A 65,530-nucleotide genomic window follows, 5' to 3' on the forward strand; every position below is an offset into this window, starting at 1 on the left:
CTGGTTTTCTCTGACATTACAACTAGTGGAGGCAATGCTCTTTGATGTCATACACAATATCTTGAACTTGACTGGTGTTTGTTGGCAAAATTATAAGCTACAATTAGGTGAAAGGTTTATTATCGACCTCTAATACTAAAGAGGTTGACGTAAAATTAGATGTAATCATTCCAAAGGGAAGCAAAGCTCTGCAGTTACACTTGATAAACAGCTGGTGGCATAGTTCACCCACTATCCTATTATAATGACATGGAAGAGAACAGATCAGTGTCACAGTGCAATGGTGTGTGGTGTCATGGCCAGAGTATCATTACAAGTCACATATGTTATTTAATCATGTCTATTGAAGTGCCTTCTGATCATAGAACATATTGAATCTGTCCAACTACTACCTCAGAAAATGTATTCCATATTATGTTCAATGCATTTTTATCCTCTGCACTGAATAGTGTCATTGAACAAGTAGACCATACTCTAAATTCACCTGACTATCCTTAATGCAATGTAATCTAACTGAGGAAAATGTTTATATTTATTTATTTAGTTATTTGATGTTATAGTATAGTAATCCATATCATTCTAATGAAGTGTTTGTTGGTGGTGACTGTTACATAATTGCTGTGGGAAAATAGTCAAGTTAACAGAGGAATGAAGATGTCCTCAGATGCTGTGTAATCACAGGGTGGGTGGATGGTAAAATGATGATATAATGATAGAATCTCCCTGCAGCAGAAGAGGGATTTGTTAGTGAGGGGGATCAAAAATAGGCTGATGATTCATGAACATTAGAGTCGGCAGCCCGCGTCTCTCAGCCAGCCTGCAGCAGATGGTTGACTAACAGTCAGGCTGTAGGACCAGTCACACTAACCATAGCACCATGAGACAGTGACAAACAGCAAGTTCTAGCCTTTCTTTGTTACGCTACTTTACCTCTTCTGTGTTTATTTGGTTCCCACACTTTCAGAGCGAGTTTATGCTTAGACTGGTGCACTCAAGCCTGCAAAACAACCATGTTCCGCTTTCCCGGCTCCAATGTTACCTTCATGCAAACTCTGTTTGACATCAAAATGTTCCAAGAAATATAGCTGGTTCATATAATATTTGTGAGTTTAGTTACAGTGACTGTCTATGAAAATACTGTTTAAAATGATTATATATTAAAGACTTAGCTAGAATAATGTCTATGTCTCCAATACTGCATCGTTTTACAGATTGTTATATTGTGTTATGGGGGGATTCTGACCTGGCTAAGCACGTGTAAATGGAACTTAATTCCCTTGTGTTAACTTTTCTCTCTATGTGTATTCTGACCTTGAACTTAAGCATGAGAATAGCATGCTGTTCACCCGCTATTCATTGCCAGTGGATATCATAGAAATGAAGGCGTGGTGGAGGTGTGTCTACAGATACACCGTATTCTGACCTTGATTTAATTCCCTCATAATTCCACCACCTTAATGCGATGAAAGGTTGAATAATGTAGAGCAACCTGTCACTTCCAAGTGGAACAACATAAAGGTATATTATACTTCATTCTTTCCCAAATAGAAATAACACCATTCCAGCTCCTGAGTGGCGCAGCGGTGCAACTGCATTGCATGTAGTAGTGTTAGAGGTGTTACTACAGTCCCGGGTTCATATCCCGGGCTGTGCCACAACCGGCCGTGGTCGGAAGTCCCATAGGACGGCGCACAATTGGCCCAGTGTCGTCCGGGTTAGGGGAGGATTTGGCGGGTGGGGTTTTACTTGGCTCATTGCGCTCTAGCGACTCCTTGTGGTGGTGCCTGGCGGCTGACCCCGGATGCCAGATGAACGGTGTTTCCTCTGACACGTTGGTGCGGCTGGCTTCTGGGCGTTAGGCGGGTCATGTTTCGGGGGGCGCATGACCACCTTCGCCTCTCTCTCTCTCTCTCTCTCTCTCTCTCTAGCCCGTTAGGGAGTTGCAACGATGAGCCAACATCGGAAAATTGGGGAGAAAAAGGGGCTAAAATAAAAAAACATTTATGAAATAACACCATTCTCCATGCACTGTACTTTATAAATTGATAAGAGTAAAATGGTAAGTATCAATTACAATTATTTTATATATATTTTACCTTTTGATCGCTGGAGACATGTGAAACCAGTCATATGGCAGCAAACGGAAGCATATCAACACTTTTCCGCAGTGAAGTTCGGGATGAAATGTGGAGACCCAGACTATAGGCTTCTGAAGCCATGAAGGTGGTATACCGGGAAACCAACGGAGTTGATTATTTCTAGAAGGTTTTAATTATATGCCCAGACTTTTCACTGTATTTCTTTTACAATTTGTAGTATTAAATATTAGCCACTATCGGTAGCCACGCTCAGTTATACTCACGTACATTTATAATTGTCACTAACTTTATTTGTTAGTCTCCTTACATTTTGCATCATTCCATTACATCGTTAGGTTACCTTTCTGTCCCCTGTCACGTTCATGTGGTTGTTCCTGAGGATTGCGAGCAAAAGTGGATCATATAAGGCTAACGTATTACAAGTTGTGCATTAATGTATCCGATTTGAATCATTATGGAACGCACACCAGACTTAGCAGTTTAAACCTGGACCCTGACACACGGTTCATGACAACTGGACCATTGTCATCACAGTTTCATGATTAGTGAGGGTTATCAGGGTAGAGTTATAGGACTACTATTCAACCCTTACTGTACACTTTTCTCCCCTTACAATATTTCATGGATGGAACAATTGATTATGGAACTTTCGGGATAAATGAAACCACTGTATTTTTGATTCACCAATATATTTTATGCAAGGGCTGGTCCATTTGTAATCCTAGTGGGCCTATCTAACTTGTTTTATTGTGCAAAATGATCATTATCTGGCTAATAATGGGGGCCACATCTGGCTAATAATGGGGGCCACAAGGAATATGTTTTGCAGGTGGGTTAGAAATGCCAAGGCTGATTTTTGGTCACAGCCTCTACCCCTAATTTTGTGCGTTAAAGGCTTTCCAAACCTGTTTGAAAACTTTACCAAAATACTTTCCTAACCCTAAAAAATATACGAGATTAGAGTATTTTTTATCTATATATTGGTGCTGGAAGGAGATGAATATGCATATATTTACATGGATTTCGTTCATTGATCCCTAATATTCTGAACTGTTCCATACTCCACATTACCTAAAGTATAAGGACACCTGCTTGTCGAACATCTTTTTCCAAAATCATGGGCATGAATATGTAATTGGTCTCCCTTTTCTGCTATAACATCCTCCACTTATCTGGGAAAACTTTCCACTAAATGTTGGAACATTGGTGCGGGGACTTGCTTCCATTCAGCCACAAGAGCATCAGTGAGGTTGGGTACTAATTTTGGGCGATTAGGCATGGCTGGCACTCAGCATTCCAAATTATCCCAATGGTATTCAATGGGGTGGAGGTCAGGGCTCTGTGCAGACCAGTCAAGTTCTTCCACACCGATCACGAACAAACCATTTATGTATGGACCTCGCTTTGTACACGGGGGCATTGTCATGCTGAAACAGGAATGGGCCTTGCCCAAACTGTTGTCACAAAGTTGGAAGCACAGAATCATCTAGAATGTCACTGTGTGCTGTAGTGTTCCTATTTCCCTTTACTACAAATAAGGGGCTTAGCCCGAACCATGAAAAACAACCCCAGACCATTATTCCTCCTCCACCAAACTTTACAGTTGGCACTATGCATTCGGGCAGGTAGTGTTCTCCTGGCATCTGCCAATCCCAGATTCGTCCGTTGGACTGCCAGATTGTGAAGCTTGATTCATCACTCCAGAGAACGCACTTCCACTGCTCCAGAGTTCAATGATGACGAGCTTTACACTACTCTAGCCGACGCTTGGCATTGCACATGGTGACCTAAGGCTTGTGTGCGGCTGCTCGGCCATGGAATCCCATTTCATTAAGCTCCCAACGAACAGTTCTTGGGCTAACATCGCTTCCAGAGGCAGTTTGGAACTCGGTAGTTAGTGTTCGAACCTAGGTCAGTTTTTACATGCTACGCGTTTCAGCACTCGGTGGTCCCATTCTGTGAGCTTGTGTGGCCTACCACTTCGAGGCTGAGTCATTGTTGCTCCTAGATGTTTCCACTTCACATTAACAGCACATACAGTTGACCGGGGCAACTCTAGCATGACAGAAATTTGATGAACTGTCTTGTTGGAAAGGTGGCATCCTATGACAGTGCCACGTTGAAAGTCACTGAGCTCTTCAGTAAAGCCATTCATCTGCCAATGTTTGTCTTTGAAGATTGCATGGCTGTGTGCTCAATTTTATACACCTGTCAGCAACGGGTCTGGCTGAAATAGCCAAATTCTGTAATTTGAAGGGGTGTCCACATACTTTTGTATATATAGTGTAATTTAGTGCGTCAAGAAAATTCTAATTAAAGGTACACCAAATTTAAAGGGATAGCTTTAGATACAGTAAATGTTTTGAAACCCCTAATGAATGAATACTCCATGTGAACATTTGTTGGCTAGCAAGTGGGTGGGTTTTCAGTGGTTGAACAAAATGTATTCAGCGCGCAAAAGGGAACCACGCTGCAAAGCCCAATAGGCAGCTGCATACGGTAGCCTACTGTAAGTCTGAATACCAACTACTGAGAAGTGCATGGGAAAGGCTGCACAGGAAAGGCATACATTTCCTAAATCTGAATTGGCCACAGAAGTAAAAATAAAAAATAAACATTCTATTGTAACTGATTTCATAATGTAGTTTCACGCCTCTTATTGTAGAGTGGGTGGAGACTGAGTTGAGCCATATCAACCGACGTAATGGAAGTTGGATCCTAAGACAAACCATCAAACATGTATTTCATCGAGTTTGTTTCACCCCCCGTCGCCATACCGCTTTCAGACTGTGAACCTTGCATGACGCGAGTGCGTTGGTTGGAGACTGAAGAGCCGCACACCCTACACGGAAACAGTGAAGCGCGCCCAGAATTCGGTTCCCAATATAGTATATGCTGTGTAGAATAAAATCAAGACATTTCTGGGAGATCACATTACTTGCCTTTATAAACGAAGTGGACTGTTATAACCATGTAAGTAGGCTAGAATTTATACCGATTAAGTATGTGTATGTCGTAAATAGATGTATCAAAGGTTGGAGTTGTAGCCTAAAGTTGCCCTTGTTTTTCTTAAAACAACTAATCATTCATTGATTGAATACTTGAAGATTAGGCTGCATACCACTAAGGCATAGAAAATAGCCTCGATGATGACTGGGCAAATGGTTGGCTCCTATTCAAAAATCTAATCTCATTTTTTAAAGATTTGTCATATAGCCTGCTGTACTTTGCTTTTGTAATCCTGCTTTTAATTGTAATATTTTATTAGATAGGATAGTTTGGGGCAACTAGCCCTCTGGGTAACCCCCCTGTAATTCTCATAGAAACCCACCTTATGTCACCAATCTTTCCTAACACTTTCTCCTGACTGCCACAACTCTTTCTCAACTAAAAATGTAATCGTTCTCATCTACATTTTTTAAGTCACTCCAACAAAACGATTTTAAGGTAAATGTATCTAGTATTTTGTAATTTAGAAAAGGTTATATATATATATAAAGTATATAAGCTAATGAAGTCAGATCTATACACTCCACATTTTGTTGTGTTAAAGCCTGAATTTAAAATGGATTCAATTGAGATGTTGTGTCACTGATCTACACACAATACTCCCATAATGTGAAAGTGGAATTATGTTTTTAGAAAAGCTGAAATGTAATCAGTCAATAACTATTCAACCCTTTTGTTATGGCAAGCCTAAATAAGTTCAGGAGTGTGCTTAACAAGTCACATAGTAGGTTGCATGCACTCACTCGGTATACAATAGTAGTGGTTAATTAAGAGTCTATAGACGGTCCTGTGCGTCAATATAATGAACATAATATCAAAAGTCCCCATCAAAATCTATACATTTGCATGGCTTTGCGCCTCAATCCACCACATCTGCGGTGGAAAGTGGCAGAGCTACAGAACTGTTTGTCAGACCAGGAGACATCTCAGAAATTGGTCTTCTCAGGAAAATGTCTGCAGCATCCGAACAGTTTGGCCACCCTATGGAAAGATGAGACTCTCGCGAACACGATGGTGTACTCCGTTTTGCTCTATGACTCTTACAAATGTCACGGGACTCATATTTCCAAATTAATGGAAATATGGAGGTAGTTTTGTGCCAACAAAATAAAGGGTTAAATATGTGTCACCCGAAAAATATTTCCTAAGCTTTCATATATCTCATAGATGTAGGACAGACACTGCAAAACTTTATTCCTCATGATTTATTTATTTTTGACTGTATTTTTTTGCTGTTTAGGAATGTGTTATTCAATCTATTTTTATGGGCTACAGTAGGAAAGGCCAAATTCAATATTTTATCAAATAATTAGTGAATATTTTGTTATATATCTAAAGGGGTCCTAAAAATCCAAATCAAATAGTTAAATGATCCATGGTATGACCATTTTAAAACAATTCCATATGTTGGCTTAGTAGAACATGATTTTTAGATGATTACCATATCTCTGTACCTTACACATACAATTATCTGCTCTGTCGAGCAGTACATTCAAGCACATATTCAACCACAAAGACCAGGGAGATTTTACAATAGTTCGCAAAGAAGGGCACCTATTGGTAGATGGTTAAAAATAAAAAGCATACATTGAATATCCCTTTGAGCATGGTGGGGGGTCTGCAGGTAGCCTAGTGGTAAGAGCATTGGGCCAGTAACCGAAAGGTTGCTCGATCGAATCCCAGAGCTGACAAGGTAAACATCTGTTGTTCTCCCCCTGAACAATGCAGTTAACCCACTGTTCCTAGGCCGTCATTGTAAATAATAATTTGTTCTTAACTGACTTGCCTAGTTAAATAAAGGTTAAATACATTTTTAAAATGGTGCAGTTATTAATGAAACGTTGGACTGTGTATCAATCCACTCAGTCACCATAAAGATACAGGCACCCTTCCTAACTCAGTTGCCGGAGAGGAAGGAAACTGCTCAGAGATTTCACCATGAGGACAATGGTGATTTAAAACAGTTACAGAGTTTAATGACTTTGATCGGAGATAACTGAGGATTGATCAACTACATTGTAGTTACTCCACAATACTAACATAAATTACAGACTGAAAAGAAGGAAATCTGTACAGAATAAAAATATTCCAAAACATCCTGTTTGCAATAAGGCAAAAAATGTGAAAAGAATGTATTTTTTTCCTGAATACAAAGTGTTGTATTTGCAGCAAATCCAACACAACACATTACTGAGTACCACTCTTCACATTTTCAAGCATGGTGGTGGCTGCATCATGTTATGGGCATGCTTGTCATCGTTAAGGACTAGGGAGTTTTTAAGGATAAAAAGAAATGGAATAGAGCTAAGAAATCTATTTTAATCCTACCTTGTAACATAACAACATGTGGAAAAAGTTAAAGGGAGTGAATACTGAAAGCACCGTTTACATACCATTAGGGAGCCTAAAGATAAATTATACACTTGTTTAGAAAGATATTAATGCAATCAATGGTACCTAAATTAGCATTTTCCAAATCATACCTAAATCATCTATACGTAAATTCATTGAGTTACACAGTCATGTTTTGATACTTTAGGATGATTTGGAACCTTACATTACAACCTCATCATAGTGAGGATATTAATAGTGAGATGTGCAATGCCATTGTGTTTCAATATTTGATGTATTTCATAAAAATAACATACCTAGACTTTAGCTTTAAATAGTTAATTACTTAAAAATGTCAAAATAAGTGAATGAAACAGGTTGCCTATTGAATTCATGTTTATGTCTGCCTCTAAATGTTGCCTGCACGAAAGAAAAGCCTAATGTTTGTCACTGTACAGTAACAGTCCTGGGTCTGTGTGTGCTCATTGTTGCATGTATGTGGTTTTCCCCCAGCTTCTGGATAAGGACTATAGCTTCTGCCCAGCTGGCTTGGGTATTGTACTGACTGACAGCCAGTGCATTTTCACCCATCCTCAAGATGCATATGAATAGCTTATTAAATCAATGGAGTAAGTACTGTAAAAACTACAATTTTTTCTTAGCCCTTCTATTTTCCCTTGCAATGGAAATCCCCTGCCGTCATATCCTATGATTCTCCCATGACAACTATGTATAATATAGGAACGTTTCACAGCTTTGCAGAAGTAGTGCTTTGAATTTGTATCCTAAGGCCTGTTTTTACTCCTAATCATATGCCTATGAGTCTGATTGATACTTCCTTAGACATAATACCCTTTAAGCCCTGTTTATACCTGGTGCTAACATGTACCCTTTGTCCTGATCTTGTCCACATTCTGATTGTGCCACATTTTTAGACAGGTGTAGACAATTAAAAGACACATTGTGATCTGATTGTGATCAGATCTTCCTCACCAGCTCCAGAGGTAGTCAGCATGCATTGTGCCTGGATAACAACCAAGTGTAAACAGATCTGGAGGGTCAGACTATTTAAATCATCATTATACCGGCCTCTAAAATCATTGACAGGTAGCACCATTGACTCATGGCATCAGTAATTGTCTCAAAATGAATACATTCATATTATTTCGAAATAATATCTTTCAAATCATTTGCAGGGAGGCACCAGTTGATCTGGTCACAATGTGGACACAGTGGACGGATGAGACACATTTTAATGCAATGTGTAGACTCGACAAACCTTGATCAAATAGTGATTGGATCATATTGCTCAGACCACGAAACTCACATGTTAGCACAGGGTGTAAACGAAGCTTTAGACATAACTGTTTTATATCCTAAATGATCAGTTAAATCAAATATTTTGCCTGCTTCGCAGCGTTTATGTTTATAGCGTATGTGCATGGAGCTTCAGTTTCTCACCCTGTGTCCTTGTTTAGACATTGAGTCTCTCATATTGTGTGACTAATGTGTGTCTCAAATGGAACCCTATTCCCTAGTGCACTACTTTTAACCAGAGCCCATAAGGAGTAGGGTGCATTGTCCTAATATAGAAACTCCTTTCCTCTGCATATCCTAACCTTTTTCAGAGGTGTTGAGTCAGGAAAGTGTCCTGTTACCCTGTTACTTGTCTACATCTATCGTCCTGGAGATCAGAGACTCATTCTCTAAACAGACTCCATCAATTTTGATCTTATGTGTGACTTACGCAGAAAACCACGTATAGGTAGTTATTTATAAAAACCTTACTTTGACGTGGAAATGATCTTACGACTAAGTTCAAGTATAAATCTAAGAACATTATTATAAATGAGGCCTCAGGTGAATAAATGTGACGAGAGTGATGTACTGGCACGTTAGAGACTCGAGCATCTAAAATAGCCTTTGGGGCCAGACCAGAGTAGAAGTGCTGATTTAGGATCAGGTCCCCTTGTCCAGTCATTATACCGGTAATTAAACATGCTAACTTGATCCTTGACCAGAGCACTCTTACCCTGAGACACTTTATGAATACGTGCCCTGAAGACTTGCTGGAAATGGTCATTTTCTGTTAAAGTGGTTGTTAAGTGGATGTTTAAAGAACATTTGGCATTTTAGTAATCTAGCAGACGCTCTTATCCAGAGTGACTTACAGTAGTAATTGCGTACATTTTTCATACTTTTTCACAGAAGCCATGGAGACTGCAGGGCCTTTTTCTGTTTCTGTTTGCCATCGGACCAGCGTAGAAACAAATGGTCTGGTTCCCGTGAAGCCTGTCTGTGGTGGGGGTTAGTACTTTGGAGCAGAGGGGAGGGGATGGCAAGGGGAGGGGAGGGAGAGAGAAATAGAGAGGCCGGAGGAGTTAGGAGAGGGGACTCAGAGGAGGGAGGGGCTGGCATAAATCCCTCTCCTCTCTCTGGGTTTGTTGCTGTTTATGATGATGTAATCAGAGGGGTTGAGGCTTTTTAGTCTGTCCTCCTCTGAACCAGGATTTCCATATTACTGGGCAAGTAGGCAGACTGACTTACAACGTGTATGTTCTGCCCTTTTAACTTCTTAGCCTTAAGCTCACACACAGATGTCACAGTGTATGTTACATAGTGAAGGATGCATGGGGATAACCTCAGGTTTCCGTACGTCTGTTGTCATCCCAAATGGTAACACTACTTGTGCACTATATTACGTATGTATTTTGAATTATGTATCCAGTGGTGTATTTAAACACCCAAAACTATTTCTGAGGTTTTTTCATTTATTCCCACTGACACGCCACTCTTCCTTCACCTGAGAGGACTTGCAAATGATGTTGTTCCTTCCTATAAGCGTCTCCCGTCCAAGACTGTCCAAGGCTGTTCTTTACCCTCCCAACGTTCCTAATACTTCCTCCCTCACTAAATGTACATTCCTAAACAAACCCTAGATCCAGTTGGTTGTTTGACCACTGCACGGTTGGGAGACAGGACAAAGCTGTGTCTGAAATGGCACTCTGTTCCCTATATAGTGCACTACTTTTGACCAGAGCCCTATGAATGACCTGGTCAAAAGTAATGCACTATTAGGGAATAGAGTGCCGTTTAGGACATACACAAGTTGGAGAGGGACAGAGCTACATTGTGTCCTGCTGACATTTTGTGTGACCTCCCATACTGTACATCATCCTACTCCCTCCCGTCCCACAATGCTGTGTTGTTCTCAAAAGTCATTATGCTACCGGAAAGCATTTAGTGCACAATTGATCCATGATGAGCAAGGCCAGCATTTCCACAACTGTTAACAACTACAGTGTGTTGTGGGCCTGCACAGTCTGCATCAGTATCACTTGTAAACAAGGCTTCATTCTCAAAGAAGGGTGCCTTTTATACGATTTCTTCTCTGCCTATACTGTATATGTAATTCAATTGTAATATATATATTTGTATCCTATAGCATCTAAGCAAAGTTGCACTGAGAGTACAAAACATTAAGAACACCTGCTCTTTCCATGACATAGAATGACCGGGTGAATCCAGGTGAAAGCTACGATCCCTTATTGATCCCTTACTTGTTAAATCCACTTCAATCAGTGTAGATGAAAGGGAGGGGACAGGTTAAAGAAGGATTTTTAAGCCTTGGGACACTTGAGACATGGACTGTGTATGCGTGCCATTCAGAGGGTGAATCGGCAAGACAAAATATTTAAGTGCCTTTGAACGGGTTACGGTTGTAGGTGCCAGGTGCACCGGTTTGTGTCAAGAACTGCAATGGCGCTGGGTTTTTCCACGCTCAACAGTTTCCCATTTATATCAAGAATGTTCCACCACCCAAAGGACATCCAGCCAACTTGACAACTGTGGGAAGCACTGGAGTCAACATGGGCCAGTATCCAGGTGGAACACTTTTGACACCTTGTATCATGCCTGACAAATTGAGGCTGTTCTGAGGAACAAAGGAGGGATGCAACTCTATATTAGGAAGGTGTTCTTAATGTTTGGTACACTCAGTGTATACGCGCTTATATAGTTTTGACTGGACTGGATAGTGTTCATTGGGAGTAGCCTAATACGTGGAATATATAGGTTAGAGTTAGGCTGTTTGTGCCAGGTAGGTATTCTACTGCAGCTTCTTAATAATTAAACCCTGGGTACCTGCTACCATGCCTCCCATTGAGGCGGTGAACCAGTGCAGAGTCTGTGACAGCCTGAGAAAGGCCTAAATGGATAGAGTTACTGCCTAACAATGGAGGTGAAGAGACGCTTGAGGCAGAGCTGAGAATGCCCTCCAAATAATTCAATGGATTCAAAAGGGAAGCATGGCCCTTTTCTGATGCTCTCGCTGCATGGCCATTAATGGCAAATGCGTGTACCGCACAGCATTACGGTCTAGCTACTTCTTTATATAGAACCCTGTTTTACTGTATCTTCCAGGGGTACTGTATCTTCACATATTTATGGACACTGTCTGACATTATTGATATGCTCTATTCTTGCAACAGATACGGTGCTAAATTGACAATTTTTCTTTCATTTTTCTTCATCAACAAACAGGTCACTGACCAAATCAAATCAAATCATCCAAATTTTATTTGTCCTACACATGGTTCTAAGGAAATGCTTGTGCTTCTAGTTCCGACAATGCAGTAATAACGAGCAAAGTCATGTACATAAGGATATATGAATGAGTGAAACAGGTCACAGTAGATGATACCATCAGTATATACATATGAGATAAATAAACCCATAGTTAAAGTGGCCGTATTACATAAGGATGCAGTCGATGATATAGAGTACAGTATCTCCGCTGCATTGCAATCTGGCTTCCATGATTAAAGTGGCTGGAGTAGAGTCAGTGTCACAGTGGTGCACCTCAGCCACACTCAAGGTACTAAACTTGATATCATAACCGCCATCGATAAAAGACAGTACTAAAAGACAGTACTGTGCAGCCGTCTTCATCTTCATCGACCTTGCCAACTCTGTCAATCACCATATTCTCATCGGCAGACTCAGTAGCCTCGGTTTTTTGGATGACTGCCTTGCCTGGTTCACCAATTACTTTGCAGACAGAGTTCAGTGTGTCAAATCGGAGGGCATGCTGTCCGGTCCTCTGGCAGTCTCTATGGGGGTGCCACAGGGTTCAATTCTCGGGCCGACTCTTTTCTCTGTGTATATCAATGATGTTGCTCTTGCTGCGGGCGATTCCCTGATCCACCTCTACGCAGACGACACCATTCTATATACTTTCGGCCCGTCATTGGACACTGTGCTATCTAACCTCCAAACAAGCTTCAATGCCATACAACACTCCTTCCGTGGCCTCCAACTGCTCTTAAACGCTAGTAAAACCAAATGCATGCTTTTCAACCGATCACTGCCTGCACCCGCATGCCCGACTAGCATCACCACCCTGGATGGTTCCGACCTTGAATATGTGGACATCTATAAGTACCTAGGTGTCTGGCTAGACTGCAAACTCTCCTTCCAGACTCATATCAAACATCTTCAATCAAAAATCAAATCAAGAGTCGGCTTTCTATTCCGCAACAAAGCCTCCTTCACTCACGCCGCCAAGCTTACCCTAGTAAAACTGACTATCCTACCAATCCTCGACTTCGGCGATGTCATCTACAAAATGGCTTCCAACACTCTACTCAGCAAACTGGATGCAGTGTATCACAGTGTCATCCGTTTTGTCACTAAAGCACCTTATACCACCCACCACTGCGACTTGTATGCTCTAGTCGGCTGGCCCTCGCTACATATTCGTCGCCAGACCCACTGGCTCCAGGTCATCTACAAGTCCATGCTAGGTAAAGCTCCGCCTTATCTCAGTTCACTGGTCACGATGGCAACACCCATCCGTAGCACGCGCTCCAGCAGGTGTATCTCACTGATCATCCCTAAAGCCAACACCTCATTTGGCCGCCTTTCGTTCCAGTACTCTGCTGCCTGTGACTGGAACGAATTGCAAAAATCGCTGAAGTTGGAGACTTTTATCTCCCTCACCAACTTCAAACATCAGCTATCTGAGCAGCTAACCGATCGCTGCAGCTGTACATAGTCTATTGGTAAATAGCCCACCCATTTTCACCTACCTCATCCCCATACTGTTTTTATTTATTTACTTTTCTGCTCTTTTGCACACCAATATCTCTACCTGTACATGACCATCTGATCATTTATCACTCCAGTGTTAATCTGCAAAATTGTAACTATTCGTCTACCTCCTCATGCCTTTTGCACACATTGTATATAGACTCCCCCTTTGTTTTCTACTGTGTTATTGACTTGTTAATTGTTTATTCCATGTGTAACTCTGTGTTGTCTGCTCACACTGCTATGCTTTATCTTGGCCTGGTCGCAGTTGTAAATGAGAACTTGTTCTCAACTAGCCTACCTGGTTAAATAAAGGTGAAATAAAAAAATAAATAAAAATTTGTTGAATCTAACAAGCTCTTGCCTCATGGAAAGATGGTGGAAGACAGACTATCTTTGTCTTAGTGTTATGAAACTCTGCGTTTATTGATTAGGAGCTCTCAATTCGTGAGCAAAACACGTACAGTAAGCAATCGATCCAGAAATGATTGGTCCCATGCTTTGATTCAAGAAAGTAAAGCCTCCATCTTTTTGACCTGTCGGGATGTGGTTTGATTGGTTAAATGAAACACCTCATCCCAGTACATTATTGAACACTTATGGACTCATTTGATGACTTGGGTGCCTTATAGGGCAGCCTATCTGATTCAGTCAGCCACTTACACCTCGTGTGCGTCCCAAATGACACCCTTTCCCCTAAAAAGTGCACTACGTTTGACCAGATGCCTATGGACCCTAAGTCAAAAAGTAGTGCACTACATAGTGAATAGGATGCCATTTGAGACGGACCCAGTTCTGCATCACAACTTTTTATTTGATTATTTCTTTTCATAATCCTAGTACATTTGATGAGGCACTGGGAATTAGTTTGAGTTTCAGGGGATTATAGCTAAGTAAGCACCGTGCACAGTGTACACACATTGTGCTACACTTAATTAACATTGTATTTTTTTGTCTACAGAGGAAATGGATGTCAATAGGCCTATGTCAGTTTGTGAAAACTGCTGATGTAAAAAGGGGCTATCTAAAATACATGTGATTGACTGGTAGTTAAGATTTCCAGGCAAATCTCTGGTCTTTGCTTTAGGCTGCTGGTACTGAGATCTAGTCCAATAGCGGGTTAATGCGAGATACTAGAGGTCCCCACCCACATGACCACACAATGATATAACAAGAAAATACGATGGGTTTTTTCTGAGGAAATACATTGTGTAAGATACAGAGGAGCTGCAACACTGATGCAATTACCTACCTTATTCATGGCAGAAATGTTCTCAATGAAAGTATACATTTCTCAGTTCTCTTTTCTTTCTTTCTTTCTTTCTTTCTTTCTTTTCTTCTCTCTCGCTCTGGATTTCTCTAGAAAGCATTTCATTTTGAGTTATACCTTGGTTTGGACTCTCGGGCCATTAGCTACAGGCACAACAGGAACCCAAATGTAGAGACAACCTCAGACAGACCGCCATATATGGCACACACATACAGTACATTTTAAATGCAAAAGGACAGTGGCTTTGGCATGTTCCACCTATGTGCGGTGACTTATGGTTGATACTGAGCACAGTCAGCGCCACAGGTATGTGTGGTCTGGCTGGGGGCTGTATGTTTCAGACCTATTGATCAGCTGTAGAGACACACAACATGATCCTTCCATGCTGTTTCTGTGTTGATCACAGAGCTGCAGACGTACACAGGAAGCACCAGGGCTCCTGTGGCAGAGTCCCTTTCTTTGTGTGTGAAAGGTTGCAGCTCGAAAGTGTCAGGGATCGTATCAGAATCTCTGTCGTGAGACTCATGTCGGATGCACGTCTGTGCGAAGGCGGCGTAATCGCTTCAGACATCACCCCGTTGACGTGATTTACTCTCAGTCCGGAAATGGCTTCGCTGAAGGGTTTCGTTCAGATGCCTCTGACTCTATTTCTCTCTCGATGGCCACATTTGTCACACAGCGTATTCACAAGAAACACTGTCCCGCTCTCTCTGCCCTGAACTGAGAAAGCAGTCAGATCTGCGGGAACTTCCTCAGAAAGAGAGTCGTTCCCCTGAGGGACAGCCTCACCCTGGTGTGGACTGATCTCACTGTTAAAGTCTCATAACTCACATTCCTTATCTGTAGGTGGGACGTCAGTAGGGCGGTCCCACTGGTGGTGTTTCTCATAAAGGTCTCTGTGGTCGGACACTTAGTCAAAGGTCAAACTCGTTTCGTGTGATAACAGGCCTTTCCACAGGAGATCACTTTACGAAGGCCCTGATCTAAAGTAGTATATAGTGAATAGGGAGCTATTTAGGACACCCACTAACAAGTGTCTTCCATTTTGCAACTCTTGGTTCAGTAAAAAAGCACTTTGTAAGATAAAGCTAAAAAAAGACCACCCAAAAAAAAAAGATTTGTAAATACAAATTGAATTCAAACATTATGAAATTCCATTTAGAGACAGAGATTTGTTGTTTGCACACCGAGATTCACTCTCAATTAACGTGAAGTGCAAGCAAACTGATGCTAAGTGTCATGGATCCCTCCGGAGCTGTGTCATTACGCACACCTGGTCCCCATTCCCATTGATTAGTAAATGTGCCCTTTGGTTCACTATTAGGCTGTCGATTTTTGTTCTAATGTCTGTTAGTCGCGTGAGTACCTGTGCTGTGTTGTTTTGGCTTCCGTGCTGCTTGTATTGTGCCGATGATTACGGGTCTCATCCCGTGTGGTATCATTGTGCACTTGTGTGTTTCTTCGAGGTACTCCTTGCTTTTTTTGTTTGTTTGTGTTTCAACCCTGTGTTTTGTATACGTGTTTGTTTGGTCCTGTGCCTTTACACGGCGTGCTGTAATTTGGGTCAATTAAAAAAAATCTATTCCTGCGCTTGTCTCCCGACCCTTTTAGACCGACGTGACACTAAGGAGGCCTGTCACAATGGCCTGATTAATCTACCAACATGTATTCATGCAAAACAGTGTTCTAAATGGCATCCTATCCCCTACATAGTGCACCACATTAGGGCTCAGGTCAAAAGTAATGCACGATATAGGGACTAGGGTGCCGTACGGGAGGTGGATGAGAGTCTGGATGTCTGTGTCTGTGAAAGTAACTGTGATTGAGGAGGGTGTCTTTATGATATACCATGGGTTGTCAGTGAGTGACATAAGGCTGCACTGTAAGTGTTTTCTCTGACAGCCAGTTGGGTTAAGGCGGTGCAGTTGAGCTGAAAAGAGTGCGTGGGCTAGCTTTGATTCACACTTGTGTCAGCATGTCAGTCTGTGCTGTTCACTGGTGTCATTGTCAGGACTGGGTTTGTTTTTCTAGAAAACAAACTCCCACTGCCCTTAACTATAACTTCTGCCTGTCCCTGGACCCAGCTACCTGCCTCTTCCTGTGGTCCCTTGCTAATAAACACCTACTGCGCCCTGCGCTTGGAACCAGCACTTTGTCTCTCCATCGTATTCATTACAGTTGTAAGGGGTGGACAGTTATGTATGTTGTAAACCACATGTCTGTGCCACACGTCATAGGTGCCTATCCTACTGCTATAGAAACAATGACAGTGTGGTTTGGTTTGCTGCACAAGCTTCCTGTTAGCGGTTCTCTTCTCAGCGACAGTTTCCTGTGACAGGCGATTCCAATAATTTGTGTTTGTCTGATAAGGGCTTGGTGAAAGAAGGCCTAAAAACCTTAAAGATGGAATCACACACTGACATTTTATAAATAATGCAATCGAGGAACATAATCTTATGAGGAAAAAACGGGTTACAAATGAATAAAAGATACATCTCCAGATAAATCAAAATAGCACATTTTATTTGCCAAATGTCTCCCTCTCATCCTGTGTGTGGGCTACATGTCCCACTCCTATCATCTCATTAAAATAAATAGAACCCCTCTCCATCTTTCTTTTTATGATAAGCCAAGATGGAAAACAAGTCACTTGACTAGAGAAGGCTACACTGGACAGTCTCTCAACTGCACTGACCAGGCCTGCTCCTCTCTATTCTAGGGAACCATTATTGTCTCTTTGTTTCACTCCATAAAGGGGAGGCATGATGGGTAGGCACTTTCCCTCCCATCTAGTTAACAAGTGTGTGATTGAATTATTGTGTTCTAATCTGCTCTGTCTTTCATCCGCTGTACTTTATTTCTGCATGGGGTTATTTGGGGGTTTTGCAGACTCTTTGTTTAAGGACAGCCCTTCTTTCAATGTAATCTGTCACAGAGGTGAGGGATGTGGCTAACATTTGTGTGTGTGTGTGTGTGTGCGTGTATGTGTTTGTGTGCGTGTATGTGTTTGTGTGTGCATGCGTGTGCGTGTGTGCGTGCATGTGTTTGTGTGTGCATTGCGTGCTTGCATCTTCATGTTCGTGTGTGTTTGTGTACCATAGCAGACATCACTCCCCACTCCAGGATGTGTGACTGTGACGTGGACGTGTCCTCGGAGCCCACCAGCCCCACGCTCTACGGCGAGTCCTCTGACAAATACTACCATGTGGACCGCTGGCAGAAGCTCCGCACCGCCGTCCGCAAGCTGGAGTTCTGGGAGAACTTCACCGCCGAGCTCATTGGGAGCGGCTTCTTTTCCAAAGTCTACAAGGTACCTGGTCCCTCCCTAGCCATCTGTATTGAACATAGCATGCATCCCAAATAGCACGCTATTACCTATATAGTGCACTACTTTAGAACAGAGCCCTATGGGTGCCATTTGGGATGCATTAGGACAAAGCATCCTGTGGGTTGAATCTAATTGGGACATACAGTAGTTGCCATTACACAATTAGCTTACACTCCATCATGGATGCCTGAGCAATGGTACCCCACTGTGTTTCAGCTAACATAACTTCCCTGGGGCCTCCTGGGTGGCGCAGTGGTTAAGGGTGCTGTACTGCAGCGCCAGCTGTGCCATCAGAGTCCCTGGGTTCGTGCCCAGGCTCTGTCGTAACCGGCCGCGACTGGGAGGTCCGTGGGGCGACGCACAATTGGCCTAGCGTCGTCCGGGTTAGGGAGGTATTGGTCGGTAGGGATGTTCTTGTCTCATCGCGCACCAGTGACTCCTGTGGCGGGCCGGGCGCAGTGCGCGCCAGGTGCACGGTGTTTCCTCCGACACATTGGTGCAGCTGGCTTCCGGGTTGGATGCGCGCTGTGTTAAGAAGCAGTGCGGCTTGGTTGGGTTGTGTATCGGAGGACGCATGACTTTCAACCTTCGTCTCTCCCGAGCCCATATGGGAGTTGTAGCGATGAGACAAGATAGTAGCTACTACAACAATTGGATACCACGAAATTGGGGAGAAAAAGGGGTAAAATTTAAAATAAACTTCCCCAATCTGTACTCTGTACAGAAGTAGAGCCAATGGAGGAGTAACATGGCATGCATTTAGATTTTGAAGTGGAATGGGCCTGGGGAGAAAGACAGATGGGATGATTACAGAATTCATCTATTAGTCTACTAGAGTTGAACACTGGATGTTCTGAGTAGAGAGAGATAATACTGGCCATTAATCTGTTTTATGTTATGTGATGATTTAATCACATTAAAATATTAATATAATTGAGCAGTGCCAGTGAGATGGTGAGGTAATACATCAGAGGTCACTGTAAAACCATGGGGGCTGTTCAGAATTCAAATGAGGGCAGTGTCAATTAATGGAGGTCATAATGAATTTACCTGCAAAAACAGCTCCTTTCAGACGCCTAACTTTTTTTTTTTTTTTTTTTTGTACACCCAGGCAGTCAAAAACTGGATTTCCTGTGTTTTATACATATTTCCACACTGTAAGGTTGGAATAGTACTGTGAGATTGTGGAAATGATGATAATACTCTTTCAGTGTAAGAGCTATTTGAAAAGATCGCCTGAAATTTCAGCCTTCTTTGGTGGGTTGGAGTTCTGGCCATCCATGATGACATCACCATGCGGTAAATTAGTTAATAATAGACCAATAAGAAAAAGAGTTCCAAACCTCTGGCAATAACAGCAAATGTTCTGTTTTTCCCTCCCCACTCAGTTCTGGCAAAATTCTTGCTTGTGAAATTGCTCTTTGCTGAGATGCTATTTTTGTTTATTTTAATTGATAACAATCACAGTAAGGTCCTTAATTGAAAAATATATGTTATTTATCTTTGTGTAGCGTAAGATCAATCAAATCAATCAATGTGCATGCAAAAACACACATATTAAAACAAACAATTCTAAAAATCAACCTACAATAGAGCATGCTGGGAAATATGATAATGATTGGCATAGTTTTTGATAGTCACGTAGGCCCATTCTACTCCTATGAAGTGGTTCCATAAGGTGTGAAGGCATAGTGTTTGTCCAAGCAATCTTATTAGCCTTTTTTGTTTATTTTAATTGATAACAGTCACAGTCAGGTCCTTAATTGTTGCCCAGAATGATTTGATATTGAGATAAAAACGGCTGCATTGGCCCTTTAAACTGTAAACCCTTGTCTGTTTCTCTAAGGTGATTCACAGTACGACCCATAAGGTGATGGTGGTGAAGATATATAAGAACGACGTGGACCAGGATAGCATCGTGCGTGAGATTAGTCTACTGCAGAAACTCTCCCATCCCAACATAGTCAGGTATTAGTCAGTGAACTCCCACCTTTTTGTGATGATCACTTATACATTTTGGTACATGCCCTTATTGATAACAGTTGGAATGCAGGGAATGTATGCGTTTGTCTTCTATGTGGTGCAGTCAATGGCACGGGAATATAGGAGTTCAATTAGTTAAATTACCCCTCTGAAGTGGTTAGAGAAGCTGTGAAGGCATAGTATCAGGTGGATATTTTTAAGTGCACCACAGAATCATGGCATACTGTTCCTGTATTCGAGTCCAAAATATAGGGCATTATACTGTGTTATATTGTATTATCTTTATACTGTATTTACATATTTATATACACAAGCATTTTGCTACACCCGCAATAACATCTGCTAAAACATGTGTATGCGACAAATACAATTTGATTTGATTTATATTATGCTGTACACTCTCAGAAATGTGTTCTTTAAAGGGGCACACACGCTTGTCACTGTAGTACCTTAAGTTATCGGTATATAATTGTACCTTTGCGGTTCGTACCTTAAAAGTGCCAATAGTGTACCTTAGGGAACAAGGTAGTTAGTACAGGCACAAAAGCGTACCTTTGGAAAAAGTACAAATCTGCTTGTTTAGGGTACCACCACTGTGACAAAGCCGTTTGTTCCTTTTAAATGGCAAAAATTGGGTGTTGTTTTAACACTGTAGGGTGTATTTACGTCTAAAACGTTTTTGAGGGTATTGTTTTAACACTGTAGGGTGGTAAAGGCTTTTTCCCAGTGTGCCTTTCAAGTACATTGTTTTGTTTACCCTAACAGTGGTCTGAAACTTTTGGTGTACAGGCCACATTGGGCAAGCCACATTATGTCATCTTGTAAAGTGATATGTAATACCTATTGGAATACAGGCAGAGCTAGGATATCCCAGAATTTGAAGTTTTAATCACCAACAACATGTATTTAGAATGACTGCCAAGGTAGGAATTATTGATAAATGAGACTACCTACACCATCTAAAAGAGAACAACCATCTCTGTAACAGGTCCAACTACTAACAGATTGGATTAGTTTAGAAAAATATACGTTATTTATCTTTGTGTAGCGTAAGATCAATCAAACAATCAATGTGCATGCAAAAACACACATTGAAACAAACAATTAAAAAAATAAACCTACAATAGAGCATGCTGGGAAATATGATAATGATTGGCATGGTTTTTGATAGTCACGTAGGCCCATTCTAACCCTATGAAGTGGTTACATAAGGTGTGAAGGCATAGTGTTTGTCCAAGCAATCTTATTAGCCTTTTTGCAAGGTCACAGTATCAGCGGGAATCAAACAGCACAGTTTATCTGCTGATGTCAGAGCATAGAGAGCCGTGATAAAAGCGAATCTGAGTCCAGTACAATATGTACCTGGCACAGACAGGCCATCCATCCCTCTGTGAGTGGGCACTACTCAAACAAGGATGTGAAAACATGGCCTTCCTCAGACACGGTGGTTGAATCCCAAATGGACCCTATTACCCACAAAGTGCCCTTTTTTTTACCAGGGCCCATATGGTGCCATTTGGGACAAATTCACTGTGTTTGAGGAAGGCAATGTTCTCAGGCTCCGATGTCAGAGCAATATAATAAAATGGAGACTGACCTGTTCATGTAATTAGTAATAACCTTTCAGTGAAGGATGGTGTTTTTAGGTTGTTAATCTCGGCAGCCCAGGTGAGTTTCTCGACATTTTGTCTGTCCACAAGAGATGCTGCCTAGAAGGTCAGCATCCCAGAGTTGCCTCTTCACTGTTGACATTGAGACTGGTGTTTTGCTGGTACTATTTAATGAAGTTGCCTGTTGAGGACTTGTGAGGCGTCTGTTTCTCAAACTAGACACTCTAATGTACTTGTCTTCTTGCTCAGTTGTGCACCGGGGCCTCCCACTCATCTTTCTATTTTGGTTAGGGCCAGTTTGCATTGTTCTGTGAAGGGAGTAGTACACAGCGTTGTACAAGATCTTCAGTTTCTTGGCAATTTCTCGCATGGAATAGCCTTCACTTCTCAGAACTAGAATAGACTGACAAGTTTCAGAAGAAAGTTCTAACGTAATTGCAAAAGGGTTTTCTATTGATCAATTAGCCTTTTAAAATGATAAACTTGGATTAGATAGCACAACGTGCCATTGGAACACAAGAGTGATGGTTGCTGATAATGGGCCTCTGTATGCCTATGTAGATATTCCATTAAAAATCAGCCGTTTCCAGCTACAATAGTCATTTACAACATTAACAATGTCTACACTTGTATGATCAATTTGATGTTATTTCAATGGACAAAAAAATGAGCTTTTCTTTCAAAAACATAGACATTTCTAAGTTACCCTAAGTGACTTTTAAACGGTAGTTTATATTTTGAATTTCATTATGTTTCCCCATTATAATTCTGTTTTTGCCATTCGTTCTAGGTATCTGGGGATCTGTGTGAAAGAAGATAAACTCTACCCCATATTAGAGGTGATTGTTACTTTCTCTAACTTGGATTCATGACATGTTCACACTCCAGTGAGATAAGTGAGGAGCCATGCTAATGAGTCATGTACTGTACATATGCACACAATTAGGAAAACAACCTCTCATTCAACGTCAACAAAACAAAGGAGATGATCATGGACAACCACATCGAAGGGACAGCAGCGGAGAAGGTGGAAAGTTTTAAGTTCCTCGGCATAGACATCACAAACAAACTGAAATGGTCCACTCACACAGACAGTGTGGTGAAGAAGGCGCAACAAAAATTTGTCTTGTCACCCAAAACCCTGACAAACCTTTACAGATGCACAATTGAGAGCATCCTGTCGGGCTGTATCACAGCCTGGTACGGCAACTACACTGCCCTCGACCGCAAGGCTCTCCAGAGCGTGGTGCTGTCTGCACAGCGCTTCTCCGGGGGAAAACTGCCTGCTTTCCATGACACCTACAGCACCCGATGTCATAGGAAGGCCAAAAAGATAATCAAGGACAAAAACCACCCGAGCCACTGCCTGTTCACACCGCTACCATCCAGAAGGCGAGGTCACTACAGGTGCATCAAAGCTGGGACCGAGAGAATGAAAAACAGCTTCTATCTCAAGGCCATCAGACTGCTAAACAGCAATCACTAGCACAGAGAGGCTGCTGCCTACATTGAGACCCAATCACTGGCCACTTTAATAAATGGATCACTAGTCACGTTACACAATGCACTCTAAATAATGCCACTTTAATAATGTTTACACATCTTACATTACTCATATCACATGTATATACTGTATTTTATACCATCTATTCCACCTTGCCTATGCCAATCAGCCATCGCTCATCCATATACTTACATGTACTTATTCTCATTCACCCCTTTAGATTTGTGTTTTATTAGGTAGTTGTTGGGGAATTGTTAGATGACTTGTTAGATATTGCTGCACTGTCAGAACTAGAAGCACAAGCATTTCGCTACACTTGCATTAACATCTGCTATCCATGTGTATGTGACAAATAAAATTTGATTTGTTATGCAAAAGTATATGGACACCCCCTGAAATGGGCACACGGCCATGTAATCTCCATAGATAAATATCGGCAGTAGAATGGACTTACTGAAGAGCTGTGACTTTCAACGTGGCAGCGTCATAGGATGACACCTTTCCAAAAAGTTAGTTTGTCAAATCTCTGCCCTGCTAGAGCTGCCACGGCCAACTATAAGTGCTGTTATTGTGAAGTGGAAACATATAGGAGCAACAACGGCTCAGCCGCGAAATGTGTTCTCTGGAGTGAATAATCATGCTTCACCATCTGGCAGTCTGACAGACGAATTTGGGTTTGGTGGATACCAGGAGAACACTACCTGCCCGAATGCATAGTGCCAACGGTAAAGTTTGGTGGAGGAGGAATAATGGTCTGGGGCTGTTTTTCATGGTTTGGGCTAGCATACTATGACGTTCTAGATGATTCTTTGCTTCCAACTTTGTGGCAACAGTTTGGGGAAGGCCCATTCCTGTTTCAGCATGACAATGCCCCTGTGCACAAGGCAAGGTCCGTACAGAAATGGTTTGTTGAGATCGTTGTGGAAGACATTGACTGGCCTACACAGAGCTCTGACCTTAACCCCATCAAAACCTTTGGGATGAATTGGAACTCCAACTGCGAGCCAGGCCTAATCGCCAAACATCAGTGCCTGACCTCACTAATGCTCTTGTGGCTGAATGGAAACAAGTCCCCGCAGCAATGTTCCAACATCTAGTTGAAAGTCTTCCCAAAAGAGTGGAGGCTGTTATAGCAGCAAATGGAGCACCGACTCCATACTAAATGCCCATGATTTTGGAATGAGATGTTCGACAAGCAGGTGTCCACATACTTTTGGTCATGTTGTGTATATAAGGTTGGGTTGTGTGTCTGTGTGAGTGAGCCCCTTCATCTGGGAAAATATGGCCTGCAGCAGCCAAAACATGTTGGTTTTTCAATAATGAAGCAGTTTTATCAACTTCCAAGAATTTCCTCTTCACTTCAGTTTGCTACTCAATTCATGCACATTGGTTGGAGAGTAAGGTTGTGGCAGTGTTCCTTTCCTTTGAACTTAAACCCAATTTCCAGGTCTGTTTTAGTAAGTGAGGCTGATTGGTCTCTTGGTCTGTTCTCAGTTTGTTAGTGGGGGCTGATGGGCTGTTTATCTGTTGCAGTATGTGAGTGGGGGCTGTCTGGAAGAGCTGTTAGCCAGGAAGGATGTGTCTCTGTGCTGGAGGGAGAAGGTGGACCTGGCCTGTGACATCACCAGGGGAATGATCTACCTGCACTACAAGAACATCTATCACAGGGACCTCAACTCCAAGGTACAGGGTACAGTAGATTAGGGACCTCAACTCCAAGGTATAGTAGACTAGGGACCTCATTCCAAGGTACAGTAGACCAGGGACCTCAACTCCAAGGTACAGGGTACAGTAGATTAGGGACCTCAACTCCAAGGTATAGTAGACTAGGGACCTCATTCCAAGGTACAGTAGACCAGGGACCTCAACTCCAAGGTACAGCAGACTGGGGTCTTCAACTCCAAGGTACAGTAGACCAAGGACCTCAAATCCAAGGTACAGTAGACCAGGTTCCTCAACTCCAAGGAACAGTAGACTGGGGTCCCCAACTCCAAGGTACAGTAGACCAGGGACGTCACTGAAAAAGGAAAACTACATGCCCATCTAAATGTAGATTATTGTCGTATTTGTGGTGCATCGACCAAAAGGTAACCATTTATGAACAGGAACAGTAGGAAGGTCCACACTCAGGAAAAACAGTAGGAGATGTCATCTCTCACACACTAGCTGTCACTGAATTGGCACCCTATGCCCTATATAGTACGCTACTTTTGGCCTGGCTACAGCCACTGACTACTCTCTTTGACATCAGGAAAACCCCTACTCTTACGTCAAACGTTTGCAACATCAGTGCTGTGGCATAATGTAGTGATCCCACTGGCTGGTCTCGATTGTAAAAGAGGTCTCCTGATCTCCTGAATAAATAAATGTTAAATAAATAAAACAATTCTGTTGTGGACAATACAGGATAAGGTTGAATTGAGGCTCATTCAGTAGTCAGACTGAAGCTGAGGATAACTCTGTCCCATGTGGAGAAGACAGCAGCGTAGAAAGATCGTTTGACTCTCTCTCCCGGTTGCCAGGTTCCACAGAAGTGCAGGTCAGTTATGTTATACAGAGGAGCCAAGCAACAAGCACAGTCCATTGTCATGCTAATGTCTTCCCACTCTGAGCGGTGTTATTGTACACACACACACAGACACGTACACACACATGAATGCACACACAAACAGGGTTGGGGAGTAATTGATTACATGTAATCAGTTACATGTAATTTGATTACTAAAAACTTGTAACTGTAATCAGTTACTTTACCAGCACACACAAAAATAGCCAATTACAGTTACTTTTGAAAAACTAAATGATTACTTAATGGATTACGTTTAAATTCAGAAAGGATGTTTGCGAGAGAAACAAATACATTATGACATCTTTGTTTTCTCAATGACATTCAATACAGCCAGAGACCACTATGATGAAATACCAAATGCGTTTGATGGGTCTTTTTTGTCTTCTTCTGGTGCCTCTTAAGGGGAAAGTAATCAGATTACTTTACTAAATTTGGGTAATCCAAAATGAACATTACTGTTTACAATTTTGGACAAGTAATTAGTAACCATAACAGATTACATTGAGAAAGTAACCTACCCAACTCTGCACACACACACATCCAGCCAGCCAGTCTCGCTTAGTCTGGGAAAATAGGATCAGTGAGCAGTGAATCAATAGTAGAGGCCCATTACACACACACACACACACACACTCTCTCTCACACTCACTGTAAGGATGTATGACAGAAGCCTATAGACAAGACGAGGCATCTTCTCATGTGCAATCTCTTTCAATCGTGAAAGAAGAGACTTCCATGCCTATAAATAACAAAGGATCCAAGCCAGACATGCAAGGTCATTCACTATGTCCAATAAGACATGTACAGTGTATTTTCTGAAGCGGTAATGTTAGGTTAAACCAATCACTGCTTCAGTTAGAGACATGAGGTTTGGCTGCACAGCGCAGGGCTTCTGACATCTCTCCTGTAGAAGCAGTCATTACAGTGTAAAATGACCAGGGTAAGGAAAGGCATGGTGGATGGAATTGCAAACATAGATCATTTTAGTGAGCTTTACAAGAGTAACTGGAATCCAGATTTAGCTCTGAAGGTCAAATGGCACCCTATCCACTATAGTACACTACTGGGATCATAGGGCTCTGGTCAAAAGGAATGCACTGTATATGGAATAGGGGTATCATTTGGGACACAGCCTTGGTTGCAGTTCATGCCAATTCCTCGGAGTTCCAGTGGCACAGACCTTTTTTATTTTCCCTCAAACTCCATTCTAGATATTTTCCTTTCTTTGGCTCTGGGGTGAGGGCCCATGCTAAATTTAGCGGTCAGGTCTGGTGCTTGGAGCGATCTACATATAATAACAGGCTACTGAATGGAAACGCTGGAGCGGGAGAGAGGGCCTGTGGCTCCCTCTATAATGGGATCCAGATGCTTAGGAGTCGTCAGCCAACAGGGCCCTCCCCTCACTCCCTCCCTCCGCCTGCTTTCCCTCATCAGCAGTTCCTGCTCTGCTCCACACCCCTGTCTGCCTGCCTTTCTGCTTGTCTGTCTCTCTTGGGCTGTCTCTGCTCCACACCCCTGTCTGCCTGTCTGTCTGCTTGCCTGTCTACCTGCCTTCTTATTGCCGACTTGACTCTCTCTCTCTCCGCCTGCCTGTCTGTCTGCCTTTCTACACCCAAACCGCTCTGTCTGCCTGACTGTCTCTCGGCCTGTCTGCCTTTCTGCCCTGCTTGCCTGTCTCCCTGTCTGCCTGCCCATATTTCTGTCTGTCTGCTTGCCTGCCTGCCTGTCTACCTGTATTTCTGCCAGTCTGTCTGCTTGCATGTCTGCCTGCATGCTTGTTGCCTGCATGCCTCTCTTCCTGACTCTCTCACTACCTCTGTCTGTCTACCTGTCTACCTGTCAGCCTGTCAGCCTGTCAGCCAGCCTGCCTGCCTGCCTGCCTGCCTGCCTGCCTGCCTGCCTGCCTGCCTGCCTGCCTGCCTGCCTGCCTGCCTGCCTGTCTCTCTCTCTGCCTGTCAGCCTGCCTGCCTGTCTCTTTACCTGCTCGACTTATGTAACCACTCCACTGTTGAATCTTGGGTCCTATAGTAGCTTACCTACTGTTACTGAGCCCAGGCCCCAGTCATCTCCCATGCACTCTCTCCACACTTACAATAAATATTCTGCTATGGTAATCACCACCGAACACACAGTTGGGCTTTGTTCTCTGTAAGCATAGATGCCAAAGCAGGTGGATTATCACCTCTGTAGCTCACCAGCAGAACCCAGGTCAGAACTGAATCATTTAGCATGGCGGGGAGGTGATGAGTGCAGATTCCATTGAGTCAGGCTCTTTAAGAGTGTCTGGTCTGGCTGTCTGGTCTGGGGTATCCCCTTCATAATGGCTTCGTCCCAAACGACACCCTATTTCCTAGACCAGAGCCCTATGGGGCACATACAGTTATCTGCCTATACTATGGAGAGAATTAAGAGTTGTTCCATGACATGTCTGTCATCACGTTTTCTCAGCTTTCAAAACGCCTGATTTGATTTGCTCGGGTATCTAAAGCATCAAGTAGACCAACAGACAGGTGTAATGTTGAACGTATCAGGTTGAGGATCATGTGTGAGATTCCAAGGCAGAGAATGTTCCGTTGAGTTGTCTGTATATTCAGACACATTTGCTTTACTCAATAAGTTGTGTGGCGGTATGTTAGAGCTTGCTTATTGCTGTGATCGTACTATAACAGTGTTACGCTACCCTCTGCTGGCAAGCAGATGTCATAACAGAAATGCTTAATGGTGGCAGGACTACTGTAGTGGAAAAAAGGGGCTGAATCAAATCTCCTAAATATGTTGTTTATTCGGCTGGATCTTGCCATGTCATGTTGAAATGTCTTGGCATAATGTTGTGTATTGGGGATAATCGTTTTCTATATGGTATATATTGATACATGTTATTGGTATATTGATGTGATACTGTGGTCCAGTGTGGCATTGCCAGGGTTGGGTGTTCAATTCCCCCCGGGCCACCCATATGGAAATGTATGTAGACTACTGTAAGTCGCCTTGGATAAAAGTGTCTGCTTAATGGCATAAAGTAACCTCCAAAATGATTGGCACACTTAATAAAGATGAGCAAAAAAGACTATAAAATAAATAATAACAAATGCTGAACTATATTGTATACTAAAAAAAAAATATATATATATATATATATATATATATATTGTTTTATACTAATACAATTGCTCAGAGAAAGATATTTTTGTTTGACAACAAGTCATATTTTTCTCGCTCAGAAAGATAGGGATCAAACCTATTGGCACCCTCGTTTTCAATACATTGTGTACTCTTCCCTTGTGAGGATAATGGCACTGAGCCCTTTTCTATAATGTTTTATGATTGGAGAGTAGACAAAGACCTCTATTTTTGTCTATTATGACCATATCACCTGGTTCCTATCCAAGTGCCACAGCCTTATTCTAAAATGTATTAAATCATTTTTTCCCCTCATCAATCTACATACAATAACCCATAATGACAATGCAAAAACAGTTTTTTTAAATGTTTGCTAATAAAAATGAAAAATAAACAGAAATATCACATTTACATAAGTATTCAGACCCTTTATTCAGTACTTTGTTGAATCACCTTTGGCAATGATTACAGCATCGAGTCATCTTGGGTATGACGCTACAAGCTTGGCACACCTGTATTTGGTAAGTTTTTCACATTCTTCTCTGCAGAACCTCTCAAGCTGTGTCAGGTTGCTGCACAGCTATTTCCAGGTCTCTCCAGAGATGTTTGGTTGGGTTCAAGTCCAGGCTCTGGCTGGGCAACTCAAGGACATTTAGAAACTTGTCCCGAAGCCACTCCTGCATTGGCTTGGCTGTATGCTTAGGGTCGTTGTCCTGTTGGAAGGTGAACCTTCGCCCCAGTCTGAGGTCCTGAGCGCACTGGAGCAGGTTTTCATCAAGGATCTCTGTACTTTGCTCCGTTCATCTTTCCCTCGATTCTTACTAGTCTCCCAGTCCCTGCCGCTGAAAAACATCCCCACAGCATGATGCTGCCACCACCATGCTTCACCGTAGGGTTGGTGCCAGGTTTCCTCCAGACGTGACGCTTGGCATTCAACTCAAAGAGTTCAATGTTGGTTTCATCAGACCAGAGAATCTTGTTTATCATGGTCTGAGAATTTTTAAGGGTCTTTTGGCAAACTCCAAGCGGGCTGTCTTGAGCCTTTTACTGAGGAGTGGCTACCGTCTGTCCACTCTAACATAAAGGCCTGATTCGTGGAGTGCTGCAGAGATGGTTGTCCTTCTGGAAGGTTCTCCCATCTCCACAGAATGACGTAACAGAATGTGGAACAAGTCAAGGGGTCTGAATACTTTCCGAAGGCACTGTATACTAACATATGACTTCTTATGTCTGTCTCTGCAGAACTGTCTGATCCGTGTGACAGCGCGGGGCAGGGAGGCCCTGGTCACAGACTTTGGCCTGGCCAGAGAGGTGGTGGAGTTGCCGGTTAAAGACCCAGAGAGGAAGCTCTCCCTGGTGGGATCTGCCTTCTGGATGGCCCCGGAGATGCTTCGCGGGGAACCCTACGACCGGAAGGTATACATGCCACCAAGACCCTTCATTGGATAAGATGTGGTTAAGAACACTCTTTGGAGGCTAATGGAAAGATTCATTTTCTCATTGTTTGAACACACACTGTTGGTTAGATGATTGGTATGTGGTTCTGTGTTGTCATCAGGTGGACGTATTCTCCTTTGGGATTGTACTCTGTGAAATACTGGCAAGGATCCCTGCAGACCCGGAGATTCTACCAAGAACGCAGGTAAAGCTCAACTCTGTATTCGCCTTATGTACGACCGTCAGTGAAAAAGCTTGGTTCATTTTGATATACACTCACACAAACACACATACTGAATAGAGAGCTGCAGGAGACATAGAGTACGACTAGACATAGATCCAGGTTGTCTGCCGTGTACCCTGTGTGGAAGCTATGCCGTATGCACCATGTGTAATGTCTGCTGTGCATGTGCGTGTTTGACAGGACTACGGCCTGGATGTGAGTGCGTTTAGGGAGCTGGCGAGCGGGTGTCCTCAGCGCGTGTTGGAGCTGGCAGCCAGCTGCTGTCTGGTGAGTAGACACAGTGCAGTATACTTTACAGCACAGTTCATGGCTGCTTACAGATACAGTATACTTTGCTGTAGTAGATACAGAATTAGGTACCATAACTTTACTGTAGTAAACGTTACATGGCTGCTGACAGCCTGATGACCAGTATAGAGCCCTAGCTATGTGTAAACTTAAATGGAAAGCCAAAATCTCTTTGTCTCTGGTCTGATGCCAGACAGACTTCATATGTCAGAAATAGTATTTCAGGACCCATATTCACAAAGCAGTAGGAGTGCTGATCTAGGATCAGGTCTTTCCTGTCCAAAATATCTCATTTATCTTAAAGACTGATCCTAGATCAGCACTCCTACTCTGAGACGGTTTGTGTATACAGGCTCTGATTTAGTTTTAAACCCCAGACAAGGCCCAGTACTGATCCTTATGTTTCCTCTGTGTTTTCAGATGGAGTCCTTCAGGAGACCGGCATTCATAGAGTTGCTGGATGAACTGGGGGAGATCGCTGAGACTCTTGAGCCGCCCCCTAACCCGCCCCCTAACTCAGAGCAGACCACTGGGTGAGCAGCCTGGGCTGGCCTGGTCTGGCCGACGCCCCCGCCCACCCATCCATCTGGAGGAAGTTCTGTACTTATATATGGGCTGAATTCCAAATGGCACTCTGTTCCTTGTATAGTGTACTACTTTTGACCAGGTGCCCTTTAGAGAATAGGGTGCCATTTGGGACACAACAATAGACAGCTGCACAGGGCCAGGGGACAGAGATCCTCAGGATGACCTCTCTATAGGGGCTGACCTCTATGTCTGTGCCTACCTACACTGCACCTACAGATGTGTCTGTGGGTGGATCCACAACTTTCAAATTTAAGACTGGTGGATTGATGACTAGAAAATACTATATGTGTCTTCTTGAAGAGAGGGTCTCTTTGGAAGCTGGAAGGCTTTACTTAACCAGTTCACACACTTTGTGTGCAGTTGAATATTTTACCTAGGGGGATAGCAGTTGGGCATCATTTTGTTTCGCGGCATATCTCACCTTATTTCAACATTCTTTCCTTAAATTCATCTAATATTTCTACTTTTTGTTTTAGTTTGTGTTGTTGTTTATGACAGTATTTTGTGTTGATGATACAGACATTAATCTGTTGATGCCTTTCCTTCACCCCGTTGTTTTCCATTGTCTATCTAGCTCTAGTTTCTATTGTTTATTCAACTCTACCTAAATGACCAGGCGCTAGAGAGACGTCATGTTCAATTCTCCATGTCACCTCTTTTCAGATGTGAAATTACCTCTCTCAGTTCAGTTAGCTGCGCTGTGAGTAGAGATGTTGTTGTTCACAGCCTACAAGGAGCTCAACAAAGACATCGCCACGGCCCCGATTCTGACCTGCTGACGTCAGTTCAGCTAGCTAGCACAATGCAGACGGCAGGCTGATGCCAGTGGGTGGGTACACAATGTAACAGAGTTTGATTCGTAACCTCACACCTCAGCTTGAAATGTCTCTACGCGTGCTATCAAATTGGGTACCTTTTCTTATTGGCTATTGTTAAGCAAACACAGTGACACTTTACATACAGTGGATAGGTCTAACATTAGCTACAGTACAGTAATACTCAATTCATTGTCCCTGAGCTCACTCTACCTGGCCGAAGATCTTATTTCAATAGATTAGTATTTTATGTTCTTATATACAATGTAACACTTTTTGTCCTCAGCATGTTTTAATCATCTGTCCTATTTATTTATTTGTCCACTTTTTTTGCAATGTACATGTGCACATTTATATTCAGGTATCTACAGTATCCGGTACTGCTTTTGACATCCAATATCCAATCTGATATTTCTTGTCAATGAATAACATGTGGCTGTAAATCTTGCCCGTAGTTGCCCGTAGTTTTTAACCGAAATGTAAAAAGTGCTGACACGTAGGAAAGTCAGCCAATAACAACTGTCTGTGAGAACCTTCCAACGGAGTCAATGCTCTTGCCAAGTGACCAGTATTTACCAGTGAGTGTGTGCTCATCTCAATCAGATGTTTCAAGTATCACTTGAAGAGTAGAGACATATTTTGTTTGCTTTTTGTTGTTGTAAAACAGTACATTTTTAGAGCTTCTTTAAAAAAATAAATACTATTAAATAGTAGCCCAAATTGAACAATCTAGACATTCCTTTTTTGAATTTTAGGTTTTTAAAATATTATTAAATATCCCCCTCCTCCCCCGCTCTGGCAGGTCTTTGTGATATTCTATGAAGGAAGTTCTTACTTTATTTGGACTTTGTGTACCATTACTCTGAAAAGCTAAATACATTTGTAAGAAATGAAAAATAGGCGTTTAAAGAAAAAAAAGTCATATTTGAAACATTCACATGTATTTTACAAATGAATTGCTTCTTTCAATAAAAGTTTTTTCTAGAACAGGATAAGATTGATGTGTGTTTGGCATAGATTGGATCTTACATCATCAATGGCGGTCTAGGTCCAGAATTGTAACTACTGTATGACAACCTTGTTGGGGGTCAGAAGTGGCTTTGCTTTCATGTTTGGTTACCTGGGCAACTCCCCACCTCCTCAGGTGTTCTTGACCATGCTAATCAGATTTCAGACTGGCCCTAAGCTCTTTGAAGCTTGGTCATTGGCATAGTTAATTTACAAAGTGATTATGATGTACTGTACGTAACATCTTTATCTGAAACATCTGGGTCATGCAAAACGTTTTGAAACTGAAATTAGCTAGCATTTTCAGGTGGTACCTCCCTGCCTTACTGAACATGGTCCTAGTACCTGGTCTGGTTGTTCTCTTCCTGTTCTTCACTTCCTGTTGTGTGAACAAACAAGCTGCATCCCTCTATAGTGCACTACTTTTGACCAGAGCCCCATGGGCCGTGGTCCCGTGGGCGGTTGTCAAAGGTAGTGCACTATGAAGGGAATAGTGTGCCATGTGTCAACAACAGGAAGTCATACAAGGCCAATTCTCTCTCCAGGTGAGCTGTGTTGAAGAGGTAATGTTAGTGACACACTAAGGAAGAGGCAGCTGTGCTGTCAGAGCTGCCCATCATTCAGATGGATGTCCAGGTCTTCACCTCTCTTTCAGCTTGTGTCTCTTTCAAAATTACAATAATGAATAGATCTCTACTGATGAATTATGCAGAAGGACTGTTTCTTGCTGATGGTTTTGTCTGATGAAGCTTTGTTCCCTCCACACAATGTAAGGGCTCTGGCCCTTGAGATCAAGGCTTTTATCCCTCTCCTCTCATACAGGGGTGTTTATTAGGAGCTGCCGTTGTTTATTATATGTCTGTGTGGTGTTAACCTGAGCAATAACACAATCTGATAGGAACCAGAATCCACTGGGACCACTGGGTTTCTCTCTCACAGAGGTTTGGTTTTATGGGGACGCATGGGGAAATGCATGATGGTGTTTAAGAAGCATAATTGGTTAGGATAATCTGATTCCTAATCCCTTTCTATTTCATTCAGGCTCGTGGTAATGGCTGGAGTAGTATTGGCAGAATGGCATCAAATACATTAAACACATGGTTGGATGCCATTCCATCGGCTCCGTTCCAGCCATTATTATGAGCTGTTGTCCCCTCAGCAGCCTCCACTGAGTAGCAGGTATGTGTAGTGTTGTGTAGTTGTCAGTAGTACTTTACCCAAAAATTCAAGTATTGCATTATGTACTGACTTAAACTGCCCACAAGGTTGTAGCGTTTTGTAAAATATGTTTTGAAAGACCATGTTTCTGTTAGCTTTTCTCCTGGGAATAAGGGCCTCACTTGGTTGCTTTTGCTCAGTTTTATTCTTCCCTGTCGTCATTTATAGCAGGGGAAGTATAGTATAGCTTTTGTGAAATAATTGTGCATCAAATTCAAACCCCTCATTTCCGTGCAAATGTGCTATCACACAAATATGTTTACTGGTCATAATGTTTGGCTACAAATGCCTTCATTCAACAATAGTGTCATTGTTGTTCCCCTTTTATCTTCTACTGGTGTTCCGCTGGGGTTTAGGGATGATGTCACTCCATTTATTGCACTTACGCAGGTCTTTGTGAGGTTGTTCCTTGTGTGACTGTGGTGAGCCGATGCGGTAATTGTTTGCACAGCAAATATATATAATTTGAAAAATCTGCAGAGAGTTGAATAATTAAACACTGAGGCAATATCTCTTCTTTTATTAGATTGTGCTGTGCTGAGCACAAAGAACACTGGTACCATGGGTATATGGGGAGGTGTGAGAACTAAGGAAATAGATTCTACTTAGGACACACGGCACACAACAATCTCCACAAACTAACAGCAGAGATTAATAATAACCTCCAAATAAACCATAAAAGTGAGTTGACACATTTCTTTTTTTTGCATTGCACAAAATGTGTGCCAAAGCACAACCTGAACTGTTTTCACACTGCGTAGGCAAATTCACTTTTCTTTTTTTCTACTTAATAGGGCTAAGACTGGGCAGATACAGTAGAGTGAGTTTCTGGGTTTCAGTAAAACGACCAAAGCTTAATCACCACTTGAGATTGACCAGGCACTGCAGCTGTCACTTAGCCTACTGAACCAAGTAAGCATTGGTATAAATGTCATATAGGCTATTGAACTGTGCATGTGTGTGTTGATGTGTGTCCATGTATATATGTACAGTCAGTGTCAATGTGGTAGACAGCGCATGAAACCAGTGATCGATGAAGAAGAGCCTGTAAATGTCAAACCCAGGCATGGAAGCGTACTGGAAGGGAAGAGCATTGTCCCCTATTCCATATAAAGTGCACTACTTTTGACCAGGGCTCAAAGGGAGCATGAACAAGTTTACCTTTATGACGTCAATCCATATTCATGGCTGTACGCAGACATGAATATGACCTCGAAGGTTCAAATAAGAGAAATTATGCATAAAAGCCGTGTTGTCGGAGACAGCGTCAGTGATGAATCAATAAGTATAATAATACACTTTGGTGGGTAGAATAAGGGGCATGCTGCTAGGGTCAGGGCGTGTGTCAGCGAGATTGAATGCCTACATGTTCCTGAGCTAGAAACTGGGTGTGTGTGTGCATGTGTGCGTGTGTGTTTACAAAGTAGGTCAGGGAGAGACTGGAGGTGACCCAACATTTGTAGATAAAACCAGAATCAATCAGGAAGATGGATTGGAGGGAGTGCCATGGTGAATATTCTTCTATACATCATATATATGTATGCAAGCCTGACTCTGTCTCTTTAGATAAAAGCATTTCCTAAATGGCATATGTAGTATTACTGTATATTACAATTTCCTCTCATATTACGCCTAGGGAAAGGGGATGAATTCTCAGTCATAAAATCAGATTTTACGAGGCAGTTTACTGCTCTGTGTCCAATTAAGGTTACTAGATCATTTACATAATGCTCGTTCCAAGAAACATGAGAGAGACGTGGTAAAGTGGTCTACGTGCGTTATTGAAGCCCTCAGAAAGTATTTCATTCAATTCAACCCCACGAGGTCCACAGCTAATTAATTCTCCCCCAGCACCAGCACCACCACGACCAGTAACCCCTAATGTGCTGAATGGAGCAGAATGCAGAGTAAATTAATGGGTCTGATGGGAAGTTTCAGCGTTAATCGATATTGGGAGGGATAGATCTATAAACCCTGCTTCTAGGAGTGAATCTGTCTGCAGGACCTACAGCTAGAGGTCACAGTGTCTGCGTCCCCTCCCAAATGGCACCCTATTCCCTACACCCAAATATAGTGCACTACATATGGCTCTGGTCAAAAGTAGTGCACTATATAGGGAACAGGCTTCCATTTGGGATGCAAGCATTATGGATGGACCAAGGAGAAGGGAGCTCTGTCATTGGTATTCTGGGAAGAAGCTCTCCTCTCCCGGCCGGCCCAGTACTTTCGGTGTAAATGGGGTTGTACATTACTGTTGTTTTCGGTAATTGAAGTGCCGTGGTGACAGAAGATTTACTGTTCTGCCAATAAGCAGACGTTTGAAGATAGATCAGAGCTGGCAGAGCCCTGGCAGAATGTGTTGAGCTCTGCGATGGAGTCGTTTGTTATACGATGACCACTGGCCAAATCCTTTCAGAGTCAAGTGGGAATGTTGTGGAGAGTTGAGGAGTGAAACATAAGCAAACAGTGAAAAATAACAGCCTAAGAATTCGTTCAAATCCCCGAGCTGACAAGGTAAAAAATCTGTCGTTCTGCCCCTAACCCACTGTTCCTAGGCCATCATTGAATATAAGAATTTGTTCTTAACTGACTTGCCAAGTTAAATAAAGGTCAAATCATTTTTTTAAGTATCTTCCAAACTGAGTGTATTTTTAGGTGTTTCAACATGGCTGTACTTTAAGACTTTCTTTTTACCTCTACATACAGTGCATTCAGAAAGTGTTCAGACCCATTGACTTTTTCCACATTTTGTTACGTTACAGCCTTCTTCTAAAATGCATTAAATTGTTTTTCTTTCTCTCATCAATCTACACACAGTACCCCATAATGACAAAGCAAAAAACAGGTTTTTAGAAATGTTTGCATGTGTAAAAACGAAACCTGAAATATATTTACATAAGTATTCAGACCCTATACTCAGTACTTTGTTGAAGCACCTTTGGCAGCGATTACAGCCATGTGTCTTCTTGGGTATGACGCTACAAGTTTGGCACATCTGTATTTGGGGAATATCTCCCATTCCTCTCTGCAGATCCTCTCCAGCTCTGTCAGGTTCGATGGGGAGCATCGCTGCACAGCTATTTTCAGGTCACTCCAGAGGTGTTCGATTGGGTTCAAGTCCGAGCTCAGGTTGGGCAACTCAAGGACATTCAGAGACTTGTCCCGAATGCCCTCCTGCGTTGTCTTGGCTGTGTGCTCAGAATGATTGAGTCCACTGTGTTCTTGGGGACTTTCAATGCTGCAGACATTTTCGGTACCCTTCCACAGATCTGTGCCTCGACACAATCCCGTCTCAGCGCTCTACGAACAATTCCTTCGACCTCATGTCTTGGTTTTTGCTCTGACATGCACTGTCAACTGTGGAACCTGATATAGACAGATGTGTGCCTTTCCAAATAATGTCCATTCAATTGAAATGACCACAGGTGGACTCCAATCAAGTTGTAGAAACATCTCAAGGATGATCAATGGAAACAGGATGCACCTGAGCTCAATGTCGAGTCTCATAGCAATGGGTCTGAATACTTATGTACATATGGTATTTGTTTTTGTACTTTTAATACTTTTTCAAAAAATTCCAAAAACCTGTTTTCACTTTGTCATTTTGGGGTATTGTGTGTAGATTTGATGAGGATGTTTTTATATTTAATCCATTTTAGAATAAAGTTGTAAAGTAACAAATGGTGGAAAAAGTGAAGGGGTCTGAATACATTCTGAATGCACGGTACATTAAGAACACCTGCTCTTTCCATGATATTGACTGACCAGTTGAATCCAGGTGAAAGCTCTGATCCCTTATTGATGTCACCTGTTAAATCCATTTCAATCCGTGTCGATGAAGAGGAGGAGACAGGTTAAATAATGATTTTTAAGCCTTTAGACTGTGGATTGTGTACATGTGCCAGTCAGAGGGTGAATGGGCAAGACACAACATTGAATTGCCTTTGAACGGGGTATGGTTGTAGGTGCCAGGCTCACCGGTTTGAGTGTGTCAAGAACTGCAATGCTGCTGGGTTTTTCACGCTGAAGAGTTTCCGGTGTGTATCAAGAATGGTCCACCACCCAAAGGCCATCCAGCCAACTTGACACAACTGTGGGAAACGTTGGGGTCAACATGGGCCAGCGTCCCTGTGGAACGCTTTCGACACCTTGTAGGGTCCATGCCCGACAAATTGAGTTTTTTTAAGATACTTATCAAAGAGGTAAAGTTAGGGTTGTTAATGAGGCTATGTTTAGGGTTGAACCGAGATGTGGAAATTAAGCTAGGGTAGGGTTGTGGTTGATGTTAGGGATGAACTGGGATGTGGACATGAAGCTAGGGTTAAGATTGTGGTTGATGTTAGGGATGAACTGGGATGTGGACATGAAGCTAGGGTTAAGATTGTGGTTGATGTTAGGGATGAACTGGGATGTGGACATGAAGCTAGGGTTAAGATTGTGGTTGATGTTAGGGATGAACTGGGATGTGGACATGAAGCTAGGGTTAAGATTGTGGTTGATGTTAGGGATGAACTGGGATGTGGACATGAAGTTAGGGTTAGGGTTGAGCCTGGATGTAGTCATAAATACCCCGCCTAACCCTAGCTTCATGTACACACCCCGGCTCAACCCTAACCCTTGTTTTGCGACTAGGTCAAGGCTAAGTGACTTCTGTTTTGGAACCTAAATGATAAATTATTTTATGCATAGTGCAATATTACTCCACTGTGGCTGTTTCTAGTTACAATACAGACTCATACAGTAATGTCTATGTACTTACATATTTCCAATTATATCACACCTAAATATCTCATCCTTCATACAAATCGATACAGATATACTGAATTGTTAACCGTTATGTGAGTAATGATGAACAGTGAAGTAAGTGTGGTTCCCTGCTGTACAATCCAGAGCAGAGGGCAAAGCAGAGGTACTGTAAATAAAGAGAGTAGGAGGGTCTAGAGGACAAAAATGATGACATTGAAAATTCTGCCGGGAAGGGGGGGGGTGATATAAAACTGGAGAGACAAAAATAAAATGAGAGAAAAGAAGAATGGAGGTGGGAGTGAAGGAAGGAGGGAATGAGAACAATGCAAGGATGATAAATGTCAGACAAGCTGTAAAGAGGCGTACTGTATAGGAGGCCATAGGTTTTCTACTCGGCTGTGGGAGTGACATGCAGAAGTTGGTGCTGATAGAGAGGAAAGGGGAAATGAATGGGAGGAAAGTTTGTGCGTGCCTGCGTGTGTGCGTCTGTGGTTGTGCCTGTGTCTGTGTCTGTGTCTGTGGCTGTGCATGACAGACCAGAGAGTGGGTCAGGCATGGTTTATTGCTTTTGTGTATTTTAAAGAAAGATAAAGAAATAACAAAAACCGGTATGCAGAGAGACTGACTTCAGGGTGTGTTTGTGAGCGTGTGCGTGTGCGTGTGTCAGGGGGATCCTTGTTTTCTGTCAGAACAGATTGAATGGTGCAGTTTAAGAGGGAAGGTGTTAGTGCTGTTCTTAACACAGTTTTTATGCAACTCTTCTCCTGGCTGTATTTGACTGTCTCCTGGCTGAAGTGCCAGAGCTAGCGGGCTAATCCTACCTGGCTGTCACCTGCAATGCTTGTCTTGCGTCGCGGTAGGCTCTTGTAGCCGGGACCATTGATCCTGACCTGAATACGAGCCTGTCTGACTCCTCTGCCATGAAATGTGAATGGTTAGAGGATCTGAGGCATTTGACAATGGTTCCTACTTCACAGTAGGGCTGTAAAAAATATATATGTTTTGTTTTTGCAGAAATGCTTTCTTGAACATTCATGTGCCTTAATTACAAGCTTGTACGGGATCCGTAAATATGAATAAAGATGATAGTTTATCAGCCTATTTGAGCCAAGTACAGAGCACTGAGCTAAAGGATCCTTCCTGGCTAGTCATGATTGGTTGGACATGCCGAGAGATGAATCCTGATTGGTCTGCCATGTCAAAGGCTTCTGTCTATAACAGAATGGGCTCTACCCCGGTCAGTATATAGATCATTTTAGCTACCACAGATTTTTTGGAAAGATATAGCTATGGACAACAGCCTCCAGTATTTATGCTGCAGTAGTTTATGTGTCGAGGGGCTAGGGTCAGTTTGTTATATCTGGAGTACTTCTCCTGTCCTATTCGGTGTCCTGTGTGAATTTAAGTGTGCTCTCTCTAATTCTCTCTTTCTCTCTCTCGGAGGAGGACCTGAGCCCTAGGACCATGCCTCAGGACAACCTGACATGACGACTCCTTGCTGTCCCCAGTCCACCTGGCCGTGCTGCTGCTCCAGTTTCAACTGTTCTGCCTTATTATTATTGGACCATGCTGGTCAATTATGAACATTTGAACATCTTGGCCATGTTCTGTTATAATCTCCACCCGGCACAGCCAGAAGAGGACTGGCCACCCCACATAGCCTGGTTCCTCTCTAGGTTTCTTCCTAGGTTTGGGCCTTTCTAGGGAGTTTTTCCTAGCCACCGTGCTTCTACACCTGCATTGCTTGCCGTTTGGGGTTTTAGGCTGGGTTTCTGTACAGCACTTTGAGATATCAGCTGATGTACGAAGGGCTATATAAATACATTTGATTGATTGATTGATCTCTCAGAAACACATTCCTACCCTGAATTTAGCTGGGTTCAAGTAGTGAGTTTACTTTCTAGAGGATAATGCCATGCTGACTCTAATGTGTTTACTTGTGGGGTTGGGCTAAGGTTTGAAAAGGGTGAAAACAATGCTGAATGGGCATAAACAAAGAAGAGCTCTCTTGGAATGAGAGTGGGATAACAAATACAATTTTAAAGCAGCACTTTCCATGTTTCCTCCAACTACAGTGTACGATATACCATTTTGAAGCTCTGAGTCTGTCATTTTATAAGTAAGCAACTTACTTCCATTTGACATAAAGCCTCAATAGAGAAATCTGGACACAAATGTAAGACCAGTGATATGTTCAACGTGATCCCCTGGATCAGCCCCCAGAGCACGTTCCACAGTCTCGCAGCAACCTTCTCGTCTTTTAGAGGGGGTTGATTTAGGAAGCTCGTCTTTTAGTGGTGGTTGATTTAGGAAGCTCAGCTCCCAGAGCACGTTCCACGGTCTCGCAGCGACCTTCTCGTCTTTTAGAGGTGGTTGATTTAGGACGCTCCATAGTTAGGGATGTAGTGATCGCGGAAGTAAGGACCCTCTGCTTCCTTGGAGCCTGTGTTCGGGACATAGATCACCAGGTCGCTGTTGTAATGGAGCAGTTCCCGACTGCTCACACAGTAATCATTCATGTTGGTACAAACAACAGCAAACTTCACAAGTCAGAGCAATCCAAAGCTGACTTCAGAGGGCTCATAGGCAGGCTAAAGGAGACGGACAAGCTGGTTTTCATTTCCTGTCCTCTACCAACAATAGGTCACGGAATTGATTGCTTTAGCCATCTACACTACTGGCTTGAATCCTACTGTTCCTCAATCGATTTGGAGATCATTGACACTTTTGACCACTTCTGGGAGAGGCTCCAGCTTTATAAGAGGGATGGTTTGCATCCAAACAGGAGAGGGGCAAAGTTCTCAGCCAACATTGAAGAAGCTATTATAAAGCATTGGCTCAACAACAGCTCAAGCCCTGCTCTGAATGTCCTTGAGTTTCACAGTGTTATCGTCGTACTGCTACAGATAACCATATTCCCAGGGAATTGGCAGCAGTAATCTTGTGCCCATACATTTTAATTCCACTATTAGTTAAGTTACTCTTAGCCCAAATGGGAAGCGCACTGTGGTCAGCTCGTCCAGTGCTATTATTTCAAAAGCCATAAATATGGATACCCCAAGCTGTTCAAAAAAAATCACATTGAGGGCTTGGTCTGTTACATACACTACATTGCGGAAAGTATGTGGACACCTGCTCATCAAACATCTCATTCCAAAATCATGGGCATTAACATGGAGTTGGTCCCCCCTTCACTGTTATAACAGCCTCGTCTCTCCTGGGAAGGCTTTCCACCAGATGTTGGAACATTGCTGCGGGGACAAGCAAAATAGTGAGGTTGGGCACTGATGTTGGGCGATTAGGCCTAGCTCGCAGTCGGTGTTCCAATTCATCCCAAAGTTGTTCGATGGCGTTGAGGTCAGAACTCTGTGCAGGCCAGTCAAGTTCTTCCACACAAATCTCGACAAACCATTTCTGTATAGACCTTGCTTTGTGCATGGGTGCATTGTCATGCTGAAACAGGAAAGGGCCTTCCCCAAACTGTTGCCACAAAGTTGGAAGCACAGAATTGTCTAGAATGTGTAGCTGTAGCGTTCAGATTTCCTTTCATTGGAATTAAGAGACCTAGCCCAAACCATGAAAAACAACCCCAGACCATTATTCCTCCTCCACCAAACTTTACAGTTGTCACTATGCATTCGGTCAGGTAGCGTTCGCCTGGCATCCGCCAAACCCAGATTCGTCTGTTGGACTGCCAGATGGTGAAGCATGATTATTCACTTCCACTGCTCCAGAGTCCAAAGGCGGCTAGCTTGATACCACTCCCAGCCGACGCCTGACATTGCGCATGGTGATCTTAGGCTTGTGTTGCGACTGCTCGGCCATAGAAACCCATTTCATGAAGCTCTCGACGAACAGTTCTGGTGCTGAAGTTGCTTCCAGAGGCAGTTTGGAACACGGTAGTGAGTGTTGCAACCGAGGACAGATGATTTTTATGCACTACGCTCTTCAGCACTCGACGGTCCCGTTCTGTGGCCTACCACTTCACAGCTGAGCCGTTGTTGGTTCTGGACATTTCCACTTCACAATAACAGCACTTACAGTGAACCGGAGCAGTTCTAGCAGGGCATAAAAGTCACTGAGCTCCTCAGTACAGTTATTATTTTATTTAAAACATTTGGGGTGTGAACTCAGTCGGGGTCTCAACTTACTGTTGAGAGTTAGAATAATAGAATTCACACTTGCCAATGTCAGTTAGTATTTATTTTAAATGGTAAATTAGTCTAGTGTCCAGCTATCTAATCTTTTGACGCAATCAAAACAGCAAACTCCTCGCTGATTGGCCTAATTCTGACAAATAGGCCCCACAAGTGCTTGTCCAGTGCTGTCTTTGCTAATTATCTCAAAAAGCAGGGATGGGACTTAAGCATTGTGTAAAATTGGAGCAAGTCACCTAAACCATACCATGGATGGAGGTGAAACAAAATGTTCAAAGAATTTCTGTGAGGGTTTTGAAAAATTCCCTCTTGAAGAAAATTGTGTCAAACTACCCAATTCTCAAAAACAGGATGATTCATCAACAGAAAACAAGAAAAAGAATGCCTGGACAACCATTTGTAATGAATTGAACTCAAATGAAAAAGTTAACAAATAGACGCTACAACAAATTCAGGTAAGAAAATATATTTATTGTTGGATCTCTTTGAGTGTTAAGTTTTTCGTTTGTCAAACAACACAGTGAGGCATAAATGTATTTGTGTGACAGAAATGTTGAATAAAAAACAAGAGCTGGCACACACCCAGAGAACGCACACTTTATATATAATCTCCCAGTAATTTATTGGGTAAATCCCCAATGTTTCGGAATCAGGGCAGCCTTCTTCAGGGCAGAAATGTAACACAAACAATATCATACACAATTACTGATATCATTTCTATATTGTCTTTTTATGGTCCTGTGGAGAAACATAAAAATCTACTTAAAGAAGACAAATGTTGCTCGTAGTGAGCGTTTCAAGACTGGTTGCAGCCCCCCAGTAAGACAGATGAGCTGGGGAACTAGTTTGACCGGGATCATTGAAAGTCAGCAACCCCGAGAAGGTATCCCAGATGATGACCATTTGGACAGTTCAGATGCGGGACCGTTCCTCTCCTCATTTGGTTGGACACATTCATTCAACATGTGTGCCAATCCCGGACTGCAGGGAATATGTAATGTCGTCAGTTATCTCTTGCACTCCCAAAATAAAGAGGAGGCATATCATCACAATAGCCTGGAAGGGATAAAACTGGATGAAGGTCAGCCTGCTACATCTGCAGCAGCCAGAAGAAAATGTTGTGCCACTAACCTGGGCCGGAGGACCAACAAAAAAAAAAAGAGCCTGAGCATGAGACACCGGACATGGGATTTCATGAGCGGAAACGAATGTGTTTAAAAGAAGATCATGATATGAAGATGCACATCCTTCATGTTGAGTCGGCTATGAAGGAGAAGGAGATAAACATGAAGCAGCGGCAGTACCAATGTTCTTCTCAAACCAGCACCAGTCCGGGGTCCCGATATTTCCATTTATGAATTGAAACCATTTTTTTTTGTCACCAATCCATGGCTATTGTTTTCTTCAATCACTTGAGCTATCTTCGTTGTGAGAAGTGCTCCATAGCAAAAGCACCTCTGCAGGCTATTGCTGTCATTGTCTGCCTCAAGCACGGGAACATCTGGGTCATCCTCATCTTCAATGTGAGGATGCTGTTTGAGGTCGTTGTGAAGCACTGCTGTTGCAATTATGACAACGCAGCATCTTCTTGGTTGGAAACGCAATGTGTTTCTGAGACACTAGAAACGACTCTTCCATGCACCAAACATGCACTCCACTACACCTCTGGTGCGTATATGAGCTTGGTTGTACTGTTGTTGCTCAGGTCCTATTGCATGAAGATTGGAGGTGAACAAGAAGTTGGTCTGTGAATACCCACTGTCAGCAAGTAGGATTCCACGATGCTGTCCTCCTTCATGCTGAGCATACAACGAGGAGTTTGGAAAATCCTTGAGTCATGAGTTGTACCTTTCCAATGTGCAATAATGTTGGAGAACTGCAAATTTGGAGTGGACACACTTTGTACATTTATTGTGAACCAGTTTTTAAGATTCCTGTACTCCTCAGCACCTGCTGTAAAGGGACACTTGATGGGAATATGACATCCATCTATACAGCCAATGACTCCAGGGAGGTTCCCATATTCAATTAACTATACCTTGTGGGCAGCAGCATCAGGGATCTTGATGTAATTTTGTTTCAGTTCACATATAGCATTGCATACTTTGTGGACTATTTTGCATGCAGTCGTTTAACTTACACCACAGAAGTCTCCTGTTCACGATTGAAGGTTCCAGATGCCAAAAACCTCAAGGAGATCAGTACTTGTAGGGAGGGAGAGATGGGCCTTCCCCTAAGAGAGTCAGTTGAAAGCCTTGGCTTAAGCAAACAAATGATGTCAGCTGCATTTTCTTTGTACATACGGAAGTGGTCACGTAAATGTTATTTAATCAAAATCATTCACTGGGTTGCTCCTGTCTATAACTGCCTTTCTGTCTGGCCTTGGTGGTACTCTTTGATCATCATTGAAATAGTCCAACATTTCCTTATCTTCTAATGCGACTATCCCCGATGCTCCTCCCTCTTTTTCCCCTGCCCTGCTACAAAGTTTCTCCCTGCAGGCGGTAACTGAGTCCAAGGTGCTTAAGGAGCTCCTTAAACTTGACCCCAAAAAAACATCTTTCTTCTTTAAGGCTGCTGCCCCTTAAATCGCCAAGCCTATCTCCTCTCTGGGAAGGTTCCCATTGCTTGTAAGGCAGCCACGGTTAGTCCTTTATTTAAAAGGGGGAGATCAAGCTGATCCTAACTGTTATAGGCCGATTTTTATTTTGCTCTGTTTATCAATGTGTTGGAAAAACGTATCAATAATCAACTGACTGGCTATCTTGATATAGTCGAAATTCATCCTTCCGGCACGTAGGTCGTCACCTTCACATTGAAATTCGATGCTAATTTCGTTAGGTTCTCTAAGGTTGGCTAAGTTCTATAGGTGGTCTTTGTCCTTTCAATGTGGGGACCTCAAGTCCACACGTCCTTGGAACAGCTTATAATCTGAGCCCCTTTAATGTAGGACTGTCGCGCTAACGTCCTCGGAACACAAAGTTACATTTTCGTCAAGGGCTTTATATAGGAGGGGAGAGAAGGGCGTGTTTCATAGTTTATAACCAATGCCTGTTCACATGGGCAGGGCCACTGAGTTGAGCATAGTTTACTATGACAAACCGTTCTCTCATTAAGAAGATAAATTACGTTTCATCTTTTCACAAATAGTTTCACATTTAAACATGTAAATTGCACAACAATTCCATGTGAATCTGATAACTATATTGTGCAGACTTTCCAAGATACAGTTTGTCATCCTATCATCAGTAATAAAGGTCTCAGACGCCAACTGATCTGGCATCATATTAATTTAGTACAAACGCATATTTTCAGCTGGTTGGATTACCGAAATATGGTTCCTTTCCCCCCACCTTTTGATGTTCCCAGACTCTCTATGTTTAACAAAGGCTTTTCAAGAGTCCTTCTGTAGAGTCAAGAGAGAGGAAAGGGAGAAAGGTATTTATGGGGGGGGGTCATATACCTCACCCACAGGCCAACGTCATGACAGTACCGAAGCGGAGGCAGAATCAAGGTCAGGGCAGACAGGATGATCAGGCAGACAGGAAAGTAGTCCAGAGTCAGGCCGGGGTCAAAACCCAGAGGACTATTAAAAAGAGAATAGAAAAGGCTTACAGGAAAACCACGCTGGTTGACTTGACTAAACATACAAGACGAACTGGCACAGAGAGACAAGAAACACAGGGATAAATACGCTGGGGAAAATAAGCGACACGTGGAGGGGGTGGAGACAATCACAGGAACAGGTGAAACAAATCAGGTTCCCACAGTTGTGTCAAATTGGCTGGATCTCCTTTGGGTGATGGACCATTCTTGATTCACACGGGAAACTGTTGAGTGTGGAAAACCCAGCAGCATTGCAGTTCTTGACACACTCAAACCGGTGAGCCTGGCACCTACAACCATACCATACCTACAACCATAAGTCACTTAAATGTTTTGTCTTGCCCATTCAACGATTGTCTCAAGGCTTCAAAATAATTATTTAACCTGTCTCCTCCGCTTCATCTACACTGATTTAACAAGTGTCCTCAATAAGGTAGTATAGCTCTCACCTGGATTCACCTGGTGAGTCTATATCATGGAAGGAGCAGTTGTTGTTAATGTTTTGTATTCCTGGCTGATTATATTTTGTTCTAACCTGGTCCCAGATCTGTTTGTGGTTTTGCCTACTCCACTGTCATTGTCAAGCCAAACATGGCAATTCCGTAAAGAGTTAGCAAGAGAGCAGAAACGTTGGCACCCAGGCTAATGTTGCTCTAAGAAACAATACTAAACAACTCTCGTCAAAAACAGTGCACTATAAAGGGAATATGGAGCCATTTGGGTTGCAACCTGTGCTGTTTTGGGGAGAGTGGCTGTGAGGATGCACTGTTAGAGTGATTTCTATTGACAGGCCCATTGGGCTCTCTGGTCTAATCCCATCACTGATGGTGCCCTTCCTCAATGGAGGAGCTCCCAATCTGACAACTGCAAAATGAAAGCCAGAAGGAATGAAACACACACACACACACACACACACTCATTTTTGGACAGGAATTAATTATTTTATGTAGGACAAACAGAATTTCATACACAGACTATATAGACAAATGCACGCCCGCAACCACACACACAGACACCCACACTACGTACAGTGGGGAGAAGTATTTGATACACTGCCGATTTTGCAGGTTTTCCTACTTACAAAGCATGTAGAGGTCTGTAATTTTGTAATTTTCTGATGTATCAAATACTTATGTAATGCAATAAAATGCAAATTAATTACTTAAATCATACAATGTGATTTTCTGGATTTTTTGTTTTAAGTTCCGTCTCTCACAGTTGAAGTGTACCTATGATAAAATGCTTTGTAAGTAGGAAACACTGCTGATTTTGCAGGTTATCAAATACTTGTTCTCCCCACTGTATGTGTGCACACGCGCACACACACACACACACACGGTGTGGTAGTATCTGTGTGTGTGCATGCATGGGTGCGTGTGTTGAGGTGCCCCACATTAACAAATACTATAGTTTACTATAAAATACTATAGTACTTACCATAGAATTATGTAGAAAACTGTAGAAATACTATACTCCCTACCTCGATTGTGTAGTGCTTACTATAGAATTGTGTAGTTGTTAGTGGAATTTCTAAATTCCTGTATGTTTTATAGCCAAAACCAAATTCGCACTCATTTCTAATTCATTAATGATTTGTAAGTTCATTAATTATACATGAAGTAGATTGAGACCAGTCTTAAAAGCCAAGGTAACAGCGTTTAATTCAAGTGAGTACTAACCACATACACATATTTCCACAGGTTATAAACTGAAAATGACATCATCAGTTTCCCACACTCTCCCCGATTATCACAATAGCCCAGTGTTTTTAGGTCCGGAGATGTTTTCTACTCCCCTCATAAACCAGACATTCCAATCTGTCTAAAAGTTATCTTCTCCTCCACAAATGGTACATCAAGGACCATTCTTATCTGTCAGAAAAGATACATCATCCCTCTCCCTTAAACTTCCCGAGAGGTACAGACAATTAATTTGTTTTGCTTACATTTTCAGTAACAGCTTAACCAAGAGCCCATACATAATAGAATTAGAATAAATGGTTCTAATTGAAATGTATACATTATTAATCATTTCAACTATAATTTCCTCCAACAGTAGTACATCATAGAATACTATACCACTACCCCTTGATCCCTTGATTAGTTGTGCATATACTATAGTTTCTTAACTATAGTAATACTACAGTACCAATACTATACGAACATGTAAATAATACAGTTTATCATAGTAATTTCTGCAAAAACACTAGAGTAAATACTAGTCATGTCACAAAAACACTACATTGATTACTATAGTATATACAGTAAATATTGTTGTGGATTATTTAATGTTTAATGCCCAGTTCATTATCAAACTCACTATCACAGTGGCAAAGTGTCTCTCCAAAATGTCTGACAAGTCACGTGATGGGTCAGGTGGTCACCAGCTGAACATATTAAGATGGCCGCCATAACACACTACACCAAACAATTCATTGAACAGCAGTCATCATCTGAGGACCAGCAGTATGCGTCATTGACCAAAGGTGAGTTATTATCCAATATTTTCTCTTACTATGTACTTTGATTTGTTCTTTAGTATTGCTGCTTATAACACCCATTTGAGTAGCATTATATGGGAAATGTGTATTGATGAATTGTGCCAGGGCAATTGAAGCTATAGTGGATATGTTAACTGTCAATTGTTTCCTTTGTTCCTAGAGCCAGACATTCTATAACTTTATTGTCCTCTGATGATTGACCTGCCTAAATAAAACGGATCAAAGAGAAGTCCTGAATCTGAGTCTCTCTGACAGGAGCCCTTTGGTGGCCATCACTATTTACTAAAACCATACAGTCCTTTCAAAACTAGACCATTTCTTACATGGCCCTTCGTGTGGATTTGGTGGCTACCAAGGAGGATGGATACAGGACATTCTCATTTAGCCAGCTCTCTGCCAGACATATGGGCAGGACGAGCTGATGGGCAAACCCCTGTGCAACAGGCATCTCTGAACATGAAGTCCCTTAAGAGCACTTGTGGAGTCGGTGTCTAAAGCTGAAATGGAAGAGACAGAGAGATTAAGCAGCTTAGAAGCCAACTCCTCCAGTATGAAAGGTGCCATAGAAGGTGTCAGGAAATGCTTGACCACATTTCTTTATTCTTCTGGGAGGAGAGTGAGAACGGCCTCAGTCAGGAGAGTGGGCCTCTGGCTGGTCCCAGCACAACTGCTCCAAAACCAGCAACAGAACAAAACTTCGGACTCCGATGAGTCCTATGTCTCATTTTAAGGTTTGCAACCAGAGGAAGTGGAGCCCGGATCTCAAGATGGACTCCAAAAAGTAATCCTCTTCCTTGCATAATATGTACCTCTACTGCAAATCCAAAAGACTGCAAACCCTGAAGTCCTACAACTAGGTAAACCCCAACCACAAGGTTCTAGCAGTCCTAACCTGTTATCATCAGTAGAGGGCACTTTCACTACATACAAGTTGTTCAAACTACCTACACCTTCAACCAGGCCTTCAGATCGGCACTGAGGAGCATTGACAAATCATTTCGTACTCTCCTTCAGGCCCTACTTCTGTAGCTAGAGGGCGTTCAAGCTCAAGGGCAACTGGCTCACTCACAGCCTGTCAATGCTTGAGGCCACCTAGGTCACTCTCAACCAGTCTCTGCTCAACATCAGCCAGTGTACTTCCATCGGTTCCCAGTACCAGTCTATCCAGGTCACTCGCAGGAAGTTCTATACCCTGTTTCAAAGTCTGAGTACCCAGCTATCCCGCAGCAAGTTCCACATCCAGCTCCAAAGGAGTATCTGCAGCCTCCTGGGGTCCAGGTCAGCAGATGGATCCAACTTTCAATGCAAGTCACCCTCAGCCACTGTATGGGGCTCCTAAACCAGATTTCACCACTGACAGTTAAAGGACTTTGCAAATCTGAAACGGGCACTGGACAATCTCCTTGACTGAGAAATACAAGTGCCATGTCCTATTGGAACAGCTTAAGCTCCCTGTTGCACAGATTATTGGCCAGTCCAAATTTATCACCCAATACAGCTAGCATTCAGGCACTCCAGGTCCAGCATGGCCATCATCATCAGCTCACTCAGTGAGATTGCTGCCCTCCTCATGGCCCAATATGTGAAGGTTGGTGACTCTCAGGGGTTCCAGAGCTTTGCTCTACAAAGCAGCATGCTCACCAGCAGATAGACGTCTTTGGAAAATCATTCTGGTTATAAGTTGAACTACTGTTTCCATGTTGACCGACTTCTCAGCAAACTGCCGAAGTGTCCCAGACTGCTTCATAGAGTTCCTACAGCTCAAGGGTGAACTAAACTCGACTACCCTCAATCCCTACAATCTGCAAAACCTGCCAATGTGGCTTCAAGACACATTGGCTGGACCCTGCAAGGCTATGAGGGCCTTCCTTACCAGCTACACTCCAGTGCAACATTGCCTTCTGTCTTCCCTGGTTATGTCCTCTGACACCCTGTACTGTCAAGTGGAGATGCCAAGTTCACTGGTCCTTGATCCCAAGCCTTCTCGCAGAGATGCTGAAATGAACCTTCTCAGACACTGCCAGGCCACTAGCTGGACTGCCTGGTATGGCAACTGCTCGATCTCCGACCGCAAGGCGCTACAGAGGGTAGTGCATAAGGCCCAGTACATCACTGCTGCCAAGCTTCCTGCCACCCAGAACCTCTATACCAGGCGGTGTCAGAGGAAGACCCAAAAATTGTCAAAGACTCCAGACGCCCTAGTCATAGACTGTTCTCTCTGCTTCCGGCACGGCAAGTGGTACCAGAGCGCCAAGTCTAGGTCCAAAAGGCTTCTTAACAGCTTCTACCCCCGAGACTCCTGAACAGCTAATCAAATGGCTATCTGGAGTATTTGCATTGTCCCCTCCCCCCATTTTTACACTGCTGCTACTCTGTTTCATTATCCATGCATAGTCACTTTACCTCTATCTACATGCACATATTATCTCAATTACCTCGACTAACCGGTGCCCCCGCATGTTGACCCTGTACCGATAGCCTCGCTACTGTTATTTTGTTGCTCCTTAATTATTTGTCATTCTTTAAAAAAAAAAACATTTTTTACTTCAGTTTATTTTGGTAAATACTTTCTTAATTAACCAACAACACAGTTAAGAAAAAAAAGTGTTAAGGGCTTGTAAATAAGCATTTCACTGTAAGGTCTACACCTTGGCGCATGTGACAAATTAACATTTGATTTGAGCACACAATCTCTGATATTCCAAATCCCGGATGCATCCCTGCCTCAAGTTGGCTTTGCCCTTGGCTCCATGGGGCGGCAGAGATTGTGCCGCAGTCAAGTGTTTGGACTTCATCTGTCAGTGTCAACCCACACCGCAATCCTGCCAAAAATGGACAAACACCACCACTGGCTTAGTGGCCAAGAGATGCATAGACCTGTGTAAGCAGCGACCCCGTCTTTGCCAGCCATCGCAAAGGACAATGCCTGAATAGCGGTTAGGGAACACATTAGCTGCATTCATGTGGTGGCGGCTGTTGCAGATTATACTATGTTTAATGCCCAGTTCACGATCAAACTCACCATCACAGTGGCAAAGTGCTTCCAAAATGGCAGACAAGTCACCTGATGACTCACCTTTCAGGTCAGATGGTCACCCGCTGACCATATTAAGATGGCCACAATACATACCACACAATTCATTGAACAGCAGCCATCATCTGAGGACTAGCAGTATACGTCATTGACCAAAAGTGAGTTGTTGCCTGATGTTTTTGTCTTCCTATGTACTTTGATTTGTTCTATAGATTCTGACTTATCAGATGATGTTCTTGAACATTACTTTTGATGCTGTGTTGCCCTATTGTTTCTTATGGCTTCTTAGCTCTAGCATTTAGCATATAGTTAAATTTACGTTTAAACCAGTTCAGTATTGCTAGTTATAGCACCCTTTTTGAGTAGCATTATATGGCAAAGTTGTATTGATGAATTGTGCCAGGGTTATTGTAGCTTATTGTGGATTTATGTTTAACAGCTACCTGTTTCCTTTGTTCCTAGAACCATACCTCCTACACTGAACAAAATGATGAACTCAACATGCAACAATTTCAAAGATTTTACTGAGTTACAGTGCATATAAGGAAATCAGTCAACTTAAATAAATTCATTAGAGCCTAATCTATGGATTTCACATGACTGGGAAAACAGATATGCATCTGTTGGTCACAGATACTGTAAGCAGGCCATGGATGAACTGGGACAATTTCAGGTTCCAAGAATTGTGGACAGATCTTTGTGACATAGGGCCATTCATTATCATGCTGAAACTTGAGGTGATGGTGGTGGATGAACCTCAGGATCTCGTCACGGTATGTCTGTGCATTCAAATTGCCATCGATAAAATGCAATTGTGTTTGTTGTCTGTACCTTAAGCCTGCCAATACCATAACCCCACTGCCACAATGGGGCACTCTGTTCACAACGTTGACATCAGCAAACCGCTCGCCCACACAACACAGAATATGCCATCTGCTATCTGCTCGGTATAGTTGAAACCAGGATTCATCCATGAAGAGCACACTTCTCCAGCGTGCCAGTGGTCATCTAAGGTGAGCATTTGCACACTGAAATTGGTTATGACTCCGAACTGCAGCCAGGTCAAAACCCTGGTGAGGACAACGAGCATGCAGATGAGCTTCCCTAAGATGGTTGTGCAATCCCACAGTTTCATTAGCTGTCTGGGTGGCTGGTCTCAGATGATCCCGCAGGTGTAGAAGCCAGATGTGGAGGTCCTAGGCTGGCGTGCTTAAACGTGGTCTGCGGATGTGTACTGCCAAAATTCTCAAAAATTACGTTGGATGCGGCTTATGCTAGTGAAATGACCATTCAATTCTCTGGCAACAGCTCTGGTGGACATTCCTGCAGTCAGCATGCCAATTGCACGCTCCCTCAACTTGAGACATCTGTGACATAATTGCACATTTGAGTGGTATTGTCCCAGCACAATACCTGCACATCTGTCATGATCATGCTGTTTTAATCAGATTCTTGATATGCCAAACCAGTCAGGTGGATGCATTATCTTGGCAAAGGAGAAATGCTCACTAACAGGGATGTAAACAAATTTGTGCACAAAATTTGAGAGAAATAAGCTTTTTCTGCATATGGAACATTTCAGGGATCTTTTACTTCAGCTCAAGAAACATGGGACCAACACTTTACATGTATCATTTTATATTATTGTTCAGTATATATATTCTTTAACTTCAATGTCCTCTGACGATTGACCTGCCTAAAATAAAATGTCTTAAAAAGAAGTCGTGAATTTGAGTCCCTCTTAAGGGAGCCTTTTTCACCATTCACTAAAACCAGCCATACAGTCTTTTCAAAACTAGACAATTTCTTACAAATAATACTAAAGTGTTCAAAGCATAGTATACTCTTGTATTTTCGTGTGGGTACTCTGAAATTCAATTTAAAAGATGATATGCCTGTCATTAAAAAAAAGTCTAAGGGTTGAGAGTGTTTGTGAGAGTGAAACAGCATGGTAAGTGTTGCAAATCTGAGTTGGCTTAAAATGTGTTCACCGACAGCTCAATACTCCCTGAGCCACGATCAGAAGAGACAGAACATTTGCAGAGGCAGACGTAGTCGCAGGGCAAGGAAAAACACATCTGAGAGCTGATGGATAAGACATGGCGTTCCAGGGTCAAGGCGACCCCATTTCTAGAATTTAGACCAGCTCTGTCACATCCTGTGGGACAGATATCGGCGTTAGACCATTCTTGAGAGATGTGGGGGGGAATAGAGATTGATTGATTGGGGACAGAGCATCTAGACCAGGCCACATGGTGAGCCACTCACCTCTCCTCAGGATTCCAGGTTCAACTAGGCCAGTATAAGAAGATAAATACATAACGCAGAGGATGAGAGGACTAAAAACTAGAGTACTAATGGTCAATAGGGAATTGTAATTAGGAGTTGGGTTTCAGTTCAACAGCTGTTTAGAATCTGTGGAATGTCACTCCTGAACTCAGAGCTACAGTGGGTCAAAAAAGTATTTAGTCAGCCACCAATTGTGCAAGTTCTCCCACTTAAAAAGATGAGAGGCCTGTAATTCTCATCATAGGTACACTTCAACTATGACAGACAAAATTAGAAAAAAAAATCCTGAAAATCACATTGTAGGATTTTTTAATGAATTTATTTGCAAATTATGGTGGAAAATAAGTATTTGGTCACCTACAAACAAGCAAGATTTCTGGCTCTCACAGACCTGTAACTTCTTCTTTAAGAGGCTCCTCTATCCTCCACTTGTTACCTGTATTAATGGTACCTGATTGAACTTATCAGTATAAAAGACACCTGTCCACAACTTCAAACAGTCACACTCCAAACTCCACTAGGCCCAAGACCAAAGAGCTGTCAAAGGACACCAGAAACAAAATTGTAGACCTGGACCAGGCTGGGAGGACTGAATTTGCAATAGGTAAGCAGCTTGGTTTGAAGAAATCAACTGTGGGAGCAATTATTAGGAAATGGAAGACATACAAGACCACTGATAATCTCCCTCGATCTGGGGCTCCACACAAGATCTCACCCCGTGGGGTCAAAATGATCACAAGAACGGTGAGCAAAAATCCCAGAACCACACGGGGGGACCTAGTGAATGACCTGCAGAGAGCTGGGACCAAAGTAACAAAGCCCACCATCAGTAACACACTACGCCGCCAGGGACTCAAATCCTGCAGTGCCAGAAGTGTCCCCCTGCTTAAGCCAGTACATGTCCAGGCCCGTCTGAAGTTTGCTAGAGAGCATTTGGATGATCCAGAAGAAGATTGGGAGAATGTCATATGGTCAGATGAAACCAAAATATAACTTTTTGGTAAAAACTCAACTCGTCGTGTTTGGAGGACAAAGAATGCTGAGTTGCATGCAAAGAACACCATACCTACTGTGAAGCATGGGGGTGAAAACATCATGCTTTGGGGCTGTTTTTCTGCAAAGGGACCAGGACGACTGATCCGTGTAAAGGAAAGAATGAATGGGGAAATGTATCGTGAGATTTTGAGTGAAAACCTCCTTCCATCAGCAAGGGCATTGAAGATGAAACGTGGCTGGGTCTTTCAGCATGACAATGATCCCAAACACACCGCCCGGGCAACGAAGGAGTGGCTTCGTAAGAAGCATTTCAAGGTCCTGGAGTGGCCTAGCCAGTCTCCAGATCTCAACCCCATAGAAAATCTTTGGAGGGAGTTGAAAGTCCGTGTTGCCCAGCAACAGCCCCAAAACATCACTGCTTAGAGGAGATCTGCATGGAGGAATGGACCAAAATACCAGCAACAGTGTGTGAAAACCTTGTGAAGACTTACAGAAAACGTTTGACCTCTGTCATTGCCAACAAAGGGTATATAACAAAGTATTGAGATAAACTTTTGTTATTGACCAAATACTTATTTTCCACCATAACCATCCTACAATGTGATTTTCTGTATTTTTTTCTCTCATTTTGTCTGTCATAGTTGAAGTGTACCTATGATGAAAATTACAGGCCTCTCTCATATTTTTTAAGTGGGAGAACTTGCACAATTGGTGGCTGACTAAATGCTTTTTTGCCCCACTGTACATGTGCTACGGTCTGTACATTGAGTCGGGAGCAGGATGCTTGTTATTTAGCCATTTTCCCAGTGGTACTGCAAGGACTTCTGATTGGTCAACCCCAGGCTAGGGTGGGGTGGGGGTTTATAAATGGCATCCTGTTCCTTTGTACGGTGGAGAAAAGCTGAGGACAGGGGAGACTGAACGTCTGTCTCCCAGCATAACATCTATGATTTGTCCTTCTCAAATAAAACTATTTTCTCCCCCTGATTTGCTTTGGAGTTAGTGTTATTGAAGAATAACATCAACTGCTAACACCAGTCACAGTGGGAGAGCCACAAACAACACTCAGCATCAGTCACCAAGTGGTATTTCATCCAAAATAAGCCTTACGTAACACACCACTCTAGCCTAACCATTCTGCTCGAGGAGAGGTGAGTAATTTCTCTGCCAATTTCAGTGGCTCATTTGGATCTGTGACTCATGGCAGCTTGCTTCAGGCCCTGACTTTCTCCACAATGGGGAGTAAACACCTTTGACTGGTACTTTGTCTCAACCAGGTGGCCAGGGCCAATAAAGAGATATCACATGGGATATAATTGCAGTTATGGTAACACAATTTGAAAAGAGTTATTGTAATTTATAGAGCTTCCTGTAGTTCTAAAAGCACAATTTGAATTATATGTATTTAATTGTAGACGGCAGGCGATGCATGCTATTTGAGTACTGATGCCTCCTTCCTCTGGGTTCAGTGTGAGCAGCCACAGCTCTGTTGGATGCTTGATGTGTGAAAATGTTCCAGCTCTGTCACTTCCCAAATACAGGCCAGAGTTGAAAAAGCCACCTCAGCAGCTTTCCAGCTTTCCACACACTGTTCTCTCTCTCTCTCTCTCTCTCTCTCTCTCTCCGAAGCAATCAAAACACCCTGATTAGGTAGATGAGTAGTGTAATCAGAGCGTAAACCTGTGAATGAGCTCAGCTGGAACGACAGAGACAACATAGCAGAATACCTTCTTCCATTAAGTGTATAAATGATGTGAGGAACCAATTATATGTGTTATATGTGAAGTGGTATGAAGAATTAATTCATGTTGAGTTCAATATTTGAACCCTGCTGACAGTCTGAGGTGGGGTTCAACCAGAATTCATACTGCGCGACAGGCTGACAGCATTAAAATCATTGGGTTTAGATAGGACAGGGCACCAGATTCATTGACCTTTTCCGATCTCAGATTTTCCCCCAAAATGTTTAAAACCATCTTGCAACTAGACCCAGATGTCATGTCTTGCATCAGCCAGGAGTATATGTGAGTCAAGATGCTGAGCGGAGGGGAAACACAGATCGAAATGCAGCCTGGTCACATGGTCACACCTAATGCCCTGCAAAATGTTGACTCTCTCTCGCTGGCCATTAGAAAAGAAACAAACTGAGACCAACTCAAAGAAAAAAATGACTCAGCAGCAGAGAGAAGGTACGTCAGTTCAGCTGTCAGTTCTCTTGTCTCTTCTCTCCATCTCTCTGTTTTCCTCCCCTCCCCTGGGCCTGGTGATGTGCCATAGAGGCAGGTTTCTACAAAGTGAGAGAGGAGAGCTGACTGAGCATATTGGAGAGGAATAGAATCAAAAATGTAGAGAGACACTGAACGAACAGGAAAGCTAACAGTATATCTCTCCTTGGGGTCTATAAAGAATGTATATTTCTATATAAAGAACTATAGCTACCTTTGCGGAAAAGAGGAACTTAGAAATAAAGCCTAACTTCTGACGTTCAGAACTACAGGGGAGATCAAGGGGAGACCAGAGAGAAGCTTTCTCCTACATAGCTGGCCTGGGGTGAGGATTAACAGTAAAAGTTAGTTACACGGTTATTAAGGATTTAAAAGTCGGTTGAACACACACTGGCCAATTCATGGTAGATTTAACTAATTACTTTATAACACAGGAAATTCATCACCTCACGTGATAATTTAGCAGAATGAATAAAACATGAACCGAGTAAAAGTTGGGGGGAAAAAAACAAAGAATAAAATATGAATATATTAGAAGATAAGGCCGGTCTTTACCATAATCTGACAGTCGGATAAAGTCTTCTGGATCGATGAGGATTTGCCTAATGAAAGGGACTGAAATCCCATTTTCCTTATAGTAACTACATCAGCAGTATCCTGAGGTCCAGAGGTTGCACTGTAGTAGATATATTTACGGAATGCTAGCATTAGTGTCCATGGCTTATTACACTGCATCAGTGTCCTCCCTTCCCAGGGGTCTGTGCTTGTGGGCCATCGCGCTCTCTCCAGTGCCATCATAGAGTTATTACCATCCTAATGGCAAGAGAGGTGGAGGGTGCCCCAAAATGGACCTGTAAACTAGGGCTGGGTTGTAGAGATTGGAAGAACCATAAATGGAATAAGAGGCCGGTAGCAACCGCTACAGAATGTCCGGTCAGAACAAGGAACGAGGCAGAATGTCCAGGTTAAGGGGTTTTGCTGAAGGAACATGTCCACATTCACACACATCTGACCTCTCTTGGTTCAGATAACTGAGAATCTTATCCAGTGAGAACTGACATTAATTGTGGTTCTGGAAATAAAAAGGAAAATACACTTACAGTAGGCTATAGCACTGCTATGACATGCATGAAATGGCTGTGCAATCTTTGTCCCAAGTGGCGCCCTATTCCCAATATAGTATACCTTTTTTGATCAGGGCCCATACGGCCTGGCCTATATGTGGGTCAAGATGCTGAGAGGAGGGGATCCATTTGGGACAAAGTCATACATGGTGCTGCCTGCTTACACACTGCACACAAGCATTTCGCTACACCCGCAATAACATCTGCTAAACACGTGTATGTGACGAATAAAAATTGATTTTGTCCACTTTATTAGCAAGAATTGGTCTGTGTGCTCAGTGCTGGCTGGTGTCTTATGTGATTATACCTGGCAGGGAATAGCACGTAAGACACTCTGTAACGGATCTCGTCCTCCTCTTCTGAGAAGAAGTAGCGAGAAGGATCGGAGGACCAAAACGCAGCGTGGTAAGTGTCCGTAATGTTTAATAAAAACAACAGAACACTAGAACAAGACAAAATAACGTGCATCAACGAAACAGTCCCGTGCGGAGAACAAACACTGACACGGAAGACAAACACCCACGAAACACAGGTAGAAAAAAGGCTGCCTAAGTATGATTCTCAATCAGAGACAACTAACGACACCTGCCTCTGATTGAGAACCATACTAGGCCGAACACAGAAACCGACATAGAAAAACAAACATAGACTGCCCACCCCAACTCACGCCCTGACCATACTAAACAAAGACAAAACAAAGGAACTAAGGTCAGAACGTGACACTCTCAGCCTATGTGTGTGAAAAGTGATGTGGAAATATGGCAGTCTGGTATTGTATACTGGACAATCTGTTGATGTTCATAACCCAGCCAGTACAGGAAGCTGTGCCTCTAATACAGCAGTAGGCAACTAGATTCAGCTGCGGATGGTCGGGGGCCGGAACATAATTTGAATCATTTTTACACTGCAAAGTGATCACAACTAAGCACAAAAAAATCTTGGGAAATGATCATATCTCTTTTTTTAATGGGAGTACTTGGTGAACAGATTTCCTAAATGAAACACTTTTAGCTGAATACCATTTTGGAGGAAAAAATACTCAAATCTGTTGCCTACCCCTGCTCTATAATATATCTATAACATATTTTTATATCAGTGAGGGATGGTGAGGACTAGTGAGGGTGGATGGCTTTAGGGCATGATAACACTGTAGAAGCATTCAATTCCCTCTGTCTCAGCCCGAATCTATTCCGAGGCCCTGTCCCAAATGGCAATCTATTCCCTATATAATGCACTACTTTTGACCAGGGCTCATAAGGTAGTAGTGAATTATGTAGGGAAGAAGGTGCCATTTGAGATGCACACTGAGCTCTGCTCTCTGTACTCTTCTCCCCTCTCTGACCCCCACACAGTAAAGACCTGATTGATGATTGATCTGACCATTATGACGTGTATCTGGGTTCAACCCAATTAACCTTCAAACCCCAAGTACAGGAGTGGTGGGAGAACGGTTAGGGTGTGGTGGGGGAGCGACAGGGCCCTGACAGGTTCACCAATGGCTGAGTCTGAAATGGCATCCTCATTTATTTCCTACATAGGGCACTACTTTTGACCAGAGCCCTATGGGTCAAAAGTAATGCACTATATATGTAATAGGGTGCCATTTGTGACACATCCATATGCTTGCTGGGGTGCATCAGGCATCTATCATACACACTCTTCAGGGAGGGTGAAGGATGGTTATTGAGCTCAGTAGTGGTGGTAGGTGGAGTACATCCATATTCTCAGAATTTCACCTCCGATACCTAGATAGCAGCCCCCATTTACACCACTCAAATCGATGTTGTACTGCTGATGAAAATGTCCTGCATAAGTTCAAATATTGATTGTTTTTCAAAACCATCTTCTGTTATATAATGTACTGATCTTAAATCTTAACCAAGGAAACAAATCCAATATAAGGATTTTTCTGTCATTGGATTCCTTGGGCATTTTTTCAGGTCCAAACAGTGTAAAATATATATGTATATATACACACACTTCTGGTCAAGATTTGTATTTTATTTGTACTATTTTCTACATTGTAGAAGGGGGAATGAAAGACAAAAGATTGAAGTTCCTTTTAACGGGGTATGGCAGTAAGTGCCAGGCGCCCCGGTTTGAGTGTGTCAAGAACTGCAATGCTGCTGGGTTTTCCACGCTCTACCTTGTAGAGTCCATGCCCCGACAAATTGAGACTCTTCTGAGGGCAAAAGAGGATGCAACTCAATACTAGGAAGGTGCTCCTAATGTTTTGTACATTCACTGTACAGTATACATAAAAAAGTATGTGGACACCCCTTCAAATGAGTGGATTTAGCTAATTCAGCCAAACCCGATGCTGACAGGTGTATAAAATCGAGCACACAACCATGCAATCTATATAGACAAACATTGGCAGTAGAACAAGTCAGTTCGTAAAATTTCGGGACCTGCTAGAGCAGCCCCGGTAAACTGTAAGTGCTGTTAATGCAAAGTGGAAACATCTAGGAGCAACAACGGCTCAGCCGCACAGTGGTAAGCCACACAAACTCACAGAATGGGACCACCGACATGTTGAAGCAAGTAGCGCTTAAAAATTGTGTGTCCTCAATTGCAACACTCACTACCGTGTTCCAAACTGCCTCTGGCAGCAACAGCAGCACAGAACTGTTCGTCGGGAGCTTCATGAAATGGGTTTCCATGGCTGAGCAGCCGCACACAAGCCTAAGATCACCATGAGCAATGCCAAGCGTCGGCTGGATTGGTGTAAAGCTCGCCGCCATTGGACACTGGAGCAGTGGAAACACGGAGGCATATGAGCTGGGGGACTTGTTGACCGGGATCACTGATAGCCAGCAACCCCTGTAAGGCATCCCCGATGATGACCATTTGGACAGTTTAGATGGGGGACCGTTCCTCTCCTCATTTGGTTGGACATTTAACATGTGTAATTATGACAATGCAGAATCTTCTTGGTTGGAAGCGCAATGTGTTTCTGAGACACCATACGCCAAACATGCGCTCCACTACACTTCTGGTGTATATATGTGCTTGGTTGTACTGTTGTTGCTCAGGTCATATTGCATGAAGAAAGTGGGTGAACAAGAAGTTGGTCTGTACATACTGTATGTTCTCACTGTCACCAAGTAAGATTCCACTATGTTGTCCTCCTGAGCATGAAAATAGGAGTTTTGGAAAATCCTTTCAATGTGCAACGACGTTGGAGAACTGCAAATTGTGAGTGCACACACTTTGTGCATTGTTTGAGAACCAGTATTTACTCACCCTGTACTCCTCAGCACCTGCTGTAGAGGGACAATTGATGGGAATATGACATCCATCTATACAGCCAATGACTCCAGGGAAGTTTCCATGAACTCTACCTTGTAGTTGGCTTGGGCAACAGCATCGGGGATCTTGATGTACTGTAATTGTCTTTCAGTTCACATATCGTGTCTGTCTATTGAGAAGAAAATTCACGCAGCACATGTACCTGAATGCATTCATGACTCTTTTCTGTGTCCACTAAAATTATAATATTTTTCCTGAATTACATTGTAAGATTGTAATATTATATTTTATAATTTAGCTAGACATGTTGGAAATAGAACTGGTTTTTAAATTATACCCACCTGACCCAGATTGCGATTTATAATGGACCATTTTTGGATTGCGCAATGAACAACAATCATTTTGTGATGGTGGGATGCAGGGTTGTGTTCCAAACGAAACAACTACAAGTGTGCTTGCTCTAGTTCCTCAACGGCACAGCTAGGAGAGCTCAAAAAAGCATCTTATAGTTGAAGACTATGAGTCAAAACGGTGCATTGAAATTGCACACTTTGGAGAGATGTGTGGCCACTTGGAGTCACAAGTTAGTCCTCTCACTCAAACCATTGTATTTTTGTTGTTGTCTTATGTTGCACCTACCCCACATTTTCCAGGAATATTCTTATCATGTTACTGAATGTATCCAGATTAATTATAGATTTCGTTATCAACAAATGCAGCGAAAGGTATAGTAAATGTAAAACGCACATAAAATCAGCAGTGCAATGTCTAGATTCAGTCTTCAGATGAACTGTTCTCATCACCTTTGGTCTAATAATTTTCACATAATCTCCAAACTAATCCCTTTCAATTGCTACCATAGTTCTGCATATTTCTTCTATAAGTAACATTTCAATTTAGCCCGATCCATATAGGCCATTTACCTTGAGTATAAAGGGTTAAGATTTAAGGGTCTTACAGGACTATAAAGCCTTCTCTATGGCCTCCATTCCTCAGCTGTGAGGTGTGAAGTGGACCTGGAGGGTCAGGACCCCAGTATTTCGTCCAAAATGGCACCATTTACCCGATATAGTGCACTACTTTTGACCAGGGTCTGGTCAAAAGTAGTGTACTATATAGGGAATAGGGTGTCATTTGGGGCCGCATTCTATGAGGAAAGTGCAATGAAGCAGTGCCCTTGGTAGGACTGGGGCCCGGGGGGAGAGGCAGGAGGTAGTGTAGTGTGGAATATAGCACCCTTCATCAGTGAAGACAGCAGAAAGGTTGAAGCAGTCTGTCATATGATCACCCATCTTACTGTCCCTGATTCATGCAGGCTGTAAATGCCTGGTGAAACCTACAACCTAGGAGACATACCTGTTATAAATGTGCTTATAAATGCCATTCTTCACTCCAATCTGAGCCATGCATGCATGCACACAGGCACGTACACACACACGCACGCACGCAGGCACACACACGCAGGCACACACACACAGGCACACACACACAGGCACACACACATGCAGACATTCACACATACAAGAACACAAATGGAAGTGCACACGCACACACAAACAAAGAGATGCACGTGTCTGTGTACAGGTAAAGAGATGTGTTTGTGTACAGATACTGTACAGATATCCATAGGAAATCACTCTTGCTGTGTGTGGTTGAACGTCTTTGACGAGGCACAGAAAACACTCTGAGCTAATGGAAAACCCTGACTCATTATTTTGAATTATTAATATCCCTGGGGACCTTTTTCAAATGTGTTGCCAAAAGCCACAACACCAATTAAACACCAACACTCTGAGAATGTCACGTAATCCAATCGTGTGCCCTTTGAGGAATGTTAACTTTGGGGCTTACGACAGAGGGAGGAGAGTGGCCCAGATTCAGACAGACGTGTCATGGCTTGTTTCTCCCTCCCTCACTCCCTCTCTCTTGTTCCCTCTACCTGCTAATGAAAGACTCTAGCCAGCCAGCCAATCCCATGAGTGCTCACCATCACTTTGTTCTTGTTTTGCAGTGTTGGTCTCAGCAGCTCCATCCTCCATCTCCCTTCAACAGTTGTGTAAAGTAGTAAAGTAAAATACTTTAAAGTACTACTTAAGTCGTTTTGGGGGTATCTGTACTTTACTCTTTAAATTTTTAAAAAACATTTTTTACTTTTATTCCACTACATTCCTAAAGAAAATAAGGTATGTTTTACTCCCATACATTTCACCTGACACCAAAAATGACTTGTTAAATTTTGAATGCTGAGACAGGAGAGAGTTATGGTCCAATTCATACAACTATCAATATAACGTGTTGTCATCCCTACTGCCTTTGATCTGGGCGGACTCAGAAAACACATATACTGCATTTATAAATTATGTCAGGGTGTTGGTGTGCCCCACCCAGTCTGCCTGTGAAAGAAAGACAACTGAGCTCTCTGGTTTGATTAATATAAGGAATTTGATGTAGGGCATTTACGTTTACTTGACCATTTTTTGTACTTTTCCACCCCTGTACTTAAGTACATTTAAAACCAGATACTTTTACTTAAGTAGTATTTTACTGGGTGACTTGTAATTTAATTCATTTTTTATTACAGTTTTTTTCGATTGCTAAACGACAGTGGACACAACTGGAGTCACATGTGCAAAACTCTAACTACAGTCTGCACAGCAGCAGTTCATGTGGACCAAACTCTAGTTCGTTTTTCATTGCTTGAACACAGTTTTCAAAACTCTACACACTTATCCCATGACTTTAACCACAACCTGCACAACACTGTGGATTTACAGCACTTTGTTCAAATGCTAACACACTGCTGTCAAAACTGTGAACCACACATTCAAAACGGAATAGATTTCAGCCTTGTGCCTTTCAAACACTGCTGATTGCAATTTCAGCTGAAAGGCTAAGCAGGTGTCTTGTTTTAGACTTGTTAGTGAACACACACACATATTACAGTATATATAGGTAGAGCTCAGAAAGACTCATTTTGGAAATGGAACAAGGAAGATGGGTTCGTGGAGGGAGAAGGGTGGCAGGGAGAGGGCGGATGCGTGGAGGAAGACAAAGAAGACACAGAGCTGTTATTTCAGATGAAATAAGGGC

General features: G+C 42.7%; 1 protein-coding gene across 6 annotated transcripts; it reads left to right on the forward strand.

Annotated features, from left to right (window-relative positions):
• The first annotated feature begins 1,942 nt into the window (after positions 1-1,942).
• Positions 1,943-33,277, forward strand: LOC112248695 (dual specificity testis-specific protein kinase 2-like). Of its 6 annotated transcripts, none has more exons than XM_024417937.2 (10): positions 1,943-2,059; positions 7,953-8,068; positions 17,901-18,109; positions 19,974-20,095; positions 22,511-22,559; positions 24,758-24,907; positions 30,156-30,329; positions 30,472-30,555; positions 30,775-30,861; positions 31,303-33,277. In XM_024417937.2, the coding sequence occupies exons 2-10, from the start codon at positions 8,038-8,040 to the stop codon at positions 31,417-31,419; spliced, it is 1,023 nt and encodes a 340-aa protein (XP_024273705.1). In that variant the 5' UTR covers positions 1,943-2,059; positions 7,953-8,037; the 3' UTR covers positions 31,420-33,277. The 6 variants fall into 6 exon arrangements, with proteins under 6 accessions (XP_024273705.1, XP_024273708.1, XP_024273706.1 ...); XM_024417938.2 differs by lacking the exon at positions 1,943-2,059 and adding an exon at positions 4,655-5,072 and having other exon boundaries at positions 17,904-18,109; XM_024417936.2 differs by lacking the exon at positions 1,943-2,059 and adding an exon at positions 4,661-5,072.
• The last annotated feature ends 32,253 nt before the right edge of the window (positions 33,278-65,530 follow it).

Source organism: Oncorhynchus tshawytscha, linkage group LG04 (genome assembly GCF_018296145.1).
Source record: "Oncorhynchus tshawytscha isolate Ot180627B linkage group LG04, Otsh_v2.0, whole genome shotgun sequence".
Classification (NCBI taxonomy): Eukaryota; Metazoa; Chordata; class Actinopteri; order Salmoniformes; family Salmonidae; genus Oncorhynchus; species Oncorhynchus tshawytscha.

Coding starts and splice junctions, on each gene's coding strand:
- LOC112248695 (XM_024417937.2), top strand. CDS start 8,038: ATGCATATGAATAGCTTATTAAATCAATGGA. Junction 22,560..24,757: donor AACTCTACCCCATATTAGAG/GTGATTGTTACT, acceptor TATCTGTTGCAG/TATGTGAGTGGGGGCTGTCT. Junction 30,862..31,302: donor TGGCAGCCAGCTGCTGTCTG/GTGAGTAGACAC, acceptor CTGTGTTTTCAG/ATGGAGTCCTTCAGGAGACC.